The 72,089-nt window shown below is 39.0% G+C and overlaps 2 protein-coding genes across 6 annotated transcripts in view; one reads left to right on the plus strand and one right to left on the minus strand.

The window, feature by feature from the left end:
- Positions 1 to 4,984, plus strand: part of TMEM165 (transmembrane protein 165) — an 11,230-nt gene extending 6,246 nt beyond the window's left edge. Inside the window, exons 5-6 of the mRNA XM_061472836.1 lie at positions 2,189 to 2,294; positions 4,065 to 4,984. Coding sequence (XP_061328820.1) covers positions 2,189 to 2,294; positions 4,065 to 4,141 — 183 coding nt within the window. The 3' untranslated portion in view covers positions 4,142 to 4,984. The remainder of the gene's footprint in view (positions 1 to 2,188; positions 2,295 to 4,064) is intronic.
- Positions 4,985 to 13,021: 8,037 nt separating this feature from the next.
- CLOCK (clock circadian regulator) lies at positions 13,022 to 52,595 on the minus strand. Of its 5 annotated transcripts, none has more exons than XM_061472638.1 (22): positions 52,546 to 52,595; positions 43,224 to 43,334; positions 40,709 to 40,799; positions 40,080 to 40,139; positions 39,519 to 39,667; positions 35,911 to 36,002; positions 34,952 to 35,041; positions 33,897 to 34,017; positions 32,667 to 32,780; positions 30,072 to 30,190; positions 26,324 to 26,406; positions 25,997 to 26,103; positions 25,218 to 25,365; positions 24,921 to 24,996; positions 23,836 to 23,977; positions 23,360 to 23,460; positions 22,395 to 22,484; positions 21,420 to 21,578; positions 19,621 to 19,827; positions 18,274 to 18,482; positions 17,762 to 18,026; positions 13,022 to 15,631 (listed from the first exon to the last, which is right to left on the minus strand). In XM_061472638.1, the coding sequence occupies exons 3-22, from the start codon at positions 40,753 to 40,755 to the stop codon at positions 15,446 to 15,448; spliced, it is 2,565 nt and encodes an 854-aa protein (XP_061328622.1). In that variant the 5' UTR covers positions 40,756 to 40,799; positions 43,224 to 43,334; positions 52,546 to 52,595; the 3' UTR covers positions 13,022 to 15,445. The 5 variants fall into 5 exon arrangements, with proteins under 5 accessions (XP_061328622.1, XP_061328639.1, XP_061328614.1 ...); XM_061472655.1 differs by lacking the exon at positions 52,546 to 52,595 and adding an exon at positions 49,106 to 49,351 and having other exon boundaries at positions 19,621 to 19,779; XM_061472630.1 differs by lacking the exon at positions 52,546 to 52,595 and adding an exon at positions 49,106 to 49,350.
- Between the last annotated feature and the right edge of the window lie 19,494 nt (positions 52,596 to 72,089).

Here is a 72,089-nt window from a genome sequence, read left to right on the forward strand (position 1 = left end):
ATGTGTATTTAAAGGAAAATTAAGGTGTATAGGCAACCTTTTAATAAACATGATTAGCTTACCTATGCTCTTTCATGCAGTGAGATAATTTGCATGTCTGCCCTAGGACTCACACTTCTTTCAGTGTACTTCCAGATCTTCCCTGGGGATAAATCAGGACTGTGTAATGAAGGAGGCTGTAATCTGAAGGAACCTCTTGCCTCTATTGCAGTGTAGGGAAGATGTTCAGTGCTAACAAGGCAGGGAACAGCAGGATAAGAGGGTAATCTCATTGTTCAGTCAGTTACGTGCCATCTTGGAAAATGAGGAATTGTTATTGCCTCTGGCCAGATTTTATATACTGCTTAAGCCCATCTTTCCACAGGTGGTGCTTAACTTCTGGTTTGCATTTTTTGGGTGTTCCATTATGGAGCATCCATCAGACTCTGGTCTTCTTTGTGAAGTGTCAAACATTGCAACTAAAATTGCAAGGGATGTTGTGCCTTTAGCATGTGAAGTGTTTGTGTAAGTGCTATAAAAACAAATACTACAAAAAATGGCTTGAAGATATATCTTGATCTTGGCTTTCAAAATCAGTGAATGGTTATAGTCCAGATATTTTTCCATTTTATCTGTGGGACTGTTTTATATTACCTTGTTTCATAATATATTCAGCTAAATCCTTATATGAGTACTTCACAGACACATAGCAGGAGCATTACAGAAATGCTTATGAGGAAAGAAATTATATTTGAGCAGTGTGGTAAGTCAGCTGTGACCATATATTCCTCAGAGAAAAGAAAAAACCCCAAACCTCTGTGACTGCTCATGGAGTAGTGTCTCTGTCCTGTCACAACAAACAAAATGTAGCTCCTTTTGAGAAAAAAAGGGTGATAATTTGGTTGTTTCAGTACATATACCAGTGGAATGAGTTAAGTCTGTCTTCATGAATCAAGTCCTGATGGCAGTCCTGAAGAACTTGATTTTATACCTTACTAGTTTACTGTGTATAAGACTTGTTCTTTTGTTTAAGGAAGTAGAAAAGGAAACTCAGTAGTGTCCTACTAGACTGGCTTTGCTTCAGCTGCTGGATCTGATCACACTTATGGAGATTATGCCAAGGGAAACCATCATAGCTTGCTACCTATCAGGGCATATGGGATATGGGGTGAGATCCACCCTCAGCTGACGGGGCTGTACAGTTAGCTGAAAAGGAAGGGGGTGTGGGGGGGTGTGTGTTAGGAAATGGGGATTTCCAGAAATTTTGGGCCCTAATCCTAGGGGCAGGTGTGTTGTGCCTTCCAACCTGTCTGTTAGAAATTTCATGCATTCCTCATGTGATGGCAGCAGCTCTTTTTTTTTCCTTTTGGAGCTAAAGGTCTCGCTAATAAATGTACAGGGGACCCAACGGTACTTTCTTTCATTCATCTTTGTATAGCAGAAAGTCATGCTTCTATCTTGCTTTTGCTGTCAGTTATTAAAAGACTCTTCTCTGTGTCTAAGGCTGAGGTCCTCTCCTTTATGAGGCGTTCAATATGTATGTGTAATTTGTAAGTGGATCTGAGAAAACTCTACACGTAGTAGAGTTCTTCGTGTAGCTGCTTGCTGTGCAGTGATATGAAAGCTGTTGTTGACAGTAAATTTGAAAACAGTTTATTACCCTCTGTACTTACATTCTTTCCTGCTTCCCTCTCTGGATGAGTGGGACAGGGGGCCAGAGAATAGAACACAAGCTTCTGAAGCTGGACATGGGACTTGGAATGTTTTAGCTGCTGAAAGCTTGAAAGCTTTCATTTACAGCTTACGGATTTATTTTCCTTTATAGTGAGGTTGGTGTTCTTCCAGCTGATGCATGTTTGTGTTTCTGAACAGCTGCCACCTTCCCTCCAGAGGTTGCGTAATTGTTTCAGTACAGCAGAGTGATTTCTGGATCTGTATTTAACAACTTGAAGATGCTTTTTGGTTGAAACATGCCATATGCTCCTGTACTAGTCAGGTTTAGGTTTAAGTCTGTCTCACTAGCAGGTGTACACTGTTACTGGCCTTTGAGGCAGCAATGGATAGCAGAGCAAACACCAGGGAGTCAGTCCTGCATACTTGACATTGTGCAACCAGGGAACCCAGATGTTGCTCCTTCATGTCAGGAGGTTGTCATAGGACTAGAGGGTTTTCAGTTATGCTAATGTTGCCCTCCTGTGTTTTTCCTCAGGACCCCTATGGCGTGGCGGTGGGAGGCACAGTGGGGCATTGCCTATGCACTGGTTTAGCAGTTATTGGAGGGAGAATGATAGCGCAAAAAATATCGGTTAGGACTGGTAAGTGAAAGCTCACTCCTGTCAGAGCAGTGCATTAATGTTGGTTATGTCTGTGGTGTGAATGACTGTAAGTGCTTGGGAGCAGTGTTTCTCAAACCTTTTGGAAAACCCCAAAACTTATTTTTTTCGGAGCCTGTGTATTCCATCCTGCCTCCCTGTGCCCTTCCCCGTAGTGAGCTCCCCTTGCTGGGCGTGCCCAGCACTGTCCCCAAGGCTTCTATCCCTCCTGCCAGCTAGCGGCTGAGCCTGCACAGGGTGGGTGCATCTAAGGGGTCCAGCATTAATTGAGCATAACAGTTCACTGACTCTGATTTAGGTATTGTAGCTCCAGGTTTAAAGATGGGCGCCAGTGAAGCACGTTTTGCTTCACTATTACCTGGCTTGCAGGAGACCAGAGGAAGGAAATACAGTATTTTGGATAGTTGGTATTTATTGTTCAACAGTGAAATTGTTACAATTGAGTGCAGACCTTCAGGTGAGCAAGACAACTGCATAGTCACAAGTTATGCCAGCTATATAAAAAGCTTTAAAATCTACTCTGTGTGGCACAAATATTTGTTGGTTTTTTTTTTTATCATACCTGCTGTCTGTAACAGGAATGACCAGTAAGGTTATATTGGGTGGTTTTCCCTTAGATTAAGTCGCAGTTTGCTTCAGCTATCCATCCTGTCATGTGCTCCCAGGAAGGATTCTATGAAGCTGCTTCTTCCTACAAAGGCTCATTCTGAATATTTGTTCTGCTGTTGCAGAGGTTGTTAAAAGCCAACTTCACCGCAAAAAGTGAAACATGCATCCTGTGGTGTCTGTTTGCCAAGGGTATCCAGTATCTGAAGGGGGCCTATAGGGATGCTGGAGAGGGACTCTTCATTAGAGGCTGTAGTGACAGGACAAGGGGTAACGCATTAAAACTTAAACAGGGGAAGTTCAGGTTGGATATAAGAAGGAAATTCTTTCCTGTTAGAGTGGTGAGGCACTGGAATGGGTTGCCCAGGGAGGTTGTGAATGCTCCATCCCTGGCAGTGTTCAAGACCAGGTTGGACGAGGCCTTGGGTGATATGGTTTAGCGTAAGGTGTCCCTGCCCACGGCAGGGGGGTTGGAACTAGATGATCTTAAGGTCCTTTCCAACCCTAACGATTCTATGATTCTATATTGGTGACAAAATGCAAATCTCACAATGATCTAATATGCTCCTAATAAGCTCAGTGTGGATCTTTGGCCACAGGACTAGCCTTGTTAGGTTAGACAAAGTTGCTGTCTAGCCTATGTTTAGAGAAGAGTAGGAGAACATACACAGTGGGGCTTTTCTGGAATACTGTCCTACCCTCTCTCTCATCGTGGCCATTGCAAACAGTATCTTTTATACTGTCTCTTTCAATATAGTTACCTGAACTGTACAAACCACCCTCATTAGTGTGTTACCCTTACCTGCTGGCTTCCTTCAGCCTGAGAATATTGTATCTTATTTCCCCCCCCATACAGCCAAATATTCAGCAGGACGTGTCAACCTCAATTTTATACTAGCTAAAGTAATAAGAATAAACCAAAGTCTCCTTCCAAAGACCAGAATATATTCTTGTAGATGCGGTTAGACAGTGGGGTGGCATGTGGGCATCCTGACACTGAGCTATAAAGCAATGCCCGTGATTTACAGCATGAATTTTAAACTAAGGTTATTTGGGAATCTGGCATTCAAAATAAATCTGTAATGTGTCATGGAAGATATTTAACTCTCAGTTTCTAATCTCTTTTTGGTTTGCATTTCTTTTCAGTGACAATCATAGGAGGCATTGTCTTCTTAGCATTTGCATTTTCTGCACTATTTATAAGTCCAGACTCTGGTTTTTAAACTTTTTCATCACTGCAGAGGAACGAGGATTGGAAGCACCAAGCAGCGATCCTTGTGCATTTTTGTATATAATGTACAGAATTGTAGCTGAGCAAGCACTGAAGGTGAGACACTGAACTTTTTATAGCAAATGATTCATGGGACTGACTCGTTCATGGACAGCTTCTGCAGAGGAGATCTGATTGTTGTCTGGTTCGTTTATTCTGTGGTGCCTGCTCCCCTGGTGGGATGTGTGTGGTTTTCTTGCTTGCTGGGCCTGGCTCAGCTGAGATCTGAGGATCTACTCTGTGTTGAGGTTTCCTCTGTTGCACCCAGCCACCTTCCCTGTTTCTTCAAGAACTGATTCTTAGGCTTCCCAAAGCAGGCTGTGGCTTGTTCCATGTTGCTTAACAGAAGGCGTTAAGGAGCAAACTGCTGCTGGCTCCCACCTCCAAGGACTCTGTTTCCTGGGTGCACCAAGGCTGGATCATCTAAGCCAGAAGAAACCTGGGAGCAGTTCCGATACCATTGAGTGGCTGAGCCACCAACAGAGCATTTTATAAACCTACTTTAGAGGGAAAACTTCTTAATCAGGGATTTTTATCAGGAAATAGAAGTGTGGTAATTAACAACCTACCATGGTCAATATGCAATCTGTCTGGCGTTAGTATTATTTGACTTTTGTATTTTATTTTGAAATATTAAAGTATATGAAAAGTAATAAAATGGTCCAGCTTAACAATGTTCCATTCCCAGGACTGAACAATAATGGAATTCTTAGGTTTAGATGTGTTCCTGGTTTTCTTTTTAGGAATAGAAATGTAATCTGGAAGAGTATTAATAAAATAGAGTGTCTCTCTTTGAGCTATTTTCAGTATTGTTTTTGGTGGTTCCTGTAATTCCTGCCACAAAGGTTTACCTTCAGGTGAGGAAAGTGCTGTATTTATTTTGGATACCAATAAATGCCACTGTTATAAAGATTTTGAGAATGTTAAGCACTGAAGATGCGTGGGTTGCAGAAACAGACTGAGAGAGCTGAGCTTGTTCAACCTGGAGAAGAGAAGGCTCCAGGGAGACCTTAAAGCTGCTCCCTGTGCCTGAAGGGGGCCTACAGGAAACCTGGAGGGGAGGACAAGGGCATGAAGTGACAGGACAAGGGGGAATGGCTTTAAACTGACAGAGGGGAGATTTAGATTAGATATTGGGAAGAAGTTCTTTACTGTGAGGGTGGTGAGGCACTGGCACAGGTTGCCCAGAGAAAGTGTGGCTGTTGTATCCCTGGCAGCTTTCAAGGCCAGGTTGGATGGGGCTTTGAGCAATCTGGTCTAGTGTGAGGTGTCCCTGCCCATGGTGAGGGTTGGAACTGGGTGAGCTTTAAGGTCCCTTCCAGCCCAAACCCCTCTGTGATTCTATGCTTCCATGCTTTTCTCTGCTTTTCAGTGATGTGGATTCTGAGCTAATGGCCTAAATAACTCCCCAAGGTTCACTCAGCAGCACTCTTGTAAAATAGAAGATATGGTTTCTAACACTATGAATCTGCCTTTCATTGAAGCTGAAGTAATATGGAGCATTACAGATGTGACCTTTGCAGCTCACAAACTGAGCAGTCCCTAATCTGCCAGAAGAACCCCTTAATGCCTCATTTCTCGCACTCTGAAGACTGCAGCAGCGCAACGCCTGTTGTGCACACTGGTACACAAACAGGCTGCGATTTCAGGCTTCAGGTCTGGATGTTCATGTCTTGGCCTGAAGGCAGAGTGCTGCTGTCAGGGCCCATGCTCATTACTGGGTGAGGCACTGCGCTGCTTTGGTGCTGTGGGTTGTGGGGTTGGGTTTTGGGTTTGTGCTTTTTATTGGTGGTTGGATTTCTTTTTCTTTTCTTTCTTCTTTTGAGCCAAGCGTTGTAGCCAGAAACTGTAGCCTCATCTTTCCCACAGCCTGGAAACATACTGGGCATCTGGTATATGTGCTGCTTACAGCTGCTTTGGTAGGAGAACAATCGGGATCAACAGCAAAATGAAGCTATTTGATGTGGTGGCCATAGAGGTGAGTGTGAAGTTGCAGAGCAAATCTCTGTGGCTTCCAAGTTTATATTTTAGTTACATGTGAAGTGCTGCTTTTTACCAGTCATAGGAGTGTATTTGACTGCTCTAGTGCTAGCTGGGCTGGAAGCGCTTAGTCTGAACAGTGGTCTCTTGTGCTTTTTAAAAGCACAAACATCAGCTTATCCTTGGAAATGCATTATAAAACTAGATGCCTCATGAAATCTTAGTGAAAGCTTTGAAAGGTGCTGTAGCAGTTGCTGCTAGTTACAGTGATTTAGTGTTAGCAAGTAGCTGCTGGAATGTTTCACGATGCGAGGAACCTCATTGGGCTGTCACTGGAGCTCGCTGAATGTGACCAAGGACTCCACTGGTATAACTTTAGCAGCCCTGTGTCTGCTGCACTGTCTCCAGCACAATGGGGTCATTCCACACTATGTCAAGGCACTTGCACCCTTGTGTCTGGATTTGAGCAGCTTTCATCATACATTATTCTTGTACTTTCTGTGCCTGGCATCAGGGAGGTGTGTGGCTCTGTTCTGTCTCAGAGTAGCTGGGTACTCGAGATACAGGTAATATCTTCAGGAGTGCCTGTGTACACATACATACATGTGTGTGTGTATGTATATATATATATATAAAAACTCTTACCCTTAAGGCTGAGTTTGCATCAAAACCTTCCAGATTTTTGTTAAAGCCTTTCCTCTGTCCATAGTTTTCTTGAGGTAGCAGGTCTCAGTTGGAGCAGTAGGTTACATGTGCTGCTGGTGAGGTGATATAAGCCTACTTAATAGAGCTGGAAGTCTGGAACACTGTGAGCTGCATCACTGGTCCCTGGGCTGAGGTGTCCTGCACAGAATATGAGCAGCTCTGGCTAACGCTGCAGTGACCTGTGAGGGCTGGCAGCTTGTGTGCTGGCACTTCAGATGCTGATACATGTGAGCAGTAATCTGCTCTCTGCCCTTCCTTTCCCCAAGCTGTGCCCAAAGTGGAAGATGCCAATCTATTAGTAAGAGAAACTGGCTCTCTACTTCTTATATCCAGATGTAAAGTGGGAACCGTGGGGCATGTCTGAGGTAAGCAGTTCAGTGGGCTTGTGTGCTTGCACCTTTATGTCACTTCTTCCTTCAAGATCTCAGTAAGCTGAAATGTGCCTTAACAGCGGAGCTGGGCATATGGGAATGGGTTATTTTGTCTTTCCAGCAGCAGCTGGCTGTAGCACTGACTTCCTCTTTTCCAGGATGCTGTCATTTGCCAACTTGCAGAAGCATTAAGCCAGTGTATTAAAGCACCCAGGCTGAGCGGAACCTGTGTGTGGTCAGACCAGAGGAGGTGGGGTGTGCATAGAGATGTTCCAGGCATGAAGTGTCACCTGGGGGAAGCATTCAGTGCTTCTGGCTGCCTCAGCTTGCTCATGTGGGTGAAACACAGCTGTACCTGTAGCTCAATCTGTGGCAGCAGCATCTGTGTGGCTCTTGAGGGGGCTGGAGGAGCAATGTGCAGGGCTGGGAATTGCCAGGTCTCAAGGTTCCAGCCCACAGAGCAGGCTTGATGCTGTGCTGATGGGGCTTTATAACTGTTTCTGTCACAAGGCACCGCACACAGCCCCTTCCTAGATAGTGGTACCCCTGGGAAAGGCTGAGGCCTGGCTTTTCAGGAAGAAACCATATAAATAAGAGTGCTCTTTCCCTTCTAAACAGAGGCTGTTTTGGGGGTTGCCTTGCATTTTAGAGTATGAAACAAACAAGGTAACCAGATGAAGTTTTAATTGCACAGCCCTGTGCCATTTCTTGTTCCTTTGTAGCTGGAGAATGTGAGATACAGCAAGCCAGTGGTCGGGTGCGGAGGGGAAGGCTCTGCAAACCTTTGCATCTGCAGCATGGGAATCGGGCAGCTGCCCCACCCCCTCCCCAGCTTCCTGTCCATCCGGCTGCTCTCCCTCTGGGGAGGAGATTCAGCTGATTGCAGCTGTGGCCACAGGAGCCTCAAAAGCAGCGTCTAAAGCAGGAATGTGCAGCTCTGACGGCAGCTGCATGCAGCAAGAGCTGAACAGTGCTGCTGCCTGCAACTACTCATTTCCAGGCAACAGAAACAAGATGGAGATGAGTCAGTTCTACTGGGGTGAAAAAACCTCACATCAACCAAGATGTTTAAAATGAGAGAAGCTCGTGCTTTACTTTGGAAGGTGCTTCTATCCAATCCTTAGGTGAAGACTGTCTCGTTGTACTGCATGTGTGCAGGAAGTGAAGACCAAGGCAAACTGCTCATCTCTTGTGCTGCCAGGACAGCTTTTCAGAGGACATGTTAGTGAATGCAAGCACAGGTCCTGCTCTCCCCGGGGCAATGAAACCAGGAATGTGTGCGGGATGGTGCTTGGCCTTGCTCTTTTGAGACACGCTCCTCAGGTACCAAGCCTGGAAACATGGAGGTTCTCTAGGGGCTGTATTCAGCCTGTGCTGTGAGAGGTCCCAACGCACCACAGCTTGTCCATGTGAGTGGTTTTACAACACCCACTTAGAAAGGGGTTGGTGGCTTAGCAGATGCATCTCTGATTTTGAATGAGGCTCAGGCGATTTCGGCCTCATAACCCAAGTCATCCTTAATGTCCAGAGCCACGGAAAGTGTGATGTAACAGCACCTGCGAACTGACGTGGCATTTTTCCATAGATGACCTGTGAGACCCTGCAGTCAGCACCCTCAGCAAGGTACAGCTACGGGCTTTCACTAAGGTAGGTACAGGTTACATTTAAGCTGTAATGTTTTCCACCTCTGTGTGGCTTATATTGTAACTGTGCATTTCTTCTGGATTACTTAATGTACCCCCCCCAAGTGAAAATGCTGTCGCCAGAGTGTCTGACAGTGATGGAGACCATGCTACAAGGAGTGCTAGAACAGTGTGGAAATCTTTGCTGTTACAGGTTACCTTTGAACAGCTGAAATCTTCTGGAATTTATATCACTAATGGCCAACACTCAGAATACAGCTCACTTTTGGATTGCTAATCTTTACAAGTACTTAATCCTTGCACTTTCATATAAGCATGGGTTTTGTTTCGAAGTTTGCATGACAGCAAAATGCCATTGAACAGCATTGGTCCAGGTGTGGCAGCAGTTCCAATTACAGCTCTTCTTGATAACTTTATGGAAAGCTGTAGTGGTGTTTCCAAAGTTCAGTTTCAAGAAAGCTGATAATCTTGCTGGCCACACAGTATCAGCCTTATCGCTGATGGGTGTTGACAGGCTTTAACTACAGCACTGCTGTAGCTCATTGTTTTTTGACTCCAGGGACTCAGGTGGCTTGTACATGTACATTCCTAAAGGCAAAAGATCAGTATCTTCACACAGGCACCCTGTGTGATACCACAGAAAGAACTGCAGACCTTAAAAATGGGTGTTTTTATCATCTCCTCAACGCATTCAGCTTCAGGTACAGGATTTCCCTCCCATCTTTCCTTGAACATTTAATTAATGTCACATTATTAATGTGTACACTTGTATCAGTGCAAAAGGACTGTGGAGACAGGGTTAGCCCACACAGAGAGGTTATACTTTATCAGCCAGCTCTTTCAAGGGAGAACTGATGCTCTGAAATTGTGTTCCCAGCTAAATGTCTCTGCTTCAAGTGGCACAGCTGGTGTTTCAGATCATAGCTACACCTTTAAATTAACTGTTCTTTGATAATTCCCCAACAGAAGAAATGCCCAGGGAGGAAAGCTGAAAGAACAAAAGGAGGATGTTGTGCCCATGCCAGGCAGTGAGGGAAGGGCCATGCTGGATAAAACCCTCATGCACATGCCAAGGCCCTGCAGCGCTCTCCCTCCTTTGGCAAGAATAGGGACCCTACACGTTAAGATACAAAAGCAGTTTGAAGCTGTGCATGTTCACACAAGTGCTGTGTGAGTAAGTTCCAAGGCAGAAATGTAAATACACAAGTCAAAAGGTCTCTGGTGTTTTGAGTGGGGCATCAGTTTATGAAGAGATAAGAGAGAAGAGAGCTAAAAAGAAATACAGTGGGTGTTTTACTGACATCTCACAAGTAGTTGGCCTGGGTAGGGAAGAGATGGTAAAACCCACATCAAGCACCTTCTCACAAGCTGGTTCTGTGGGTGGGGGGAAGAGTGCCTTTGTTACAGTGGAGGAATGTGGATAAAACTGACACGGAAACACCACTTCTGGAACGTCAGAAGGTACAAAAGGCAAGATTTTAAATGAGTTACATTTATTCAGTTAAAAAATTGACAGTTAGTAATGGTCACATGAACACCAGGGAACTGTATCTACATTTCCTGACATCAACTGGGGTGTTTCTGTTTGTTTTCTTTCACGTATACAAATCTAATGCCAGTTAAAAACATACAGAACTGAAACCCAAGCCACTGTGAACTCAACACTGTTCAAAACTCAAAATTCAACCGGATGTACCTGAAAGTAATTTTTACCTTGCTTGCTAAGAAACAACTGACCAACTGCTTTCAAAGCAGTAACAGCTTTAAGACCATTCCCAGAAGTGTTTCATAAATAATCACCCCTTGATTGTCTATTAATGCAGCATCTCTCAGTCTTAGCTGGGGTCTCTATTTAGGCCATACAGTATTTTGTTCAGACACAGTGTTTTGTGTTCCCCCACCCCCCTGGTTTAATTAGGTACAATTCCTTTGAGTTATAGCATATCATGCTGGCAAAACTCATGCAGATGACATAGCATGAAGCAGAGCAGAGCTTAAAATCACCTCTTAAAAAAAAAACCAACCGAAAACAAAACAAGGAATGTAGTGTTAAAAATCATGATAATGAAAAAGCCACTGTCCAGTCTCATGGACGACCAAGACAATTCCAAGTGTTCTCTCACAGTTGTCTCATCTACTATGATTTGTTTAAATCTTTCCTTCATCCATATTCATTTCATTCTCTTCAACTGTTTCCACCAGGGATAAGTAAAAAAATAAAAGGTTAATTATTAAAACTAGTCTCTTTTCCCTTTTAATGAAAATAACCATTTTCCAGCTCCCTGACTGTGCATCTACTTTTAATCATTATTTCAAATAGAGAATCTGACACACTTGACATCTCCCGATGCCATGACATTAAAACCTCGTGACAACACCTGGGTTAAATCTCTGAACACAGAAATGGTTCTTGAATTGACTTCAACATCTTAAAAAGGCCACATCTTTAATCCTTCAGACCATTTCCACACAAATTAGAATCCTAAGGGACACTTACAACTACTGAGCAGGCAAATGAGCCTCCAGATGATTCTCTATCATAGGCTACTGTGCAATTTACAAACCCTCCTCCCAGGGAAGCTGTCACCAGCTATCCCTTCCCCTGGCTGCTGTGTAAAACACAAAGGCAACCGGTTTTAGAAGCCTTTTTAACCTTGCACTTTGAGCCTCAAAGGATCACCGTGTTAAAGAAACATTTTCCAGAAATGCCTCTTTTGACAGTTCTATGCAGGTTATTCTTGGATACCACCCCCCCACTCCCCCCATTTAAACAGTTTCACTGACTAAATAAACTGCTTTCCAATAATCTCTTCAGTAAAGTGCTTGTTATTACTCACAAAAAAAAAAAAAAAAAATCAAAAACAAAGTGCTATTTGAGTCTTAAGATAATTTCTTTTTCTGTGAAAAACTGCCTGATATAGCTTTCTTTTATTCATTTTTACATAAAGCTGAAATGAAACCTATCTATCTCTTGTAAGGATACTGGGTTACTCATTTTGGTGTTTGGCAGTAGGCGAGATGCCCACAGAAGGTGGTGGTGACACACTGGAACTGTAGTGCAGAAGGTAAACAACCTTTTAGATGAAATGGAAGGCATATGGAGAGCTCCTACTAGAATCCTTTCATATTTATATACAAATATAATATATATTAAATATAATATAAAAATAGCTATATTCTTTTTCTCTGAAGTTATCATAGAAGCTTTTCTTCAAATCCTCACCCATTGCAGGCAAACAATGTGTCTCCTAAACTCCATGCAACTATGCTGCCTTTTCACTCCATTACGTTATCACCAGCTCATTTCTTCAGAAATCCAATCCTCTCCTTAACAGACTCCTTCCCTTCTGTCAGAGTCAACCCCTAAAGGTTATGCTCCAGAATCTGCAGCATCACAGCATCCGTTATCATGCTATTTATTAGGATGTTGCAAATAAGTCTATGACAGTGGTAAATGAGTCGGGCAGAAGCAAAAGGCTGATTAAGAAAGAGGTGACAGCCTGGTCCTCTTCCCATTAAAAATCAAGGACAGTTCGGCAATTGATTCAGCAACAGGAGAAGCTGCAGAGCCTTTAGATACACACTTTGTAGTCACTACCTGTGAAACAAAGCATCTGCATACTTGCACAGAATCAGGACCAAGTCCTACATACTCGCTTTTATTAGAAGTTTGCCTGATTTGTGGCATGAACTTTCCAAACGTGTGCTATATTTTTCCAGTTTCTATGAATTTCCCCATCTTCTAAGCCTTTCTGTAGTAGCTGGTAGTTCTGTAACTGAATCACCTCTCTCTGAGGTTACAAAAAGCTTCTTCATCAAAGCGTACATTTCTATAGTTCTCTTTCAGCAGCCATGCTGTCGTCATCATCTAATTCCTCCCTCACCTAGTTTAGCCTTTTTACCAACAGACCTATAGCAGCACACTAGAGTATTTGGGAAGGGGAAAATGGGAAAGGAAAATTTAAATGAAGCTTTATATAAAAAGCTGCACCATTACCCACCTGGCTGGGATTTTCTATTTTCTGTAATTCGCAGTATTAATAGTTTAATAAACCCACTTTACCCCTATTCAATAGTTTAACAGCACTATTAAAGCTCTTCCAGTTTTTTTTTTTAGTGCTATAATTGGTTATGTTTTTATCTAACCTATTTTTCACTAAGCTAAAGTACTGATAGCACAGACCTCTGTAGTCAAAGGCAGCTTCATTCAGAAACAGGTGGAATGGCATAGTAGGGATACAAGAGCCAGGCAGGATTTCTGCACATAGAACTCTACACAAATAGGTTTCTGACAAGTATTCCAACCCAGAGAATGCTAGAAATCCCTTTACAGAAGGGGAGTATTCCTTGCTATGTTTGGTATTGGCATCTGTTCCTTGCTCCAGGTTGCAAGAGGCTTCTTGGAGCAGAAAGCAGTCTGATTCTCTTTGGTACCGTTTCTCTCTCCTTCCTTATTCACTTCCGTGCTTTTTGGTGCCAAATGCTTGCTTTATAACTGGGGAATAAGAAAGATCTAATGATAGGACACATGCAGGGGCAAAGGCTAGCGTCAAAACGCAACCAACATGCTTGGCTAAACTGGTAACACCTTCCTGCGGGTTTGGTTCATCCAGCAATACAATCAAACTGTTTCGTAGTACAAACCAGTCCATCATCGTTTGGTTACATTCATTCAACTCCTCCTCAGTATTCAAGCTTAATCCAGCTTTCCCTCCCTAGTACTAACTTCAACTGCTTTTACTACTTTTAATTATCAGAATCTATCAGCATTTATTCATTTTCCTCTGAAGTTCTGGTTTCCACAAACTAGTGCCATAAAAACCTACTGAACATTTACTTAAAATAGCACATCATATCTGTTGGAACTTTTTATTTTCTTTATCGAGTGAAGTTGCCTTCTGAAGTCTTAGTTCAATGATATCTCTTAAATCAATAGTCTGGTAGTGCTGAATGCAATCACGATCTCCCCTAAAACACTTTAAATGCTATGAAGATGAATAAAAATAGAACACCCCAAAACAACAACAACAACAACAAAATCAGCTTAATATTCCTCCTCCTGCAAAAGGAGTTCTGTACTTTTAGGTCTTTTAATCTTCTAAAGAGTATTACCTTCCAAGTCTGAGATTTGAGAGACTCCTCTGTTCCTGGCTAGTGTTTGAGGGGGAGTACCAGTCCAAAATGATCATGGTCTTAACTCAGACCACTATAAAATCAACACAATTACAGAAATATCTATGAAGTAGATAGACAAGTCTGGTTGACAATGTACTAAGACTTCAAAATTGAAAATGGTTACAGATTCAAGACATTGTAATTCAAGATGTTAAACATTATCACCTGAATTAAAATCAAGGCACTATGGGTTTTGTTGTTGTTGTTAAAATGACCCTGAATCAGTTCTAATTTTTGAAGGAGAATAAAAAGATTCCAACATATTTTAACAAGTTACAATTCTCACCACAGAGAAAGTGGTTAAAAAGTGCCCAAAAGGTTATTAAATGTAAATATATTTTTGTGCAAATTACTCCTATAACTGAAACATTCTTGAAAATTACTGTCATATTTTTTTTTTAAACCTTTTACATAAATATTTCCAACTATGAACTATATCAAAAGATAGCTTTGGGGAATAAAATTCCAAACCACCCACAAGAAAGCAGTGCAAATTCCTATTTGTTTTTCAAATAAAGCAATGAATCAATTATGAAATGATGGATGATATTCATGAATCTGAATGTCCTGAACCCCGATGAATGATCACCAGTTCAAACAGCTTCATCAATAATTTAACCTCGAGAACGACAAACCAACACACTAAACCTCACCGAACAAACCCTGACATCACAGACAAAGCACAAACAAGAGACTTGTGCCCACATTAAGGGTGAAAAATAATGATGCATCATGTTGTAAACAAAAGGGTAGAACAGAGGAAAACATTAGTCTGAGTATGGCGTGAGAATTTAGGGAAACATATTCAAACCTACAAATAACAGATTACATTTTCATGCATCATATAAAATATTTTGCTCTTTCTCCTTTTATGCAGACATATACACAATATTTTACAGCATCTGTACAACAGAGAACTGGATTTCACACAACATTTTCAAAATATTTACTGTCCTATAATCATCTGAAAAAAAATTAGATGGTTTTTGGACTATATTCCTGGCATTTGTGTTTTTTTTTTTCTTCTGCTAATTCAAACAATTGCTCCAAGTCCATTTTAATACTTTAAAAATGTACAGGATTGATAAAAAACCCAATATTTTCAGCATACCTCACATTTCAGTCACATTTTGAGATTTCACCTGGACAAATCAACACATGGCAGCAAATCCTTTAGAACAAGAAACTGGGGCTACTATCAAAGTTGGCCATGTCCCCGTCATCATCTTGTGGCTTTTCTTAACAGATTCCAGAAGTTAGAAGCTGATCCCAACACCGTGGTGTCAGAAAGCCTTTGTACTGCTACCTCTGTAGCCTCAGTGCCACTGCTGGCGGAGCAGCCCCCTCGTGGTAGTTCACTTCGAGAAGTGGCAGAGCCCCGCGCTATTGTGGCTGCACTTTGGAAGGATCAGTCATCTTGTCAGTTCTGTGTCGAGAAAGTGGCTGCTGCTGCTGCTGCTGAGACTGATGCTGCTGGTGGTGGGACTGAGTAAAAGTGCTTTGTTGTAGTGGGAAAGCAGCAGAAAGGATAAGCTGAGCTGACTGATTTCCATGAAGTAACCTGGATGTCTAGAACATGGAAATAGAAGACAATTATTTTTCCTGCTGCACTGAGAAACTGCAGGCCTGGCTGCTTTCTAACTTTTCATAAGGGCTCAATCAAACTAAACTTCTGGGCTGTCTTTTATGCTGAGCAAACAATGCAAAGATTAGTTCATACTAATAAAGTTAACTAGAGCATCTGACCAATTATCAAAGCAGTTGTAACTGGTCTTCGTAATTTCCCATGACAATGGGTAGGAACACATGGCAATTTGTCTCCATTTCAAACCACAAGAGCATAACAGGGCTTAAGGGATTCATTTGAACAAATGCAGGTGGCTGACATTGCAATCACATGAAAAAACAGTGCCTGACTTGGCACAGATCACATTTATTCCCCCGCAGCCAAAATGAACATTCTAAGAATCTGCATCTTTGGAGGAGATTTATTATTACTGGAAATACTACTTAGTTTTAATATTAACCTTCTTAGAACCAACAAAGAAAAGCAACTAAGGACAGGTAAAAATGTACTTAGATATCTCAATCCTGAAACATGTTCTGCAACAGAAATTAAACTACATTAACTGGTGCATCTACACAATCAGACTGTAAGAAGGCCCAGTGAGCAGAGGCAGGAAAAGCGCTTTTCTCCCTTCTTAAAGAGCATTTGCTTCTCTTCAAATTCTAGCACTTCAATATTTTGAATACAAACTAGTAATTTTTGCTTAGAAAGAAATTCTAGAACAGGAACAAACTTTTGGAGATCTTCATCTTCCACAAATCTTCTGTTTCAACAGAATTAGGTCAAAATTGTTCAAAGTTTTAAATTTAGAAACAGAGATACAGACACTACCAACCTGCTAAACAGCACTGGTGTTACAGTATTTATCTGACTTGTCAGAGAACACATTCAAATCTGCACTCTGGTTGGATTCAATTCAAGAATCTCCCACTATGTAAATGACAGCTGAAATTCAAATCAGTAGGGTATCCTTCATCTATACTTTTGAGAGTCAACTTGCAGCTGAAAAGCCTTTGCCTCATGCATGACTGGAACTGGTACATTCCCATGAAAGACTTTTATAACAAGTCAGTGTTTTCTGTCAGTGATACAGTGAAAGAAAATTTTACTCAGCTCTAAACTGAACTGTAAACATTCCTTGTGCATAGAAATGTAGATTAAACCTCCAATTACTTACTGTGTTTGCATATATCTTGCCTATGCACACAATCCCAAATTTAGTGCAAATGGGAGAGCACAGATATTAAGAAGTACTTGCAAAATCAGGATTTTTAATTATGTATGCTCTCAAAAGAACAACAACAAATTAAATTGACATTCCCAGAGTAGTTTAAGAGTGCTAAGAACGTGTGCAAAGTACATTGTGATAGTTAATATGGATTTCATCTTTGGAGAAGGCAACATCAGAGGCCAAATTAAGATCCTTTAACCCACGTCCTCTTGGAGACACTTCCTCTCTGGTTTTCTAGCTACCACTACATCTCCCTCACTAACATCACCTGCTGGGAGATCTGTGTGCCAGCAATTAACTGGAATCAACAAATGGCAGTAGATTTCCCATCAATTCTTTCTGCCTTCTGGTTCTTTCCAAGATTTCCTACCTCTAAACTCCTTGGGTTTTGCCTTCCTTCTCTTTTGATCCAATCTCTTCTTTCTCCACTAAACCAAGGTTCTTCTCCACTCTTTGTTTACTTGCTGCTCAGCCTCCCCTGTTCATGTCTCACAACAGATGTTCATACCTCATGTTATGGGACATGTCTTGCTTTAGGCTGCATGCTGCTTTCCAGATCAACCAATTCTGAGACCATCTCTCATACCTTCTTGCATTAATATGTGAATGCAAAGAACACACAAGCAGTTTTAAAGGGAAACATCTGTTTCTTCATCTCATGCTCAAGCAAGAACAGCAATTCAAAGATATAAGGCAAATAAGTACAACTGCAGGGAAGACTACCTTTCCTGTAAGTAGTAAGATTCTAGAGAATGGCTACCGAGTAAACTTACCTCATGGATCATGCTTGTTCATAGATACTGTTTTAAGCACTCTGCTTTCAGATAAAGCACCCCCAGGATAAACTGGCAATAGTGGAAATGTCAGCACTTGGAAAACTTTACGGAGACTGCTGCATTACCTGTAGGAACTGCTGGGTGTGCTGGGTCAGCTGCGGCTGAGCTGGTTGCTGAACTGTGGTGACCTGCTGCTGATGGTCTTGCTGACTTTGCTGCTGCTGTTGTTGTTGCGTTATTGACAAAGTCTGTGGCTGCTGCTGCTGGGCAGCAAAAGTGGGATAAGCTGTCACCACCTGTCCCATAAACATAGTACTTGGTACCATTACTGCTCCACATGCTACTGGCGCTGTGACAAGTTTTGTTACAAGTTGCTGACCTTGAGAAAATCTGTTAAAAGGAAAAAGGGAGTCCCTTAAGGAAAAAAATCCGTATCAAGCATCACATGCCCTTAAGAAATGCAGTTTTATCAGGTTCATTCTCTGCTCTAACACCATGGGCTTTGGTAAGCCTGCAAACATGCTGTTTTTGGAAAAGCTTAGTTTAACAGTTGTATCCATATACAGGTAATAAGTCACATGATTTTTTTAATGCTTCATTATAGCAAGTCATCTGACTATTGCTCTTGAAGATTTACCTGATTTGTCTATCCTGTGTAAAAGTGGTTACTGCAGCAGCATTCTGGTTGTTGTTCTGTGGTAAGCTAGAAGGAACCTGGACCACATTTCCTGTTGTTGGCTGAGAAATCACCATAGTGTTATACAAAGGTGCCGAGACTGTGTTCTGTGACTGGCTGGCAAGAGAAGACTGCTGATTGTGTCCACTAAGTACATTTTGTTGATTATGCTGAAAAGAAAACATATGACATTGTAATTTGAAAATACCCAGGTATTACAGCTGTCTTCCTCATTGTCATTGCCCATACTTCACAACTGGCCCCCAGACCTCTGAAAATCTCCTAAATTAACTTCTCCATCTGTTCAGGATTTGATATTTTTTCAGCTACTTGCATATTGTTTGTTCAAGATCCTATTTTCCACTCCTTTAGCATCTCTATGCTAGACCAGACTAAAAAGTGCACATCACATCAATCTATTTCTTACTTGGAACTAGCTTACTACTGGGATGGTAACACTGTCCACCACTAGTCTGCCTCTTCACAAATGTTGAAAGAAAGTATGGAATTTGGGTAAAAGTACAGAGGGTGACCACAGAGATGGGAGGTATAAGGAGCCTCCACACACAAATGATCAAGACTATCAGCTTGAAGAAAAGGCTTTCTATGGAGATTGACAGAGGACTTTGACATCATGCATGACTGAGAAGATGAAAAGCGAATTGCTGCTCAGTGTGTTTCTGAGGGCATGAGCTGGGTGGCAAGTCTGAGAAACAAACATAATCACGTATCACAGAAAGCAAAGCTGTAGAACTCACTATGAGGTATTGTGGATTTCAAAAGTTTACATGGAATTGAAAGAAACTGAAAAAACAGAAGAAAAAGCCCATTACATTACAGATGTCACACACCTCCGGCATCTGACTGAAACTGTTCAAGAGTAGAGAAGTAAACTGCAGAAGCATCAGTATATGCTTGTCCTGTTCCTATGCTTTTCTAGTTATTTGCTGTCTGGAGACCACATTTCAAGCACACCTTGTTATCAATGTTATACGTTCTATCAAACAGGAAATCAATAGACATTTAAAATAAGGTAAGCTAAAAGGTTCCCTGATACTGGTCTTTCAAAAAAGCTACTTAAGATTTGTTTATATGCCTAAGTCTTAGATAAAAACAAGATCTGCAATTGCATTATCAAGGACATGAATGCATTTCAACTGAAAACCAGGAATGTGGAACTAATACAACTCAAAGGATATTGTTACAAAAAAAAATTGGGAGGAGAATGTCAGGGAAGCAACTGTTGTGTTTCAGGTGGTTTTTTTTAGCATGTATTCCATCCAACAATATCAAGAATGAAAATTTTACCTGTGTTGCAGGACTCTGCAAAGGCTGTTGCTGTATCATGTGAGAAGTACTTATATGGCCAGTGTTCATCCCACTTTGAGTCTGATTAGTCTGAACAACTTGACCTTGCATGTTTACTGATGCAAGCTGAGGAACATTTGAAGAATTTCCGGAAGCAAGCTGCACAGAACCAAAGTTGAGTCCAGAAGTTGACTGCTGCAAGAACATCTTAAAGAAAAAAAACCACAAGTTAGCTTTTAAACCAAATCTGTTAATTGTTCAAGGTGTTTTAGAGAAACTAAATTTCATTATTTAAAATCACTGTAAGAGAACAGTGATTAATAATTCAGTTTCATCTTTAGTTGGGCTGGACTAGATTCATCTCCAGAGGTCCCATCCAACCCTAATAACTCCATGATTCTGTGATCTCAGTTATTAGAAGTGATGAAACAGCACTGCAATCACCAAGATCAAAAGACCCATCTCCCATACAGGGTCACTATTCAGAGATTCTACTATAACTGGTAAGAATCCAAATCCTGATTTCTAGACCCCTAAACAATAAGGTTTAATATTTATTATTAAAGAAACAACGTTATTTAGACTAAATTGTAATGTAGTCTACAACTGTCTAAAGACAAAATTTGAGACCACGTTTCTCTTTGTAGGACAGAATCTCCATCTGATCTTTCTAGCATTGTTTAATAATCTGAATTCAGCACAAAAACAGTTGAGTCTTTACAAAAAGTTAGGCAAAGACTACAAGAAGACAGGGCAATAAAGTAGCATGAATGTGTAGCGCTTAAGATATTTTTCCTAATTTCTATAGTTCTGAATAAGGTCTCTCCACACTGCATGGGAAGAGGGCTGTGAATCTGTCCTTTTGAGGCATCTATAGGCAGTCTACTACTGGCAGGCTTACATTAGACAAGATAAAACACTGAAAATGGCAGATGCCAGAAACTCCTACTTGTCAACAGAATTTAAGCAACATACTCAACACTTCCAGAAAGTATCTTTTTTTACTTTTCATTCACCATCCATGATGAAAATATTCAGATTATTTCCTTAAGGGGTACTTCAGGTTTTGGGTTTGTTTTTTTTTGTTGGTTGGGATTTTTGGGGTTTTTGTTTGGTTGGTTTTAACTAGAAAAAGCCAGTAGGATCATTCTTTTCTTCCAAAGAGAGCTGCTGAAAGGAGAATGACAAAATTCAAAATTAGAAGAAAAAACATATTGGTAAAAATACAGAAATCAGGCAGTCAGCTGCTAGACTGAGTAATTCATCCTCTACATTCCCTGTCTTTCTGTCTCAGTAACTATGCCAGTATACCATACAAAGTAGAACCACTTCACTAGGAGGGTCTGCAGGAGGACCACAGCCTGACAGCTGGAACAGTTTAAGAAACAAAAAGTATGAATTTGACACTCTCGAGCTAAAAGAGGAAATAAATGCTCATCTTGCACATTTTGGATTAATATTCTAATTGCTGAGAATCTTTGCAAGAAGTAACAATCACTGCATCCTTTTATGTTGAGGTTTAGGCATAAGCTAGGCTTGAGGGTCTCAATACTGAAAAGATACACTGAGGCACTTGCAGATACATTCAGAACCAAAATGTCGGTATCTCACAGTGTCAGTACCTGAACCAAAATGTTAGTACCCCAGGAAACAGTATCTTAGATGCTATGGATTTTAGGGACATTGGGTCCAGATGGCAGCTGATGGGGATAGGGAGGATCAGTTTGTGGAATTAAGTGCCCAAGTTTAGATATCTAAATTCTCTACAGATGAAACCTGTAAGAGTTACACTAACTCACCTGGAGTCCTTGACCATGGACAATTTGAAGCTGCTCTTGGATCTTGCGCAACTCTTCTTGCTGTCGATGAATATTTGCTTCTATCATGCGTGTTCTTTGCTCTAGCTGGTCCTTTAGATGTTGCATAGCTCCTAACTGAGCTGAAAACTGAAACACAGGCTGTAGTGAAACGAATAAATGAAAAGCTGAGCAAAAATAATTACATTTACAAGCAGTAAATACACTCCTCCACAGCAGCAAAGAAACGAAGCACTGCTTTTTAAACTGCTAGTACCATAATCTGATGACAAATTCATTAGCATGAAAATGTCACAGACCTCATATTTAATTTATTGTTCATATTTAGTTAATCATCAGAATTGGTGAACTAAAAAGTATAAATACATAGCAGAAGAAGTTAACTGGTATCCAAATCATCAAGACTACAAGAAGCCTCAGTAATTTACACAGTACTGCAGATGTTAAAGCTCTCTCAGGTTAAAAATTAGAATTGTATCAGTTTACCAAAAAAATACACCCAGAGCTAAAACATGCAAATAACTATTGAAGGCTGAACACACAGGGAAGCTATGTTTGCCACTTCTATTTTTCCCTAGATATCCACTATGGGCCACAAGTCAGTGTAACCTTCTTGATATTATATCTTCTGTAGTGCCTTCCTTCCCTCTAGCAGATCAGCTGTCCTGTACAGCTTGGTGTTGTCTGCAAACTTACTGAGGGTGCATGTGATCCCCTCATACAGATCACTGATAATGGTTTTAAACAGAGCTGGCCCCATTACTGAGCTCTGGGCAGTGCCACTTGTGATGAGCTGCCAAATGGATTTAACTTCATTCACCACAACTCTTTGGGTCCAGCCATCCAGCCAGTTTTTTACCCAGTGAAGAGTACCCATCCAAACCATGAACAGTGGGTTTCTGCAGGAGAATAAGACTGTTTGAAAAATAATAAACAATAAACCAACTTCATACATACCTGGGACATGCCAGACTGGAGCTGTACAGTTGCAGGCTGAGATACTGTTGGCTGTGCTACTGGTTGTCCAAGAGACTGGGAGCTTAAAGACTAGGATTGAAAAAATGGTTCCATAACTGGAATGAACTTCCTACTTGACATGAAGTATTTCTTTACATAAAGTGTCAATTCCAAAATAACATCATGTGAACATATGAAAAAAACAAGTAAATGTTTCCTGAAAGATCTAACCTTAAATCTTACAGAACAACAGACATGAAAGCAATTGATTATATATATATAGGTATACAATTTTTTCACTGCTAAAAATATATAGAAGCAGCAGGTATAAACCGTGAAACACAGAAACTGCAACTACAACTGTTTTAAAAGTCTTTGTACCAAGGGAAAACTTTTTCAGGAAGTTTGGAAGTTGACAGCTTTGATTTATTCTTAAAATAATGTTTTTAAAAAATATATATTTTCATACCCATTCTATTTTTGAAACGAATGTATTAGTTTAGGTGCAACGTAAGTACCAAATGAATGAAGTATGACATTTTCCCATGTTACCAAGATTTCAGAAACTATATGAAAGTATTCACTAATATTTTTAAAGTCATGAATTCATATAGCAACGAGCACAGCATTACATTGGCACTTACATACATAATTGCTTATATACATATGTATATTAAAAATGCAGAATTATAGAAAGAAGTTATGTGCAAGTGAAAGCAGAGATTCATACACAATCTCACAAACACTAATGCCAGAAATACTTATATGCTTATTGTATTCCCTTAGAATGTAGTATACCAAAGATGCGTATTGATACAATTCTGATACTCATGTATTCCACGTGACACTGTTACAGTTTAAATTATGTGTTTTCAGAAGAAACAAAGTTAAGGTTATTTAATAGTACCTTTTAAATAACATCAAATTCCATTGATTAAGTATAAAATTTTTCTCTGAAGAGTTACCTGGCTACTCAGAGATGATCTTCTTTGCGCAGTCTTTTCATGACCAGATAAGTTTTGCCTTGGAGGAGTGCTAGTATCCACTGTCATTTTAGTTGGTGTTGCTGACAATGTTCAGAGTTACAACAGAAAGAGACATGTTAATAGTAATCTCAATTCTGCAATGCAATAATCAAATCACAGCATGTTTTTCATTAATAGAAAGAAAATTAAGGCCTGGACTCTATTTTTACCCTGGCTATGCAACAATAACACAATCTGATGGACTGAAATAGGGTGCTCTAAAGTCTGCTATTCCAGAAGCAGAAGTCACTACATTACCTCTGAAAATCAGAGTTGTCAGCAGATTTCTGAACGTTTTCATCTGCACACTTTTCATAAAGTGATACTAACTGCTAGTTATGCATTTAATTAAAGTAAGTAAAGTAGAGAAAACCTTCACTAGGATGGCAATTATACTTTCAACAGTTGGTGCTTACATGAATGATCTGATACTGCAGTGTGCGAAGATTTTCTTGAACTCCTGGAGGAAGCAGAAGGTGTGGGGCTGGTATCAAACCTTTCCAGAGCTTCTTTGAGACTCACTGTGTTTATGTGATTGTCAGATCCAGAGTCCTGGCTCTGAAAAGACATACATAAACAACAATTATTTTATATGATTCAGCACACAGTGTCCATTTCTGTTAGCAAATATCTAGAACTATGCTGTGCCTAATATCAGCCCTCTTACACAGGTGACTGTGCTGAAGCAGTGGCCTGCTTGGTACCTCAGTTTCTCAGCTCAGTTTCCATTTGTAGCTTTTATCCTTGGAAAAGAATCCATATACTCCACATAAGCCTAGAAACCAAAATGCATGCAGACATAGGCCACAGACTGACTGCTGAGCTGACCTCCTTCTCTAGCAACTCAATTCACTTTGAACACTGGTGTAATGAGTGAGCTGCTTATTCTTTGAAGAAAGGATGAGTTAATTCCACTAGAAGGAGCTCTGTCAGATGAAACTTGCTGAACTGCCAAGGGGAAACATTTCTGAACTGCCAGGGGAAAACACAACAGAGCATCTGTACAAGCTGGCTTATCTAAGGCTCACTGAGCTTCCAAGGACATTAATTCAAAATGAATTTCATATACTCCTAAGAAGTGGGACAGAGTCACAAAACAGAACAGCTCCAGCTTTCCTCCTGTGAATTCTTTTACGCCACCATTCTGCATTGACCTTGGGTTTTCAGATTATGGGTGCTTCCAGTAAGGAGAAACATTTACTTATGAATCCATCTCTGCAGGAATCGGATCTTAACAAGGACTTAGGGGTGTTGCCATGTTGCAACTACATGCACTTAAACTCCTGAAAAGAGGAGGGTAAGGGTTCAGGGCAGAACACCATTAACCAAACACTCTTCCTAGGCTACATAGTCAAATTAGTTAGAAATCCAAATAATTACTTTATCTGTAACAGGACAGATAAAGTCCTCTTGCTGCTGTTGTATTTCTGTGTATTTGCTTACATATTACTTTAAGTAGGAAAGAAAGAAGAGGTAAAATAAAATTACATAAGACACTCACTTTATCTGCTGTTATCTCTGGAAGAGACTCCTCAATACCAAGTTCTCGTCGTCTTTCTGCTCTAACTTCTGCGTAACTAGAAGAACAAACCAAAATATGACTACTGTATTACTGGATGCTTTAAAAACACGTACTTCAAAAACCAAAGCCTTCAGAGCTACTTTGCTCATAAAATATCTCAGGAAGTTTTCCAGCGATTCTCTAAACTGCTAGGATTTCTCTACCTCCCAAAGACCAGCAATACAGCTCTCATGCCATTACAATTTCTCTAATACAGATTTATAAACAATAACTCACCTTACAACAGTGTGCGTACAGACAATAAACTCTGGCCTGGAATTCCACTGGTGATACGTGATATAGTAATGTGTTTGCAGCCAAATCCACTGTTGTCCCTTTGTAAGGAATCTGTAGTAACATGACTTCCCTTTCCCATATTGCATTACTATAAAAGTGAGGAATAAAGTTTACTGTTTTCCAGGCTGTAAATATTGCACTTACATAATAACCATTATTTCCCAGCTTCATATGGCCCCAAACCATGTCTAAATCCAGTATTATGACAATGACTAAGAACAGATTTAAAACCACGGCTTTCTACAAAAAAAAAAAAAATAAATAAATAAATCTACATTGCATTTTTTCAGAGATCTGCAGAATACAAACTTGCATTTTTGTGGGTTTTCTACATATTGTGAAAAATGTACAGCTTTAGAAAGAAAACCACAGCTAAACAGAAAGCTCATTTTATTACATGTTTAAACAATTATTACATTTAATACATATCACGGAGCCTTTTAAATGCTATTAGAAGAACTGGAGAAGTAATATAGTGCTGTGCACTCCAATTTACCACAATGAAAACTCTAAGATAAACTTATATCTGTTTTGTAGGTCTGTATCAAAAGAAAAAAGACAAAGATCGGCAGTGCAATAATGTCAAATGAATGGGAGTAAAGACATGTCACTCAAATGTATTACAGAGTTTCACTGCAATAGTTGCACAACTCAACAATCTTTAAACCAAACATTTACAAAGCAAACTTTCTCATTTTAGCAACTTAAGTTGTACTCACAATGCTCGTGACATTTTGCCAGATTATCTAGATCATCCACATGGTAATAATCATATCCTGATGTTCCCAAAACTTCAAACGGAAGATAACCTATTATTGGAGGTGCCCTAATTAATAGAAAAATTAATGTAATTTCATTTTCACACAAAAACCCCAAACAAAATTATTTCATTATATAAGTTTTCTTGTTTATAGTATATGCTCTGAAAAAGATTAAAAATTAAACCCAACACGAGTTATGAGTAGTTAATACTGATTAGTGAACTCTAAACATTACAGCCACCGTGATTCAGCTACTGTTGCTGCTATACATAGAAGGAATTGCACCTGTGATCCAAGAATAGGAACTTCCATTCTAAGCTATGTCTAGATGTGAACTCTTCATTGGGTTCTTCAACGGTGCACATTTCCTAAAAAGTAGAAAAATAAAAATCTCTCTCAAAACTGCTCTAGTCTAATTCATCAGTTCTTTTGAAATTCAGACTTAACCTAAAGTTAGTAGATAATTCCACAGTATTTGTTATTTTTAGACAGCTTCATTGTTTTTACTTGTTTAGATACATAGTACTGAGGTAGAATCTAATCTCAGCTGTGCCAGGCTGACACTCAGTTGACTTAAATGGAACAACCCCGGTGTGAGATTAAACTCAAGCTCAGTATCTACAAACACAATAGTACAAGCAGAAATCAACAGTTCCTGCAATTATGCTTTTAAATTGTGACAAAAAAAGAGATGAGACACTCTCAAAAGACACTCTGATTACACTATATGCTTACAATGGGTAAAAAAACAACATTAGCAAAAGGTCAAGTTATTTTGAGTTTAGGAATAAGATTCTTCCTTTTAGCGAATACAATGTACTCTAAATCACTTCGGCTTGAGAGGGCAGACACCTACTACAAAAAACACACTACTCAAGTTTTGAACTCATGAAAAATAAGAGAGTGATCGTATTTCCACTATTACAGCAAATCCTCAAGGTATTCTGTACACCATTTAAAATGTATTCCACTTGGACATACGCACAATCAGTGCATTTCTGGCAATTTCCACTGTCCCCTTCCAGAGAGGTGAAGATGCTCCACCAGTTACTGTGCCTCATGCTGAGAGAGTAACAGAACTAAGTACCCCAGGCCAGTCTGTTCTTTTATGAATGCCTCTAGTACTGCCTTAACAAGAAGATGATGGAATACATGCACATATATAAATACTCAGAGAATTAGACATCATTTCAATTTTCAGACACCTGCACATATCTGTCACACTTGTAGGAGCTTGCAATAGTATTCCAATTGCCAGAAACAGTGCAGCATCTACTGATGATCAGATATCACAAGTTTCCCTAAGACTACAGCATGGAAGCCGCTGCTGCACTGACATGATACTCACAACAGATGTGGACAGACAAGCACACTGCTGCTCTGCAAACATCTACTACTAAAACAGTCCTGTGCAGAAATACAGTAACTAACTTGTTCTTAAAAAGGGACCACCTTCCTTTTCATTCTTTCAGGTTGTGGACATTTTAAAGGTCTCTATATAGGTATTTCTAAGGGTTTTTTTTCTATGAAAGAAAAAAGTGGACATATGTAGGTAATGTTTTCTCCTCACCTTTGCTGGTGTAAAATCTAAAGACAGTGACTAGAAAGTGAGTAATATGGTAGCAATAATTAAAAAAAAAAATCACTCTGGGCACAAATTTATGACTCTTAGTGTGCGGCTTCCAGTTAGCAAGACTTAACCTTCAAAATTGAAACTACCTCTAAAACCTGAAGCTCATCTGCTTTTTTAAGATCATAGCACTTAATAAAGCATCACTCATAGCAAAGCAAAAGAAATGACAGAGCAAGCATGTATCCTTGAGATATACCTTTGGTTTGTGCCCAAATAACTAGATTAAAAGAAACAACAAGTCAGAAGTAAAAATAACTTCAATGCAGGAACTAAAAACACAGTAAAAACATCTCTGTTAAAGAGGATCTGGCAGCAGGTTAATGTCCAGTTACTCAATGCACTTATGTTAATGATTTGCAGATACTCCACTATAAAATACACCTGATAGAAGCTATCTTGTCCAACAAAGCATCTTGTTGAAGTTGTCAACAAGGCATCTAGAAAAGAAAGGCCTTTCATTTGTAACAAAAAGTATTCTGATAAAATCCTTTTGACTGGATTAATCCTTCCTTCTTGACTGGATTCTATCATTTACCAGCCAAAATTCAAGTCATGCTTTAAAGAATGTGTAGAGACAAATCCCTTCACTGGGGAGCAAAATTTGTGGCATATTTTGTTACAAAAGTGATGGTGTCATATGCAGAAAATAAAAATGTGAACTTTCAGAAATCATTCTCATGAATACTGTGGCTTTCTGCAAAAGTGCTGTATTGCCCTGAGAAATGACATTCAAGGGAAAAAAATTGCAGAACCATATACCATTAAATAAGTGGCAGATGAGCAGCATCTTCTACCTCAAAGCAGTCCAGTACTAATATACACATCTAATTACTGGCGGTAAAGTTATTGTGATGGTAAAGTTCCTGACGTAACGCTTACTTGCTAGTCAATGCTAGCCTCAATAATAACAGAAAGTATCAGAATATAAACAAGTATTGCCAGATTGAAAGTCTTCACTCTAATGTTAGTCTTCTTCACAAGGTTTCCCAGATGAGCAGCACTAGTGAAAACCCTTAAGAGGATCTTAAAATCTCCATAATGTGAAAGCTTCCCAGAAGTTCAGGCAGAGGAATGAAACTCTGGCCAGAATATAACCTGTGAGATTTTCACCCTGAGGAGACCTAGACCTGAAAGATCACAAACAGATCTCAACTTTCAAATAGTTCCTCAACTTCCAAATACCCTGCTCCACAAGTAAGAGACACAGAAGTTTAATTATAATACATTCTAAACTGCCAGACTTCAAAAGACAAAAGTATTTGCAAATATTTCTGTGTTGGTCTTTCCTCCCCTTCCCCAAGTACTTCATAAAGCAAAAAATCACACATTTAACGTCTCTACAGACTGTAAGCATAACAGGAAGAACATTATTTAGACACACATGGGAAGGTAAGTGTCAAATGAAAGATTGCCATAGCTTCAGGAAAAATAAACAACATGCTTTCTGTCATGCAGTCTGGAAAGATCCAGTCCCTACTAAGCCTGATGGTAATTAAGAAGTTTATATGATTTCTCCACAGGCTCCCTGCTATGTTTTCAAAGTGCAATATAGACTATGTCTTCAAAGGCTGCCACCATCAGTCTTCAGCCTAAAACACCAGTGCATTCAACTTACAGGCAGAATATTTAAATGTTCAGCATGACAGACAACAGCTTAACCATGTGCCATATAAATTTCATGTCATTTCTTTACAACTGAATTGCAAGAACAGATGTTAGATAGTAGACTATCCTTATATATGTACCTTAACATGTCTGTATAAAACATGTAATTTAGATCAGAATCATAGACTCCTGTACTGTATCCTAAGTACTTATTTTGACTGATTTTGGTAAGGAACAGGATTATCCTTCGTAAACTACAAATTTCATACACATCCAATTCTAAACCTTGAAAGATCACTTCATTATACATTAGCAGGTAAGCAACATGTTCTCTTTAAACACCACGTTACTGAATAACACTACTGAAACAAAAGAGTTTTATTAACTCAAACCCAGCTCTTGGTTACTGGCGAATAATGTAAGCTTTCATTAAGCCCTACCAGATTTGCTGTGTCAAACTACAACAAGACCAGTGAAAGTGGCATCTCGATGTTATGTTTCATTTTAAGTTCCTAAGTTATATTTCTACACATTCCCAAATTTATTTCTTAGATACTACTATTTTATATGACTATTTAGAAATGGCATTCAGCATAACAACTTCATTTGATGATTTGCGTAACATTTAACCTATATGTATGTTAAATAAAAAACACAGGCACTTTCAGTTTCATATAATAAAATTCTTTACAGTTTTGATTAATAATATTTGAAACGTTGCGTGCATTCTTTCTCAAGTTTTCTCGTTCAGAGTCCATCTGAAGTTGATACAAAAGTGATTCCAATTGTACATACCTTGATAAATTGAGGTGTAGCTAATCTAACAGTGGCTACAAAGCAAACTTTGTCTTCATATGAAGGCCGGTGTGATCGCTGAATAGTTCCTTCAAAACCATTTTGCGCTGAGTTGGGAACTGAGGAAAGACAGAGAAGTAGTCAACACAAATTACAGCGTAAGCAGAGAGGAAAACAGCAGTAATATGACAAGACAAATGGCCCAATGTTTGTCTAATGTGGTTTGCTTATAACTTAACGTGCATTAAGAAAATGCTACATATAATCCATACACATATATGCACAGGAATAGTAGTTACACAGCAGTAATGGGAAAACAACCAACAACTAACTTTCTCGAACTAAAATTACAGTTAACATGATATTATCAGACAAAGCAGTTTTAAGAAACTAATAACAATTCTCATCCTTCTTGGTAACCACTGAAAATTACTGAAGTACACCTTCTTCAAAAGTATCTTTACAATTTCGCTTTTGTATCAGGTTTTGCTAAGTTTTTCTTTTGAACCTAAGTTTTTCTTTTGAACCTAAGTTTTTCTTTTGAACCTGACATAAGTTTTTCTTTCTGGACTTCCATCGCATTCAAATGTCACAAACTGAAGACATACTGAGTAACAGAACAAAGCACTATAATGATGTACGTGACAGAATCAGGACACTGAGCTGACAACAAACAAATTCCACTTACTGAATCAGAGAGATGGATGGAATCATAAGCGGGGCAAAAGATGGACTAGACCTCAAAAGAGAGTAACCTTACTTTTCATTTCCAGCAGGTATCAATTTAGTTTACCAGGCTCTAATGCTGGTGGCTCCAAAATGCATCAGGCTCTTCCAAGCCTAACTGGTTTTAGTTCAGCTCTAGATTAGAACTTCTACTTAAGTTTCTTCACCAAATTTAAGCTTTCAGCTACTTGCTCTTTCTGTCTTGCTCTTTTCTGAAGGAAACAGGTAATTTCCTTCCTCTAACTTATTCCTTCTTGGTTTTTCTTCAAAGTTTATCTTGCCTTGTAAGCTAGATTTTTAAATTTCTGATTGCTTTCATTGCTCTCCTCTAGAGTCTCTCCAACTCCTTTACTTACTCCTGACAAACAGTCATCAAAAACAACATGAGGACAAACAGGTTCCAAGAAGAGCAGTGAGACTATTTTATGTGGTTTACACATTGCCTATGGTGATTTGGTCATGTTCAGTTTACATTCCACAATAACACATTTTTCTAAATGACTGCTATCTAGCTGACTGTAACCTTTTCCCCTGTTTATATAGTTTGCTACTCCTAAATACAGCAACTTGCATTTGTTCTTACTCAATTTGTCTCTTGCTGTTTGGGTATTTTTTCCCCAAAAATAACACATTTTCTAAGTTTGGGGCTGAAATCTTATCTTGTTTTTAGTGTTCGTCTATCATTTCAAGACTGCAAACAATGTACCATTATTCATAACATTAATACTGATCAAATCCAGAAGTAGTCCATTAGAACTCCATTTTGACAGTGAACATTTGTAACCTTTCCCACCAGTTTCTGCACCTGCTCTCCAGCAATTTCAATTAACATGTGCTTCTCTGACATGTTTGTGAGAACAGAATATGTTAACTGTCTAAAGCATATTAAAGAAGTCCATCATTTATTTACCCTTTGTCCTCTTACCCACACAGTGTCCTAGGGGAAAATGAATCGATTTGAAGCTATTTCTACCTGGAAAATCCACAATGGTTGCTATTTAATTCTTTGCTAGTTTCATGAAGCACACATATAATTATTTGTTCTGGGGTATTTCCCCAATATTTCCTATAATATTATATACCTGCATTTGGCAGTAAGACTTAACCTCTCACAATTCTGTGAGAAAATATTGGTATTATATTAAAAAAGCCCCACAAATGTTAATTTATAAGATACTGTTTGATAACATTCTGGGAAGTGATCTTTGTATCTTCATGAAGATCTACTACTGACTACACTGCACAACCCATTTGTCTAGATGACCAAATAAACTTGCCTTTTGAGTAAACAGTCAGCACAGGCTGGTCAAAAAGGTTAGAGATATAGTACAGAAGAATACTATTAGTACATAAGTAATACAAAGAACTTCAATGGAAGGGAAAAGAACTCAGTGCAGAAAACTGTATTGGCCCATCCACATCTGAGTGGTAACTTCTCTCAGTGAAAAGCACAGAATTTAAATGGGGGTGAACTTCCCAGCTCACTGCATAATGAGAACTGCAGGTACTCAGTAGCACTGACCTTCAAGTTAGCCAGGCACCTGCTCAAGTATGGATTATGATTTTAAAGCACTGCTTAAATGTCTCTTACATTACAAAAAAAAAAAAAGTTTTACGAGATTTTAGTTTTCTTTAACCAAAAGCATCAAGCATAATTACCTGCGTTTTGCATTCAAATGCACAGACCTGCAATACCCAATGGGCAGTTTTAATTTTTTCAAGGCAATACAGAAGTGATATAACTCTGCTTCAAGTCTGTATTTTGAAAGACTGATTTTAGCTCATCATTAAGTTTTGCACAATAGTCTCAAGCCTCATTAGCTGTGAAGCTCCTAAGAATCTCACTCTGACATTGCTGAGATTACTTACCATTATTCAAACACTTGAAATTTCCTATGAATTTTACATATTCATATGTAGGTTGCTCTTTTGGATCTATTGTTCCTCGCAGCATATGGCAACAAAATTCTAGTTGATATTTTGCTGAGAAAGGAATAAACAAATTAATAAGCTACATGCTTGATGAAGCGCGCAGACAACATAAAACGGGAAGCAGCATAAGCTGCATACTTATTGAGAGACTGTAAGTCTTGTGATTTCAAATGGCTACAGCTCCTGCTTTTAACCAGTATGATGTTACCTAACCTAAAGGAAAACTCCTTTAGAATGTGTGAATGAAGGGCATGAATGCTAATGACACAGAGATTACCCTGAAAACCAGAGCTATTTTAAAGAAGCAACTGCCCTACACTGAAGTTTACTAAAGCATGCATTTCCAAAACCCATTAAACTGTCATGTTTTTATTCTCACCAACTGCTGCAACTCTCCAAATAGAAGCTATATAAACAAGATGACCATTTGTAATACACAAGAAAGTCAGAGTGAAATGCACTAAAAACACTGAAAATTCTACTCTTCAGGGGTAAGGGGGACAAAAAAGTGCTTCTGTTTTTCAGGGCTCACCCATGTTTCTGCTTAAATAACACTGGAAGAACTGATCACATGGCATACAAAGCAGATTATTTTTAGCACAACTACCATACTGGTTTTGTCTAGGATAGAGTTAATTTTCTTCTTAGCAGCTCACACAGTGCTGTTTTCAATTTGTGACTAAAACAGCACTGATAACACGGACATGTTTAGTTATTGTTGAGCAGTGCTTACACAGACTTAAGGCTTTTTCTGCTCTTCACCCCACCGGTGAGTAGGCTGGGGGTGCACAAGAAGATGGGAGGAGACATAGCTGGGACAGCTGACCTCAAGGGATATCCCATCCCATACAACATTGTGCTCAACAATAAAAACTGGGGAAAGGAGGAGGAAGGGGAAGTATTTGTTCTTATGGAATTTGTCTTCCCAAGTAATCATTACACATGATGAGGCCCTGCTTTCCTAGAAATGGCTGAACACCTGCCTGTGATGGGAAGTAGCAAATTAATTCCTTGTTTTGCTTTGCTTGTGCACATGGCTTTTGCTTCCCTATTGAACCGTCTTTATATCCACCCACAACGTTTCTCATTTCCACCCTTCTTATTCTCATCCCATCAGCTGTGTGGGGCTGACATGCCTACAAGGGTTAACCCACAATAACTACTTACATTTTAAGTATTCTGGTGTCAATGAATCTCCTTCCAGCAGATGAGAAGACAATATTTTATAAATTTCTGAATGTTCCCCCTCTGGGATAAAATTAAATACACTCTGATCCACAAGATCAGACTGAAAGAAAAACATTTAATAAGCATTAAACTAATGCAAAGCAATGTCACAAAACCGACTACGTTAGTGCAAAACAGTTCCACAGTTCAGAAGAACATTAGTGACTCAACAAAGCCACCTGCTGGAATACATAAGAATATTTTGCAAGGAAAAAAAAATCACTTTGATCTGTCTTTATTTTGACACTGAAAACCATTTAATGAAAAACACTGTGAATACTACAGATACACATACATGTCAAAGTGTTGATTAACCTTGTATTAACCTCTCTGGGATGCAACAATTCCAAGTAAAGGAGTGTTTTAATTAGAAATTATAGGATGTTGCTCTAGAGCACTGTAGTCTGTTGGCAGCATTGAAACTGTATCTTTTAACAAAAGACAGCATCTCACTACATCATATAAGTTTTTATGTTGCCAATAATTGTAGCCAACTGCAATTGATTTTATGGAGACAATTGTGCTGGTTTTGGTTGGAGAAGAGTTCGTTTTCATCATGGTAGCTGGTATGGGGCTATGTTTCCAATCTATGTTGGAAACTAGTGTTGGTAACACAGGGATGTTTTTGTTACTGCTGAGCAGTGCTTATACAGAGTCAAGGCCTCTCCTTTAGCAATACTGTGCCTGACTCATATAGAGGCTGTGAGAGGCGTGAACACTACAGGGTCTCCTGCAGTTCACTGTGTTGCTCAGCTACGTTGAAGGGAAACTTCCTAAACCCGCCCAATAGAGTATCAACTGCATTCTGTATTTCCAAAGGAAATGTTTAATATAGGTGACAGACCAGTAGGAAGGAGTTGTGCTGAAGAAAAAGCAGACACATCAGAACAAAGCATACATCTGTTCTATAATGCCTATAATACCAAAAAGCCTACTGATTAATTAATAGCATCCATAGACAAATTGATATGTTACCGAAAATGATTTGTACTTACTGGCAAATGTTCAAGTAAGGGAGTTATACTTTCAGACACATATATTATATTTCCATCTGTCATAATTGCTAAAAAAAAACCATCAAGAGCCTGAAATTAAACATAATGGGTAGTTAAATAAAAAGAAACAGAGCATATTAAAAATGTTCAGCTATATTCAACATGGAAAAGAGTTTAAACACATTTTAAATTTTAAAAAATTAAATTTTAATTTAAAATTTAAAATTGAAGATGACTCTCAACACTAAAACTTCTTAGTCTTGCTTTTACACTACAAGCATTACAATTCCCATACTGTTCTGTTCTTAAATAATCCGTGGTTTTGGAAGTAAGTCCATATACAGCTAGCCACTGTTTCCCCCATCTCCCACTCTGCCTGCCTGTTATTTTTAATTCAATCATCATTTAAAACACCAGAGAAGTCAGAAAAAATGAGCTAGAGACAAAGGCAAGAAAAGATGGAAAAGCTAAGAGAAAACCAAGTAAAAGAGGTGGTGAAATCAACATTCCCAATCTCAAAATAAATTTGTAGCAAGATTTTATTGAGACTTGAAAACTGCGAGATACAGTTCACACTGCATTATCTTCTACTTAACTCAAGCTTACTTCCACTGAACATAACACAAGCATCTTTTAGCTGAACACTACCAAACATAAAAGCATGACAGAACTGTAATTCTAAATAGGAAATTTTAAAGCTCACATCCTTAAAAATAATTCTTATATTGTTCTGTTTATTTGTGGACTTGCTCTGTTATCATGTTTTCTGTAATTGAAAATGCAGTTAGAAGAGAAACTGTTTTGCATTACGTTGCATACATAGGATTTTTAACTGCTCATCTTCATGAGAACTTACAGTTACAACTAAAAAAAGTTATATCATCAAACTGAAAAATTTCATCATGGAATGACTCTCCATGAGGAAATGTTCTACTCCCAGAAAACTAGAAATAACATACCTCTAACATTAACTGTGTGAACTCTTCATTACTAAGGAATGTCGGTTTCCAGTCCTGTCGAATCTCACTGGCATCTGACTGAGCAGTAATTTCTACAATCAAACGTATATACAGTATGAGGATTCATGCTTTCAAAAGCCATTATTTTCCCACTGAGCAGCATACACACAACAGGAAATAGCAGAAGGTTCTCCGTTCTCATCTGTTTTTCATTCATTACATATAGATGGTGGTCCCTAAAAAGGAAATCAAAGTCTTCTCCCCCATGTCATAATTAAATTTGTCTTCTCTTTCCTTCTACCAGTTTGTGCTACAGTCCTGCCAGACTTCAAGGTAATGCTGAAGTTAATACCAATAAGTAATGGATTTTGACAATGGAAAAATACTCTTTCCTCTGAGACTATAATAAAATACTTTATTGAGAGTGTTGTTTTCAAAGACTGAGAAAGCCAAAATTCCTGATCAGTTTAAGTCATTAAAACGCCTAATCCTCAAGTATCCTGGCCAATCCTGGTCAGTCTAAAGTTTGCACTAAAAATGGTCACTGTCCTTTTTATTCTTTCCACTCTTTTGTGTAAAGAAATAACATTAAAAAAAGAGTAGGTTTTTAACAAAGACTGTTATGAGCTGTATGACAAGACTTCACTGCAGAATTACTGTCTGATTCATACACAGAGATGAATTTTGAAGAGAGATTCCTGTAGGACTTGAGAAACACATATATTAACTTCCCATACATAGGTGAGAGAAACGATAGTTGCTAAGGAAAACCAGGCCCCACGTTCTGAAAGCTGATGCTTCCTCTGAACATAGTACTTCAGTTTTGAACAACAGCACTACAGAAGAGGTACAGGCTGTTAAGAACAACCTTGAACAAGAAGTCATGAATCAAGTATTTAGAAAATTGAAGGAACCAAACTATGCCTGTAGTGCAGACTCAAATAGCACAGAAAACATCAAATTGAGTTAAATATGCAAGGGGCTGGAAGAGTAGAATTTCAGTTCCCAGACTGAAGGAGAAAAACTTAATGGAAGAGCTTTAGACTAAACTAAAAGATCTGTAAACAACAGGAATGTCATGCAAGAAACTGGCAAGAAGTGCAGAGCTACAAGGAGGGAGGAAAAACCATCAACAAAGAAGATGCACCAGAATTTCCAATGATCAGATCTCAAAGAAAACATAAATTGATCAGGCTTTTGCTAGCTGTTTTGAAATGTTATCACAAAGCAGGAAGAGCGGGCTGGAGAAGGATAACCTAAGTAGAACCCAAAATATACATTTTCAGTCAGAACAAATACATTGAACACTGAGGGGCAAGTCAAATGACACAGAAATGACAATGAAGTAGAGGCAAAATTCAAGGAATTTAATGCATTCAGTCCACAGGACAGAGATAATCTTCACTTCAGAACTGGAAAAGCGATTCACTGGCTCATTCTGGTCCATGTAAGTTCATCTGACTTCCATGGTAGAAAGGTTTTACACTAAATAGAAGCTGAAATTCATACACCTTTACTAAATCATTTTGACTTCTCATATTGGAAGTACAGGTGTTGTTTTGTATTTCCTGTAATTAGAACAAGTATGATACTGAAAAAACAGAGCCCAAGTAACATGGAAATAACTTGTTGCATTTGGTAACTTCAGAAAAATGCCTCAAGATTCTGGCAGAAGGTTTCATTCAAAGATAAATGGCACTGAGGTCACGTTCCTAAGCTAGCTACCAGACAGACGAGCATAACCAAACTTGCACAGTAAACACTAGTCTTCAAATCTTGGACCTGAAGCCACTTTGCATCAGCTTTGAGCATCCTCAAATGAAATTGCCAAGATCTGTAGCATTCATCTGTATGAATATCAGTCTACTAGCACTAATTATAAGCAGCTAAGTTTTTCAGTATTTAATAATTTTCATAAATGCCTTGTTTATGAATTCAAAGGAAGAGGATAGGCAGTATTAGCCAAGGAGAAGCTCTCAGTAATATAAATTTCAGTGTGCTTAGCCTGCTGTTTTCTCCCAAGGAGAAACAGAATCCACACTGGCCAATAACCTGCTCAGATGGTTCATCTGGAGCTATCGCCAGACTACCAAGTCTGGCCAATGTGGAAATGGTCCAGAAAGAAGCAGAAGCAATGCAGTTAATCAAAACCTGATGGCTGAACACAATAGGATTTTCAACAAAAATAGCTAATCAGTGTTGAACAATTAATTTATTACTAGGGTCACTCTGCTTTACTGCAACAGATTCAAGCACCTCAGAAAGCAAAATATTCTTGTGACCTTGCCAATATTCTGTCCAATACATTTTAATGTAAACCAGTGCAGAGCAATGCTAGTAAGCACCTGCAGCCAGAGCTTTAGAGACATTAATATAATATGGGGAGTCACACAAAGCTGCACTCTGTCCCACCACGTGAAGAACAAAAGTGCCATGCCCTAAAAGGCATCCATCTCCAGAGGTGTTTTGTACCCCTTTATCCTAAAAAAAATTAAAATAATAATTTAAAAAATTATATTAGAAAGCACTTTGAATAAAAAAATATGACGGGTGCTGGCTGACACGTGTTCATTCTACACTCTATATTTTATGACAGGAATCATCAATATAAGAAAAAGTGATTTTGAAACAGAACCGATTTTCACAAAGGCCCTTTGAACCTACAGAACTTTCACAGAAAAGGAGCCTTCACACTGCATTTATTTTTGTTATGAGACAAACATGCCTTAGAACATTAAAATAGCATTATAAATCTTTAAGTGGCAAAAAAATCCTAAACCTTTCAAATCTCAAACAAATTATTCTTCCCTCTCTATTTTAATTGTTATGTTTACCCTTTTAGTGGCACTACTCAGGACACGTTTTATGCTACTTGAACCATAACACTAATGGAAGACATATATTAAGGAATGAAAAAATATTTATTGCATCTTAATTGACATGCATACTGTCGATAAATACATACCTATTCATCCACTTAATAGCTTTACTTCCTTTATTTATAACCTTATAGCTGCTTCCTTTGTCTCTACTGCTTTCTAGAGAGTATGCATGCTCAGAAATTACTCAGGCAAATGGGTAAAGTTCATTTGCTTGAATTTCTGATGCCGTTTATGGCACCACAAGATGTCATATAAAGAACAAGTGTAGGAGCAGGAACAGGGATTTTTTTAATACACATAAATATCAAACCAATCCTATCTAAATATCAAAACAAGTACTTCCAGCAAGTACTTCCACTGAAACGGATCAGCAGTATTCCTGTGAAGAAAAACTTATTTGCGCCTTACAAAGCAATTATATTCTAAAGGGCTCCATCTGTCCAGAACAAAAACCTTCAAAGTTATTTCAAAAAAATAAATGCTTCTATTTATGAAACATACTTCTTTGACAACCATGAGACAAGAAAAAATAAAATTAGCCAAAACGTTATTTTTATCTCTGCTACCTAGATTATGAGCTTAAGAATATCACTCTTGAGAAGCTCTTTACTTTTTTTTTTTCCTGACGATTTCCTTAAAGGAACTGCAAAATTGTGAATGTTTTATGCACTGAGTATTAAAAAGATAAAAATTTACAAATATTTCATTATTATTACAAATAATTACCTTTGTGCTTCCGTAAAAAGTCAATGCTCTTCTGCAGTACAGTGGATTTATCCATCTTCCGAGCATTACCTGGAAGCATGGAACCCAGCTCTTTGATAAGTACATTAAACTGATCTCGACGTTTCTTTTCAGACTTGTTCCTAGACACTCTGAAAAACAAAACATAAAATGTTTTATAACAACTATGAAACTTTCTTATAATAAGCTCCATATTACTGCCAGGTTCTTGATGCAAACAGCCCTTTAAAAATTTCTGCTATGAGAACTGTCACAAAAACACCTACTCTGTATCTCAGGCACCATTTCTGAAGAGTGGCGTCCTCCTTCTCATAGAGGTTTGCAGCTAAGCCTTTGGATTAAAGCACCCTATTCCAAAAATACAAATCACTGAACCACAGATACGACACACAGCGCATCTGAATAATGACAGTTAAAGAAATGCTGTTGAATAACATGGTTACTTATAAAAGAATCACATTTTTACTGTTTAGAAATCACCCCGGTAAGTTCAAGTGTAAAAGTATATGACATTTCTTAGCTTTAAATAACTTTAAAACTTACCTTTTTGCTTTATCTTTGTCATCTTCTTCCACCAGCCCATCAAAAATGCTTCCATCATTTCTGAAAGAAACAAAAGGAAATAAATGCTTTTATTGTTATTTATTTCAACTGGGTTTAAGTTTCTGTAAATTTGATGCAAGTTTAATTTCCTGAAGTCTCAAAAATGGAATTACACAGAATACTAAGGACAGATGCTCACCTAAACTGCTAAGAAAGTCCAGCTCAAGGAATCCAGTAGAAAACTTCCCAACTATTACTTTTCCCTTGATATAGGTGAGTGAGTCACCTTACTATCATCTGCAGCATCACTAATTGTTTAAATGTATTTATTATCCTTAATCAAATATTTAATTACTAAAAAAAAAACAAGTAAACATTAATAATCAGCTCAATTTGTTCCATGACTGAAAACAAGTAATACATTAAGATCCATCTCAAACAATAACAATCACTATTTCCAATGACTACAAACCAACAAGTCTAACAACTATCAAAATAGCCTTGTCAAAAACACCTACTCTATCTTTTGCATAAATTAATATTCTTTATATATTAAGTGTAATAAAAAGGTTATCAAAGAAAGCATTAAAGAATAATTTCCCCAAAACTCTCAGTATTTATTAACATACCTGTCTGCAATGGAGCTCATTTTATGGGTGCTTATGGTAAAAAACATAACATAGCACACTTTAGTCTTGTGGTAGACATTTGTACGTTTGCCTATAAGAGAAAAAAAAAAAAATATCAAGATGTGACTCTGGAGGAACAACCATGTTCATTAGAGCATACTGACGTTTTCATTTGCCTTATAAGCTGCTCTTACCCTCTCTTCCAACCTTCTGCTCTGCCCTCCTACCTTCTCTAAAGCAGTCTCCGTTACCATCATAACCTGGACTTTGATATCTTGTTTTACATGAAAGGGAGTCCAAGAGAACATTGTTTTATTAAATACCACAATAAATAAGTCTGGACTAAACCAATACAAACCTTTTTCTGGCTCTGAAATCAGATACAACTTTTCATTTTAACTTTTACCTAAAAGAATGTCATAATGTTGAACATTGAACAGATGTAAAATACAAACCTCAGTAGTAATACATTTTATTTAGACACTGTGCAAACAGAAAGCATCTGGGATACAGTATTTTACAGCTATAATTTATTACTTTTTTTTTTCTTGAGCACACTGCTATAATAGACATTTGAAATCAACACTAGATTGAGATTTCCATACTGTGAGAGAGTTAGGTAGCCTGGCCCTTTCTTAGAGAAGTTACTTATTCATTACGAAGTTTCAGCAGGAAGTTTTTGGTTTTCCAGCTGTACATATGATTTTGAATCAAGAACGTGAATGAACTTTTCATAGTGAAAAGAGGAATATAAAATTAAAAGAAGTATTTAATTCAACAAGTACCTACTTTTAGGTACCCCAAAATTACAAAGGTTACAGAAAGGCTGGAAGTCAAACATAAACCAACACAATTAAACCCTTTTCTTTGGTATAGAAAAGTCAGCTGTCAGAGGCTGCTCAAATGGAGCAGCAAGATCATTGTCAGTGATTAAAGAACAACTGCACACAGCAAGCTTTATACCAGCTGAACATGCAGATCTTTGGAAATTTTTACTATGCTATAAACCTAATAGTAAAAAGGCATTGCACTTATTTCAAAGGAGGTGGTTTTAGTCACTTCAGTGACTCATAGTTTCTGAGAAGGAAAGATCTGTTTGTATCTGAGAGTCCCAGATCCAGTGGAGCTTGCAGTGTTAACACAAGGAATGTGGCAGCAACTCCATGATCCAGATAGTCTGCAAAATGTTCCAGGAAAATCTTACCCCGTTTTTTTTTAATATATGGGGAAACTGAGGACAAAAGCTTATGTTTCAACCAAACTGTCTCAGTCTACAACAGTCACACACTATGCAGGTTTGCGTCACAAGACTGGTATTTTTCCCCACAAAGTTTCATAATTTGAGTGCAGCAGGAAATTAAATGGAAGAGCTGGACTGCAGCATAATCTCTCTGCAAGGTACATTACAAGGTGTGCACGAGGTTTTGCCCAAATGCTCCATAAGACATCTTACCCATTTTAATTAATACAACCCAACTTTGTCTTGCCTTTTTTCTTCAAAACCTAGTGCTCTGAAGAAACACTGGAAGCAATCGATTCTTTCATTCCAGTTCTTCAAATTAACAATTGCACTGGCCATACTGACAAATTAAATCCCCCAAATTAGCTGGCAAAGTTTTATGAAGTAGTGGAGTTGCACTATTTAAAAATCAGCCAGAAGGCACAAGGAAAGTAAATTATGAAGTGTTTGTTTGAATTTTTGTCAAAAGCACACAACAACAGAGAGGTTGAACACCAGTAAAAGCAAACTAACATCACTGGCATGGAGCTAAGTTTAAAATCAAGGGAACAAACAGAAACCTGTTTTCATGTAGCTTATATAGTATGCACTAATACAGGTATGCACTAATTACACTTTTAAACCTGTGTTAATTTTTAAACAAATTGGGTACCTAACATTATAGGGATCAAGAGTAATATGAAATTTATAAGCAAATGATATATTGTTCCCTTAATAAGCAAAAGACATGTACAGCTATATACAGAAAACTTTCACCTGTGACATAACCAACATCTTCATTATGCAGAATCAGAATCTAAAAGTCAGTATTTTTACTCTAATAAAGCACTCAAGTTTCTAGAATTCAACAAAATGATTCACTTGTTACAGCACACATACACATACAAAATATATATTCTATGTCAGAACTGGCAACTTTGATTTGGTATCCAAGACAAGTAGTTACTAGAACTTAAACGACTAGAGGAAATGTAGTGCATTTGTTTCTCAGTTTGCAAGGTCTGAGATCCTTCTGCCTTTGCATCCAAATTTGCAAGGTGCTGAACATTCTTAGCTCTTATACATGCCAATGGATATGACTACAGAAATAATTCCAATGAAACCAGTGACATTTAAAGCAAACACTACAGAAATCAAGGACTATGTCCATTTCTAAGATCTAATTCAATCATGTTCTAGAGAACAAAAGACATTACTTAACACTGCTACTCAGCCCTTTAGTGTTGATAGCTGAAACCCATAGGAACCTTATTAATTATAAGAATACAATTTTACCTTTTACACTTCAGAAGTTGTTAAAGTGTGAGGTTTAGGGGTGAAACCTGGTTCCTTTGAAGCACAATGTGGAGTTAGCTGCTCTCCTCTTCTGCAGAAAAGCATTAAATTCTGAACAGTAAAATAAAAACAAAACAACAAAAAAGGAGAGTTTTAAAAATCAGCAAGTTCTTACACAGAAGCAATCATTCCAACAAGAGTAATTTATAAACTGAGTATTTTGCTTATCAAAAATATCCCAAACATTTCACTATCCAAATTCAGCTTGCTCTAAAGCTCTTCTCCTGACACAATTTCACCTCTGCTTTAAGCTACTGCTTTATGCCTATCTTCATTATTATCTTTTGAAATTACACACCATCTGCACTTGCTACCTTCGAAGTATATCTTCACACCATTATTAAACACTTTTTCTGCTGAAACTCTTACTTCAGCCTCTCCTGGCTTTCTCACTTACATCTTCTCTCTTTAAGACTCCAGAATTGCCACTCTCAGGACTCCAGAATGTATAGAATGCTGCTGCTGGCAACTATAGCAAAGTTGCCCAGCTGCATTATTGCTACTCCCTCAGACACAGCCATTAACCCTTTCTTTCAAAACCCACTTCAAAAACACTTTCAAGAATGTCTTCCAAACGTGCTTCACAAATGCAGTTCTTCCATTAAAATCTCAGCATAAGTGATCACCAGCTTTCATTATATCATCAGATTTCATTTATAGTTTCTTCCCTTGAACCATGTTTCTTTTAACATTTTTAAGTTTCATGAAATTATTTTTTTCTCTCATTTTTATCCCGTATCTATTTGCCTTGCTTACTGTTCTTAAAATCAAATATATTCACTACAAAATGTACCTGTACCCCTTCTGAAAAAAATATTTTCAAGCATATTAAACTTTAAAAGTGAAGCTGGGATCTAAAATATTACGCCTATGCTACTCTTAAATTCATTAATGGATTGTATAGAAAACACCAGAATTAGAAACTGATTAGAAAAGTTAATTTTCTCCTCTCCCTGCACCTAACAGAGGCTCTTAAGTGGTTAAAACAGAGACGCGAATATTAACAAAAAAAGTTAAAGCACAGCAGAACAATCTGCCAACAGGAGAAAAACAATTACAGCATGATTCAATGAAGCCACTCGTTCTTGTCTGGCCAAATAACCTCCTGGCCCATTGACCTACTTTTTTAGGTGCTTACAGCCTCCTCTCCTATTCTGTTTTGTTCCGTTTGACAAGTGCAAACATTACTAGCGACAAAGAGTCCCATGGAAGACTAGGTTACAGAGACTGCAACATGAAACCTGTGTTTTTAAAGCCCTTGCAGTCGAACAACTCTGCCAGCTCTCACCCAGCTCCTAACAGACTTCTACTGAGGAAAATTTAAGACCTCATCTTTGCAGTATGTAGAGGAGTATTTTTTAAAAAGAACACAAACACTTAAGACAAGCAACACAGGACTTAAGTACAGATTTGCACTTAAGTACATATTTTATAATGTCTAAAACAGAATAAAAAATTCCCAGAGGGTTTTAATGATAATTTCAAAAGGAATTTTCAGATGGAGAAAAGGAATATGTTTGGGTCATAAATGAACACAAGCAAGCTTAAACCAGACCCAAAGGAAAGCTATCACAGTGGAAAAGCTTTTGTAACCAAAACCACACAGATCTCTAACTCAGTAGAAATGGCATGCATGTGAAAGCCAGCAGAAAGGTTAAGACGCCTGCAAGCCAGTATTGTCAGCCACAAGTGCTCAAAGGTCATGGGTCTGCCTCCACAATCCATGAGGTTTACTTAAATACAAAGAATTGTGTGTATTTCTCTCTAAATACTCTATATTTTGTACATATTCTGTGCATGTTTTGAAACTTCTCTGCAGCTAAGGTGGCTAGAAACTTACTATCTTTAAGCAATTTGAGGTTCTCAATAAAACAGCTGCTGCCATGGATATACAAACTCCTAACACATAACATTGCTCAATCTGCACCAAAATCACAAAAACTAGTAACACTGAAACTTCTGCACTATGCTGACTTTTCACTCATGGAGAGGCAGGAAGTTACTGGGTGCCAAGCTATTGCCTGGCCAAAGACACAAGGCTGTGAATAAGTCACAGGGTAAAAAGCCACAATCCAACCTGAGGTAATAGTGAAAAGTTCACAGTCTGGTAAAACATTCTGTTTTAGACTGAAAGAATTTAGTAACTTCTGTTTAATGTTATCGTCAGTGCTGGCATGCATGTTGGCCACATTACTTCTTAGAAACAAATTCAAAGACTGAACAGTGGAATTCCACTACAGTCTTGCTCATGACAGATGTTCTGTCAAGAAAGGGCTAAAAAATGGATGGACAATAGTCACTGAGTTGCCTGTACTTAATTTTGTATACAGTCAGTGATTGAAACCCTTATGCTTCCAGCACTTCACCTTAATGTGAACATTGCTAAATACTTTTGAGGAAGAATCAATATTGCCCTTATATTGTAAAAAAAAATAAATATTTTTATATAAATATCTTGATTTTCTAAGTAATATTTTCATTATTTTACAGATTACACCCCTCATACAGAATTAGTGTGAGGTGACATGTATTAGCAAGACAAAAAATGTCACCCAGGAAAGATCACAGGAAAAAAAAATACAAAACAGTACAGTTTTCCAGCACTACAGTTTCTTCATACAGAAACAGATTAACTTCTTTAATACAACCTGATCTCTGTGCCATAATCCTATTTTGCCAAGGGAGCAAACTAGTTATTATAATCACTGAGGATTAGCTTTAGAGAAGATCTTGTTTAAAGAATCAAAATCAGAGCACACCCATCTGCCCTTCCACAGCACCTGATGCCCCAGCAGAGCTCAGGCGCTAGTTGCATACCACAATAAGCAAGCCAAGGAGCCAAAAAATCACACTGTGTGCAAACAGCTGAGCCAGAACCTGATTCCCAACAGAAGCACAACACCAAAAGCTCTATTTATACAGATTCTGAGGATAATTATAAACCTTCTTGATACTCCTTTCTAGGTATAAAGAAACATTTGCTTCTGATAATGTGGATTATGAACTTCTGGGGTTTTACTCTACTAGGACATTACACCATAATGGACAGGCAGAGGTCCATCCACTACCTTATGCCCAGAACAGTGCATCACTATCACTCATACATTCCATTTTGCTCTTTGCTTCAGAGGTTTTACCTCCAGCCCAACCATTTTTAAGTTTTTCTTCTTTGGAGGTGGGGTAAAAGGGGAAGAATTTGCTTTGGTTTAGTTCCACTTTAGCAACCATAAACTTCTGTAGAAAGCAAGAGATCTTTAGACAATTGAGCCATAACCTGCTCTCTAATCAGACACAGATTGGCTTAATGTAACAAGTTAACATGTTTCAACATCCTTGCTCCTTTGATTGCAATGGTATACACATCAATGGAAAGCAAATTAGGGTAACGACTAATTGATCAAAGGCTAAAGTTAAAATACTATGTTTTTAAAAGTGACATATGTCTCTTTCATTTTCTACATCAGAATCAAAACCAAAAAACAAAGCGTAACAAACAAAAATACCTGAAAACTGGGCTGAAAAGAATTTCAAGAAATGCTATCCAAACTCTGCAGCTGAAAAGGTTTTTCTGGAAGTAGTCATATTATTACCACCTTTTCCCTACCATGTCAACAAATTAACTGTAATTTCGGTTTGTGCTCATGCGGAAAAGCTGACACATCCCAGAAATGTCTTTTTTTTTTTGCAGATAAACATGCTATAACAGCAGGCGTACATCTTCACCTGCTTCACAGAAGAGAGCAGGAGAGGGCTGCTTCTAGCACAGGCATGCACTTCATCCCAGATGGCTTTTCATCACGAAAATTTGTGAGTGGACAGAATAGCTTACTCTGGCACAGCAGCTGGCACAGGTCCATTACTTTTGCAGTGAGTAGATAAGGACAGTGTGCAATGTGAAGAAGAAAGGGCAGCAGGACAGGTAAATGATGTGGGTTGCCATTATCAGAGTAACTCATCCAGTCTTAAGTCTGTTCCTGAGTGACTTTTGGGGACGAGGGTAAGTCCAAGCAGTCTATAGGAGAGATGAACTGCCTGTCAGGAGGCCTGTTGTGGTAGTGGTCAGAGATATCACAGATTTAGTGAAGTTATAAGGCACAAGAAGTGCATACTATTTTCTCACAGATCTACTTTTACATAGTTGAAACAAACAGCAGCAGTTGGAACAGCCTACAGATAGATAACTGAGTGGGAGACAAGGTAGCAACCACAGAGGTAAAAAGAGGTTAAGTTCTTAGAACTCGTTTGTCACACAGATATGTGCTTGTCTACTCCCTGCAAAGGTAATGGACCTCTGCAAGATGCTCTGACAAATCTGGGTAAGTCAATGTAAATAATACCTCCACAGAAATATGGATAATGAGGATTAGAGGAAAATGCAATTCTCTCCTGCATTCTTCATGCATTAGACTCTCCAGCCATCATGAGGTAACTTTGCTCTGTAACTTGGGACTGAAGGCAGCTTGTAATTTCCATCTCTATCTCATGGCTAAACACCGCTGCCCACCACTCCTCTGTTCCCGATCATTTGGGCTGATTTCTGCTTGCCCAGCTGTTCTGCTGCCACCTTTCCACTTTTCTCTGGAGTCTGCAGCTCTTCCCCCCCCAGAGATGAGCGCACAGCTCTCTCCCCAATACAGTGCAGCTCTCTAATCAACAGCAATGAAGATATGTGCACGAAAGCTGTAAGAAGACTGAGATTCTTTGCCTAGGCTATACTGGAGACTGGCCCATATACCCCACTGATGTGGCCTTTGACTTGCTGATTTGACTTCTTAGCTTGTCCTCAGAGTTGACTGCTCACCAGGAACTTGCTGGCAATCTGGGCTCTTGTCTGAGCCTGGCTTTTAATAACTGGCCCTTGGCTGTGGGGTGCTGAGGCACCTACCAGGCTTTTTTTCCCTCCATCCCTTTCTGGGCTGCCTGTGTTATTTTTGCCTTCTAGGATCGAAATTAATTACATCTGGAGACAGCTGACATGTTGTTTACGTGTCTCCTTCAAATAATTAACAAAAATCAAAACTAAGTGATTATAATACTGATATTCATAGTTCATCAGTAAACACATTCCCTGACTCAGAAAATCATAAAGGATAATAAAAAAATAGTACAAACCTAACTAAGTTTGTAAGATGTATTTGAAAGACAGCATTTAATATCCTGACCATAAGAAACAATTGCTATTCTTCTGTGTATTCTCACTTCAAGTATTTTCTCTCTCCTTTGTATTCAGTTCCTTACTGGAGATCCCCTTCCTTTAAGAACAAAGCCGTAAATGTGGCAGAAATAATGCTTGTAAATCCTGCGCAACTAGCCTGTACAAGAGAAAGACTGTGGCTACATGTTACAGTTCCACTTGTGCCCATTTTTATAAGGCTCCACCCTGCTTCTTGCCACTCTTCCTTGGCTCTCACTGGAGGTGGCACTCCTTCAGCTCCGGCCACACACAAACAGATTCATGAAATGATGTGTCTAAAAGAACCCACACATCACATGCTTTTAAGAACAATCTTTATTGTCTTGCTTCTATTAGAAAGTGTGGCTTCGTGTACCTTTGAAAATTGGCACAGCTGAAGAACAGCACCCCTCTAACAAAAAAGAGCAGGAATCTCTTAACTACATCTGCCACTGCTGGATCTGTACCAGGGAACCATGGGTTAGATGTAAGAGTATGCATCGTATGTGCACATTTAAAATACAATTCAGCTCACAGTCAAGCCTGGTTGAAAAACACACCTACTGCCTCCTTAAAATGTGCTTAACAAAAACACCCCAAAACCAACTCCAGTATTTCACATCATGGGTTTTAATCAAAAGCAGCTAACCTGTTAATGTTACAATTCAAAACTGAAAATCTTCACACCTCCATAAATTTCTGCTTCCTTTAATGGAATCCTGGACAGAACCAACATGCAGGCAGCCAGCTCAAGAACAGATCCTAAATTAACGCTCACAGTGCTGCAGAAAAAGGGGTACAGATGATGTAAAATCTGGAGAGCCTGCGATTCTCTCCCGCAGGAGGCATCTAAACTTGGTATATTTTACAACAAACAAAAAATCCCCGCTTCCTTCTTTCAGGTTCTTAAAAGGATATGAGAAGGTAGGCAATTTACAGAGGTTTATGAGTCCAAAAGGGGAAAAAATACCAAACAGGCATGCTCAAAAAGCTGAATATTACTGATAATCCCAGAAAATTATCTGCTGCATACATACAGCTTTCTACAGAACCAAATTACCAGACAAAAACCAACCAACTCTTGACGATTTCTCAGTATTAACTGAAATATAAGAAAAAAACTTCAAAATAGGGTACCAAGATATCTATCCTGGAGGTAACACCACTTTGAAATGTGTCCATCTAATTGTCATCCAATTAACATTGTGCATATTTATAAAACAGAATATTAACAATGTTAAATGCTTTCTATCAGATAGCTTAAACAATTTGTCAAAAATGGTGTGTCACATTTTCCTCAGAGCATAAACAACACCAAGAATCCTCTTAAATCTCACCAGAGAGGAAAATTTTACTGAACATTTTATTCCTACACTGAAAAATATACATAGGAAAATTCACCAAGAAACGAGACAGATCAAAGAATTAAACATTGCTCCCCCACCCCCCCCCAAGAAGAGGGAAGAATGTCTAGATACAGAAAGTACACTAATTCTTGAAAAATGTCCTGGAGAAAATTAATTATCAAATTAAACAGACATAATTATTACACATCCAAAACAAGATAACAACAAGTAAATTTTTCTTCCACTCTATACAAAATTTCTGCTTGGTGCTGATACAAACTCATGTTTAAATTTAGAAAATGAGGCTTTACATTTATTATTACTGCAACAACACTCAGCTATCCACTACAATTAATCTTGCAGAAAACATGAACCTACATGTTAGGTGAACCCCTTAAGTGCCAGGCTTCTAGAATGCAAATGTATCTTGCGAGTTGGGGAAGGTAACCAAAGAGCAGTTTTTGAAACTCACACAAATTAGTCTTTCCAAAATTCTATCCTAGGCCAGAAAAATTTACCCAGTGAAGATTTATTAACTTTTATATCCAAATGAACACTTTGTACATAAAGAGTACTAACTAATCTGAAAAAACATTCAGTCAAAATTTCTTGCTCTGATCTCACTATTGCCTTCTAAAATCTTCAGAAATACAAGAAGTCAACAGATGGCCAAGAGGGTCTATAAGAAGTTAAATTATGCAAGTTATTTCTGCACCAAATGCCTTTTCAGTCTATTTAGGAGAATTTTTAAGGATACAGCTATAAGTCTTTAATCAATTTTGTTTCCTTTATGTCACCTTACTTTCTAAGGGACACCCAACTATTTCATGTAAGCAACTTATTCCTTTAAGACAGCATTAGCTAGCACCTCCAGAAACATCTTACTGCTTCTCAGTTATGCATGCATTAAAAAGGCGTGGAGGGGGCAGAGAAAGCAGCAGGACATGACAGACAACTCAGTGAAATGAACTCAAGGGGGGGGTTGTTTGTTTGTTTTCAGTTTGTCTGGTTTTTGTTGGCCATTTTGTTTTGGTTTCTAACAGGAGACAGACTTACTCCTAACTCTTGGACAGGATATTCACCTAGAATGTGGGAGAAACAGACTAAGTACGTCCTCTGACTCAGTCTGCAGATGAAGAATTACCACGTAAGAGAGCAACGCCAATATATACATAGACCATGCAGGTAACTAGGTGGCTACAGATACTAGGCATTTCACACCCTGTTATTTATATTTGCAAACACTTTCACCAAACTCCTTAGCCAAGGCAAAAGTTTTCATAACGTTAGCCTTTGACCTACCATTTCCACAACCGTAAATTCCCTCTTTTCTGCTAGCATTAGTATGTGTGACCACACACTCAACACAGCCTAAAACTGGTCCAGCCTAAAACTAACTGAAATACTGTTTCATTCAGCTAAATCAACTACATTTGTTTCACCATATGGCTGCTCAAAAGCTGTGTTGGCACAGGGGAAGGGGAAGCAGTGAATCACCAGGTTAGACATCTTTTGGCAACAGTGCCATTTCATGCTGACCTACACTATGTGTTAAATTACAACCAGAGAACAAAATGAGGAAAAACAAGATTCACATTTGTGCTCAAAGAAACAAGCACCATAGGTACTACTTGAGAAGTCTGCTTCATATTTAAATGAAACATCTGTACTCTCTCCCATGCACTGCTGCAAATGAAATTTCTGGACAGAATGAGCTTTGTTTATATACACCGATTCAGATTTATGGATCAGCTTCTGGATATGAAAGCAAAACCAGAATTCAGCCTTAAAGCCAATGGGAAATACAAGCAAAATATAAAGCACAGGAGTATAAATACCTGACAATGTGGCTAAGTAGTTATCAACCTATCTATCAAATAAGATGTTAATGAGCATGAACTGCAACTGTTTTAAGATGATTCTCAGCACAGATACTTATACAAGGGTATTCACCTAAATAAATAATATGTAACTAAGACAATTGAATGAAAGAATGATTTATACCCACAGCAGCTATTTATAACTCTTAGAATTGCACAAGTGTACTAAATGGACATAGATAAAAAAAATTAGTACAGTTGCTAACAGCAACGCCCAAGAACAAGTGACAGGTGTTTCAGAAAGCAAGTATTTAATCTGAAACTCAATTACCCATCTCATGCAGAAATGCAAACATGTAAATAAAACACTTTACAAATATTTAGTGATGGGCTTTTTATTTTTTTCAAGTATACTGCACAATCCTTGATTGTGCAGCTGTGGAAGTGCTTCTGATGCTCACATTTGTCAGTGCGGGTGACTCATGCACAGCTAGATTATTCTGTAAAGCTTTTGTGAAGAGTGGACTGTTTGACTGCCTGAAGAATGGAGTAGGCACTGCACTTCACTGGAAAGTGTCTTCAAAAAGAAAGAAGTAAGACTTCACACTCACATTTCCCTGAGATTAGACAGTAGGAACATTTTAAGCTCCAACAGTGAAACACAGTACAAGCCAAAAATTACAGAACAAGCAGCTCCTCCTCCCTGCCTCCCCCATCCTGCACATCATCCTGGAGACCAGAAAGTGGTAACAAAAGAAAAAAGAATGCAGCAATAGAAAAACAGAACAAAACGGAATAAGGAAATGCTAGGGGATACTAACTTCAGTGTATTCTAAAAAGATGCAGCAAAACACACTTCTGTATGAGCATGCTTATTGTTACGTTCATAAGATTAGCAAGATTTAACAGAAGACAAGACTTACTTTTAAAAATTCTAGTGTCTGACAGTGGATCTTTCAGGCTTTCCTCCAGTTCCTACCTGTTACAGAAACAGCAAGCGTACACACTAAATCTCAGTACTGCAGTTACAGAATTCCAAACCCCTGCATTGCAATACTCCTCAATTTCAGTTAAAAACAAACAAACAAACACTGGAGTTACTCTTTTAACTTTCAATATAACAATCCAGACTCAACTGGGATTACAGTGATGGCAAAACCAAGACACAGGACACATCCTTCATACTACACAGGCAAGAAGTGCCTTAACAGGAGAGGGGAATCAAAAAAAAAACCAAAACAAATTGAAGTTCTGCAATTGGTACAGAGAGGAAATGTCTTTACGATTGTCTTGGCTAAAGAATGGACAAAAACAAGGCAGAAAAAGTTCACTTTTCTTGTCCCAGGAAACTCTTTGCAAAATACTTCGTAACCACTTTCGGGATAGATGTTAGGTATCCTTTCACCACCCTACTATAAGCAAGAATCAAAAGGAAATGGAACATCAGCCAACATTTAGTCAATAAATGGACTTGCTCAGACAGGAAGGATGGTGCATTATTTCAAAGAGGATAGTACTACTTGAACCAAACAAAAATATCAATGCAGAAAAAAAAAGCATATAAAGTCAACTCTAAAGTACTTTTACTGTAATCAGTCTGCATATATATCCTTATTTATATAGAAATAAAAAAGGAAAAACATCTTTACTTAAGTATGCAAGTACTAGATTACTTAACACAGAACACTGAATTTCTGACTGTTCAGTAAACATTGTTCAAAGGAAAATTGTAGTTTGAAGCAGTACTGTACATTTAAGCAACTGGTTTTTAGCATTCCGTTTCTAAAACATTATCAATTTACACAGATACCAAACTTGTTCAAATACTTTTCTCATTCACCTGAGCAGCAGCAGCATGCACTCCTCCTTTGTGGCTTGCTACTGACACAAGCAGAAAGTTCTCCCGCTTGTGCTGACTTAAGCCAGTCCAAGAAACCCACTGAATTCACCTTCTGAGGGTGACCAAAAAGCAGCAAAAGACCAACAAATTCCTTGTCCCCACAGATCAGTGTGCTCTTCAAAATGTTGGGCCCAGTCAATTTGACTGTAAATTCAGTTGTTTATTTATGACGACAATACTACTTTTCAAGCATTTGGAATATTTACATGAAGGTTTCTATGACCCTGCAGACTAATTCAACACTCACAGCAAAAATTCCATCATTTACTACTCCCCCAGCTCCTTCAAAAATCTTTTATGATCACGATATTGAGTGAAAGACATAAAACACAACTGAGAAATCTCAAAGCAAAGTTTCCTTAAGTTTTGTTGCTACCATGTGTGAGACAAGAATTTTCAAGATTAGGTTATGTAGGAGAAAAAAGTCACAAATTCAGCTTCTTTTTGTACTTTGGGGAATTCAGATTCTGTCCTGACACTTCCATATGAACTTTAAAATTTTCAAAGGAATCCTCTAAGTTATGTGAGAACTCTTAGTCCTTTTTACCATATAAAATACCAAAAAATTGTATCAAGTACTACTCACTATATCTGCATGACTTTAAACTCTTTCTCTCAGCTTTTTTCTTTTTCACCACTTTCCTAGCTTTTCTTTCACAGAATGATCAGACTGCACTATTTCTATCTACCATAACACATGTATTGGTATGCTTACTTCTTGCCCGTCAAAGCCTTCTCTGCACTCTCAAGTTCTCATCATCTCCCAGATTAGTACCACCATATTTCATCTGCAAACATTTAGACCCTTCTCTTCCAGGTCAATCCTGAAGATGCTAAAATTAGTACTGGTTAGGACTGCCACCAAAATTAGCAAGTAGGATCTAGTAAAAAATCAAGTTGCACTAGATGTATTTTACAGTTAATATCTTAAAGCAAATAAACACCCCTTATCAGCTCTTTTCCCACTTTATTAATGGAACCTGACTTAATCATCTAGCACTTAAGTCCTGAAAAGTAACATTAAAGAAGTATTTATAAAAGCATTACAGCTTTTTCAAGTAATATATCAGTTATCAAAAAATAAAGCTATAATCAGGTTTTATTTTCAATGGCAATTCTATTCTGCTCAGAATACTGTGAACATAGTTTCAATAACCTAGGATCTTGCTAGTAGCCTATTTAACACTGGTATAGAGGAATGGGATTTCAAAAGTTATCAATATTTACAGGAAATCCTGGAACTAATATGAATTATATGTTGAGGCCAAAGGCTAACAGGCTGTTGAAAAAAACTGTATTCTATTTAAGCATACATTAAGGTTTGAAGCAGTTTAGTTATGCCTAACACACTAAAAAATATACAGATAGAGTGAGAATGAAATACTTCAAGTAAACAGTGAAATATAAGACAAGGTTACCTAAAATAATGAGGACTCTTCATACCTTGGTGGCTTTTGACTCCCAACAAACTTCCTCTTAAGTTGCTGTATGAAGCCGCAAGGTACTAAATTCTGACCTTTGATTAATGCAATAGGTTTTTAGAACAGCATACAATTATTTAGGTTGGAAAAGATCAAGTCCAACCATTAATTCAGCACTGCCAAGTCCCCCACTAAACCATGTCCCTGAGTGCCACATCTACACATTTCTTAAATACCTCCAGGGATGGTACTCCACCACTTCCCTGGCCTACAGCTGCTCTTTAAAAAAGGATGATACAAATTGAATGGAGAGATGCTTAAGGCTAGGAGAATAAAATATGCTTTTAAAATATGTTTATGCTAGTTACAAAAGAGGGAATAGACTGAATAAAATCAATTTAAATAACACCACAAATAACCTGGTTTGAAAAAAAAAAACAAAACTGGCTTCCATAAACTAAAAGAGTTCTCCAAAACGCTGCTGACACTTGTGCCGCTACAACCTTAGATATGTTTTTTAATTATTATATTAAAAGGCTGTTGGTTTAAAAGTCCCTATTAATATAAATCTTGCTTGAATATTAAAAATTTTCTGGAAAAAATGCTGAAAGCTAAGGCCTGGATTCTGCAAAGATCTCACAAACAAGACAAGCTTAGCTCTGGCCATTGGCTTAGACATGCAGGATATGACACTAGCAGTAAGTGTGCAAAATTCCTGGGAATCTCTGAACTTAAAATTACAGGGGGTAGATGGGGAGAACTCTTACAACTTTTCCTTCAAGATAAAATGGTTTAACACTGGCAAATAAACATTACTTTAATTTTCAAAACCTTAGCAACTCCAATCTGCAACTTTAAATTGAGGAATTCATTCCGGGGGTGGGGGAAAATAAATCAGTCTTGGTTCATGACAGCTCAATGTACAGAAAAATGGTAACAGCTGCAAACATCTGTGAAGACTCTGCCATTTTTCATCTTGTTCCTACTTAATGACTGCAATAAAACACTGGACTTGGCAATTTTTTCAGCGCAGATGAGGAGCTCAAGCAAAACACTTGGAGTGGGAAGTGTAAAAAATTTAGAATTACGTATAAAAATCATGAAATTCAGAAAATCAGAAAACTATTTTAATGATTTAAGAATATACACAGGGAAGAATAACAGATTAAATAAAAATTTCAAAAGGCAGTTACAATTTAGTCATTTGATTCACTGTCACTTGTAGTATTTGTTTGTTTCCTTGACAGCTTGTATTAACAAAAGTTGCACAGAAGGCCTGTGGCACTTTGAAAGTTGTAAATATTAGCACTGAAACTTGTAACTGGATTTGTAGGATAGATACCTATCACAGATGTTCATCACCCTGGTATACTGACCTATAACCAGAGCGAGCAACTTTGGCTGGGTTTCCATTAGCAAGTAATCTGTAACAGTAGAAATGGATCAGTAGATCAAAGCAGCTGGTGCTGACACTCCATTGCTAGCTGTTCAAGAGGGTTTATTTTGGATTTGATTTCATCTGGTCTCCAGAAGCAAACATCAACATCACAAAGGCCATTCAAAATTTTCCAGGTATTTAATAATTGATCTAGACCTGTATGTTACCCAGTAGAGGCAAAAGATAACTTTGCACCTGGAGCAGAACTTACAAACTACTTTTCTGGGAAAGGAATGAAGCTCGAGCACCTTTCCAAACCAGACTACGCGAAGCAGGAGTCATCTTACAAAACAGAATACTTTGGCTTCAATTCTTTCTTTCTTCACTCCATTTTTTATGTCATTTTTTCTCCCCTTTAAATATTTTACTTCTTTTTTCCCCTTATTTCTTTCAGATTTTTCTCTCCTTTATTTCTTTATTTATTTCCTCCTGTTATCTGTGCTATTAAATACAGCAAGAGAAAACCAAAGATTCTGGCATCTCTGAACTTTCAAAACAGAGCTGTCAGGCCTTTTTTTCTGATTTGGAAATTGAGATGGTGTAGACTGAGACAGGCATGCAAGCACTATCACTGTGATTTAACTTGTGCTAACTCAAACAGAATTTTAAAGGGCTGAAGATGAACATGTGTTTGCTTCAATCATTCAAACTGATTTCCAAATCCAGTGCTAAGCAACTACGTGAACTGAGAAAAAAAAAAATCAGACTGATGACACAGGATTATTACCCTACTGTAAAACTGAAATTAGCCTGGTTCTGAACAGCATCTCCAAGAATACAACAACACAGAAACATTAAAGGAACCTAATCAGCAACTTATACTTGCAAAAACTTCATTACAAAAACACTAGATAAAAATATACCGGGCATATCCACAGCTTTTTACCTTAGGAGTAAAGCCAGGAATATATTGCTTAATCTTTGCCTTTTTTTTCTTTTCTCTCCTTTCTGAACAAGGTATTTGTTTATGTAATAATTTTAGGTTAAACACCAGTTTCATTTAGCATTGTAAGTTATAAACAGGATTTTGTCACACACAATAAACTTATTAGTTGCTCAGAATAACAGAAATATTCAGAGACTCACCTAGTTTCACTGACATTCAATATAAAACATCCAAGCAATTTTCCAGAAGATTTTTGCAAATGAAAGAATGGGCTTCACTCTGCATTTGCTAAAAATTAGATAATAAGAAAAGCAGATCTTTTAAAAGGAATTACTAAAGAAAAACTGTCTTTTAAGACAAACAAAAAACAAATCACAAAACAACACTAAAAAAAGCCAACTTTCACATGTACATATATTGAAAATTTTAAGTATAAAGACAATCCTTTTCATTTCAGAAGCTTCCTTCTGTACGGACCTGGACTTGAAAGCAAATCCCAATTTGTAAGCAATTCTGATTTTAATAATAAAAAAATCAGCAGCAATTTTCATCAACATTAAATACAGCTTATCCCACTGATTTTTTTTAAACAATTACATAATTTTAATATGAATTAAATATTACATTTTCAATCAATAAAGATCTAATAACCAACAGATCATTCCATTTACTCCTGCACTGAACACAGATTTCATCTTCTTGTAACTCATGAACGCCAGACACTCCTGGATCACTTCAACACAAAAATCCCAAAAATACTTGCAAAGTTCACTGCAGTCCTGTAATAAGCCAAAGGGAGGGATGGAAACGTAAAGATCATCCTCCACATTATAAATTCTAGTTTCAGCAAAATAAAGTAGAATTAGAAGTCTCCAACCTGTCTTGTAAGTCTGTCTTTACCTGTCTCATAGTTTGAATCTGTAGACAAATAGAGTGATGATTTCTCTCACTCCCTCCTCCTCTCTACCTGGCCCAGGGAATTCCTTTGCTTCAGTCAGCAACTCCACTATGGTATTCCATTAATTTAAGTGAACTGCTCTGAGCCATATGTAAAACCTAGGATAATCTCATAGCTTGCTCAGAAACAATCTCTTCCCATTTCTCACAGCAGAGCTAGAACATGCTCAGTAGCTCTGTCTAGGTACAATTAAAAAGATTTGGAATATATCTACCTCATCTGATTTGGACAGATGAAATAGATTTAGACAAATCACTGAACTGCTGCCAATCATATTTTCAGAAATCTGTCAAGCCAGCTAATATAAGAGTTCAGGATGGCACACACAAAAAACCCCAAAAACAAAAAACAAAACCGCCCCCCCAAAAACCTCAAACAAAAAAAAAACCCAGCATAACTGTTTAAGTTTTCTCCTAAAACCTTGAGTGCTTGGTCTAACATTTACAGGTGCTTTATGTTTCCAGTGGTAGGATTTTCATCACCTTTTGAATCAAGAAAACAGTACGCTATTCCCCCTCATCTCATTCTCAGACATACAGGCTGACTTTTGGTAAAGTTTTAGCTGAAGCAGATATATAAAGCAAAGAATTGTTGCTCAGTGATTTAAGTCTTGCTAAATTATAAGTAACTAAAGCCAGGGTCTTAGAATATAAAATGTCAAGCATTGTTAACTACAAGCACTGCTACCTGTAACTCCATTCACAACCAAACTTCATGCACGACCAAGCATCCTTCCAGTATCTGAAGGGGGCTTATAGGGATGCTGGGGAGGGACTCTTCATTAGGGACTGTAGTGATAGGACAAGGGGTAACGGGTTAAAACTTAAACAGGGGAAGTTTAGATTGGATATAAGGAGGAAATTCTTTCCTGTTAGGGTGGTGAGGCACTGCAATGGGTTGCCCAGGGAGGTTGTGAATGCTCCATCCTTGGCAGTGTTCAAGGTGAGGTTGGACGAAGCCTTGGGTGAGATGGCTTAGTGTGAGGCGACCCTGCCCATGGCAGGGGGGTTGGAACTAGATGATCTTAAGGTCCTTTCCAACCCTAACTGTTCTATGATTCTATCTCCAATGCATGACAAGCCATTGGGAACATAAGAAGGCCTCCTGCAAGCAAGAAAAAATAATCCAGCAAGACTGGCACAATGTCTGATCTACCTAAACAGATGATGTTCCAGGGTTTTCTGACCCAGTGAATAAAACGGAACATCTGAAAAAGTTTAACAATAATACCTACTTATAAAAAACATGTAAACATATACATGAAGGCTACAGAGGGCTATGGCCATGATCCTCATAATACAACAAATCAAAACCCCTTTGTCACTCATAAAACGAACCTTAAACAAACTACGCTGTCTGTTCTGTGCTTCTCTTTCTGTGACCACAGATGTACAAAGCAATGAGTAACCTTACTGCAAGATAAGACATGAACAAATCTTGCAAACATGAACATCTGCACCTCCTCATCCATCTTCAGCTGAATAACGCAGAGTGACCGATCAAGGAAGCAGGGAAACACAAACTTTTCACAAATAAGATGGCATGTGAACAGAGATACTGATACTTGGACCTATTAATACACATTCTTTTGCTTTCTATATATATATATTCTTACATTAACTTTTATCAAGCCCACCTTCCACTTTAACAAGAGCATCTGCTAAAAAAACAAACAAATAATCCACCCAAAAAAGCTGTAAGCACTGCAGTACACATGCTCATTCACTGCAATGAATCCCTGGAAGAGACACTAATTCAGTCTCCAGAAACCACAGAGCCACATTAGCAAACTTCACTGCTGGGGACAGTGCCACCACAGGATGGGTTGGGTTGGGGTTTTTTTCAACTTCTATTTTTCAAGGCAGCTCAGGTACAGTTAGTTCAATTGTTTCATTCCATGCTCCAGTGTACAGATTGAAAGCTTATTAAAAGCTTATTTGAAGTTTATTCTTGCCCCCACACATTAATTTCAATCTCAAATTGAAGTGGAATGTCTACCTTGCCTGAGGTCGAAAAAGAGATGCTTCTGTTTAAAGCATCACTGTTCTAGTAGCAATAAAATCTACATACTTACTTTAATTACCTAGAAATGCATTGCGCCTTGCAGAGTGGGTGGCTAGCATTAGTAGTCCAAATGTGATGTCATCTGAGCAAGTCTTCTTTGGCACAGTCTTCTGAAAAACAACAACAAAACCCTACAGTTCTATAAAGATAAATCCATTCAGAACAACTTCCCTTACCTAACAAAAAACTCATTTCAGTAAGCAAAAACTAGCTATACATTAGGGACTTCCATACACAAACACTCTATTTCACAAGGAAATGGCTCCATCTACTACCCATCACAAATTCTGTATTCCTACATACAGTGCTCTGTTTTAAATAGACATGCGCCAATTTCATAATGTAATCTCACTGCTGACAATACTGCTGGGTTAACTTCTACTTATCATTACTGATACTTTCTATTTAACACTCCCACGTGGCCAAGCATATTAAAAAAATTAAAAGAACTTCAAAATCCCTGTTCTTTGACTCCTTGTCCCCTAGTAGATACAATATATATAGAAGAAGCTGTCAAGCTGAGAAAGAAGAATGCCAACGTATGAAGAAGGTCTACTGGACAAGACTAATGAGTTAAGAATGGGAGACTTATCATCTACTTATCTGTCCAGTAAAATGAAATATTCTAATGTCAGAAATCAATGTTTTTAATCAAATACTAGCGTATACAGAAGAAATGACAAACTATATGGGACAGGAAAAGTGCCTAAGTGCCATTTTAAAAATCAATAGATGCAAGTTTATGCGAGATTACTTTTCATTTTTATGCCAGCAATACAAAGATTAATCTAACTCAATATAAATCATCCATAAATTTAAAGGTAGTATAAAGGTAGTACCAGTTTAATGAAAATTTTGAAAAGCAGTTTCACTTGTTTTAATGAAAAAAGTTTGTGATCCTTTTGACTTAGATAAAGTGATAATGCTTGTCCTGGGTTTAGCAGTAGCAGTCATTTTTTCTCCTTCTTAGTAGCTGGTGCAGTGCTGTGTTTTTGACTTTCAGCCTGGGAACGGTGCTGACAGCACCAATGTTTTTAGTTACTGCTCAAATGTTTGGTCTGGCCAAGGACTTTCTGAGCCTCATGCTCTGCCAGGGAGGAGGGGAAGCCGGGAGGAAGCAGAGACAGGACACCTGACCCAAACTAGCCAAAGAGGTATTCCATATCACAGCACGTCATGCCCAGGATGTACCAGAGAGTTACCCAGAAGGGGTAGGACTGTGGGGTTGGGCTAGGTATGAGTCGGCGCTTGGTTGGACTGGGGGGGGCGAGTTATTGGTCGGCAGGTGGTGAGGTGTTTGTTGTATTCTCTTCCCTTGTTATTTCCCTTATCATTATTATTATTGGTGGTAGCAGTAGTGATTTTGTGCTACATCTTAGTTACTGGACTTTTCTTATCTCAACCCAGGGGAGTTGCATTCTTTTGATTCTCCTCCCCATCCCTCCAAGAGCGGGGGGGGGGGGGGGAGTGAATGAGCTGCGTGGCTGGGTTTAAACCACAACAATGCTTCAATTACCTTTGATGTTAGAGGTTTCTATGGCACCACCTCAATTGCACTGGAACTCATAAAAAGTCTTCCAGCTTAAACAAAACCTGGGTGTAATAGCAGGCAGCAACAAAGCTATGTGAAGGCCTGAGACTGAATCTTAAGACACAACTGCCTGTTGTTTAAAAGCAAGTTAAATTGACAGCTAAATTTCTTAAGGGGTTAAAAAAATTCTCAGTACTAGAATGTATGTCCTGATTTTTCTGCCAAGCCGATCAAACCAGCACATTCTCAAATTCTTTCCCTGTCTCATAAGGCTTTTTCCTCATAAAAGCCAAATCCATCAACATAATTTATAAGTTTCTAAGTATCTTCTTCCTGTCTCATTTTCCAGCACCTTCCAGTTACTCTTCACCTTGACGCAGACTACTTTCTTGATTTTATTATTCTTTCCAGATCTTGCAAAATAAAACATTTTCCCTCTTCTCCTTCAAATCTCTATACTATTTGGCCATGCTTTATGCTGTCTTTTGCTTCTATAGTCTTATCTTCCTCCTTGCTGATCTACCTTATTCTGTTCTTAGAAACAACTACTGGTTTAATTCACTCACTACGACTCACTTCTTCATTTGAAACCTTGTCCCCCTTTCCGAGGTCATCCTCCTCATTTTCTACATCAGCGAAATTCAGATCACAAGCTCTTCAAGGCTGAAACTGTATCTTATTATCTATGAAACATCATGCAAAGCCTTAGCGAGCACAGCATGTTCAACTAATGCTTCTGAGCTGGGGAAAAAAAAAAAAAGACCAATTTGAAGAAAAATGAAATACAGTATTTTAACAATAAACAAACATTTTTGGAAAACATATTTTAAGCAAAATTGCTGAGATGCTAGAGCTATCATGGAACTATAATAGTTGTTCCAAACTCCAGTTTCATCCTCAACCACCCAACTGCTGGTAGTAGCTTGATTACATATAATGAATATTGCTGTTGTGGATGGCAAGAAAAATTTTATTAAACCATTTTACTACATGAAAATTGTCAGTGAGGAAAGTAAGTATATGTGTGAGACTCTGCATTCCTATTCTGACAGTCCTTAGAAACTGCTATTCATGCTGCTACTTGCTTTTCTACTCACAGTCAGAGGAAAATCCTGTTTCCTTCAGAATATTTGTTGTTACTATGAAAACTACGTTTAAATAAACACAAATCAAGGCCACCCTAGCTATTTTGCAGTCCGTTATATTTTAAAGCAGAACTATTTTAATACTTGAAATTAATTAAAATTTGTGACTACCATAAAATTTGTGAAGATTATATATTGGTTACTGAAGGTCAAAAAAGCATAATTTGCATTATTGAGCTGGGAATTCTCAAGAAACAAAAGCAGCAAGATAACAAAGTTTTCTTCACTCTCACCATTCCCAAGTCTATGAGAAGTTTCTCTAAACCCATCAGGAGGACACACTAAAATTCTCCACTGAGACTTGATAAAATCCTGCAAGTTGAACATAATGAGGTAAACTTCAGTCCACTGTTTAGCATAATTAATCAGTAATGCAAATACATGCAAGACAGGAAAGAACCAGAGAAATGTCTTTTTGACAGAAATCTAGCCCCTTCTGCTTTTCAACTATTAACTCCATGTTATAGGACAGCAGAGTGGGCTTACAGAAATTCCCATTTAGGAGGTACTAGCTTTTGTTCTTATACTGAGGAAAAAAAAAAAAAAATCTTACTCTTTGGCTATTAATGGATGTATGTTGTACAGTATCTGTCCAGTATAAACAGAAATCTTCAGATGGCACCCTTTCAGTTTCATCTCTCCCTTAGTAAAAGCACCTATTCACTACGGTCTTTAAAGGGAAAAGTCCTATTTCTTAAGCTCAAGTTACACTTTCTTTTCCTTTTTAGTACTGAAAGCGAGGTCTAAGTTACAGTCTTTTAAAAGAAATACATCAAAACCATTTTTCCCCTAATACAACGGGAAGATAAGAATTTAACCACAGCTTAAAGCTATTCTTTTAATTTCAGAAGGATTTATTTTACATACCAAACCAAACCGAGTCAGGCAACCCTGCAGTCAGTGAAACACAGTATCACATAATTCTGTTCAGAACAGTGATTCCCTGGTTAACAGTCACAATATCTTTCACCAAAGTATCATTAAGTGAGTTCTTCAGGGGCAGCACAGCACAGTTCTGACAGCTCTGCTCTCTTCTTCCCCACCACAAGAAGGCGCCTTCCCCTCCCATCACCCCTCTGACACACCACAATATTCTCAGTCCCCATCCGCTTCCAAAACAACCCAATGTTATGCCTGTCTTCTCAAGACCCATTGGCTTGTGTTCTCCCACCCAGCACAGACCCATCTTGTGTTCTTCTACCCAGCACAGACCCAGCCATGCTGAAAAAAAAAAAAAAAAAGCCAGTGCCAATTGTATTGCACTCTCTTAAAAGAGAGTGACACCTTTCTCTCTACCCAGTTTGCCATTTTTCCCCAAACTGTAGGAAAACTACAAGCAGAGATTTCTCTCTCTCCTACAAACATGGTTGTAACTGGTCAATGATTTTAAAAGCTGTTGGTGAACATGTGAGGAAGGAATGAGAGAAAACAAGGGAAAAAAGCATAAATCACGTTTTCTTTGGAAATCAGGCTTAAAAAAAGGCAACACCCTACAGCTTTTAAAGGAGAAAAATTTTACTTGTTTACTGAGCCAAGGGAAATAAGCAAACTTCGGCAAAACATTTTCACATTTCCCTTGACCTTTACACTTATGTTTCAAATACAGCATTAGGGGCCTAAGGACTGGGGAAGTTACTCCATTTAACAAGACAGGTTTCCCCGAACATACCTTGAAGTTTTTGGATGACTGATGAACACCTAAAACTGTCACACATTCATCTGAAAAATTACGAACCTTTTACCTTACGACACCACACACTCTCTGAATTCATAACCACCTCCTCGCCAGCACCCACCAAACTGGTGCAATATTATCCTGTCAGGGCACATGTCAGTAAAAAGGCAAAAGCCAGACTTTGACATGACATTAAGCACTCACTGAAACAGCCAAACACATCAAATTATCTCAAATGCCAGAAACTAATATGTATGTCATTAACAACTTTAACCAAATGTAGAAATGGTGAGTTATGTCTTATTTACAACAGCAGCAGCATTCTCAGAATTGGAAATATGAAATTAGCTATTAACACTATTTACTTTAAAGTATACTTTTCTAATCAGATCCTAGTATCTCATACTCTCATTCTCCAAGATCGTGATTTTATATTTAGAAATGTAGATTACCTCAAGACTTTTAATGTACACATTGGAAAAGTCATACATTAACTTCCCTTCCTCCTACAAGAACCACTTGTTACAAGATGGGCCACCTCCTCTATGTTCACAAATACTTGCCCCAGTATTATTTAGAAGCAAGTACTGGAACTATCTGGATATCTACTAGTTCAGCAGATAGAGATGTTTATGGTATCCGAGATCATCCTTCCGCCAGTATTGAGATATACAAACTTCTGGAGCTGCGAGCTGAAAACTTGCAGATGATGTAACAATACCATACCTTTCTTATAAAGCACTTAAAATTGAGACATCATGCTGGATGATTAGCCCATTCCCAGGTTGTCCTTCTCTTCTGTGTGTCCCACAGCAACACCACTAACACATAGTTAGTTACTAATTAAATTCTGCTCTGGCTGTAATAAGCAATGCTACCCTAAGGTATACTCTTCACTGAGAAATTATCAGTGTGGCACAAGAAGGGATTTCATACAACAATTCTAAAGAACCAAAGCCAGCAAGAATCACATCACTCATCAAGACTTGAAAAAGTTAGTAGAGATGCAAACCTGTTTCTGAAGGCCCAGGACACAGGTAAGTTTAGTCCTTGTCCTTGACATATATAACTAAGCTTTTCCCACCAAGTAGTAATTACTGAGGAGTAATATACTATTTAACATGCCAGGAGGAAAAAGATGTGCTCTCATTTTGTCCAGTACACAGAGTTACAGTACAGTAATTTGGCACAGAGAAATCTGAAAGCCACTCTCTACTCTGCCAGAAGGGGTTCAAACCATAATCTCTAAGCAGGCTCCACATTTCGCTGGGAAGATGCATCAACTCAGAACTTCTCATTTCAGTGGCACTCTTCAGAACATGGAAGAAAAATTAAAAAGTAAAGTTTTGCTGGACAGAGCAGAACCAGCAATGTGCATGCCCCTCTAGGGAGAAGGGCACCCGAATGACAGAGACAAGTCCTGATTTCCAGTTTCTAATGGCATTTAAAGTTTTAAATGGAAGAAAATACAAAATAGTTTCTGGAACACAGGCACTCACCTTTTTCTCCAAGAAAATAACTGGCCTAGTATCTCTCTTTGGCCCAATTAGACCTTAATCATCTTATACACAAGGAAAAGTGGATTTTTAGGGTTTGGGGTTTTGTTGGTTTGTTGTTCAGGTTTTTTAAGGCGACATCAACAAAACCTCTTCCTCCTCACCCCTTTGTTTTTTTCTGAACAAAAGGGAGAGTCACCACAGGGGTTTGGTCTGAGTCCAATCCCATAGGTGTGCCTGAGGTGTGGTTTGAACATGCCTTTGGACAAGTGAATGCCTAATTTACAGATTGCCTAATTTAAGAATAGTAAACAGATTTAGATGCCAAGATGCTCAGCTGTGACAAGATTATGGAAGACCTGAATGAGAACAAAACTTCAAAGTGTTTGAAAAACTTTAGTAGTGAAAACATAGAGACCTGTAAAATTTAGCCTACACATGGTTAAAATTTTATTTGGGGCTAGACACCCACAGTCCATCTAAACCACAGTTTTGACTTCTCTGTATTATTTTATGGATCTGGCCATATAGCAAAATAACATACATAAAAAAAAACCTTCTCAGAGAAACCTGCAAATAACCTTTTAATGGAACTCTAAATGGACCTCTATAGAAGAGCAAAGCCACGTATATTTTTAAAATCCACTTTAAATGTACCTGACTTACTCCAAGAACTGTTTTCTTCTGGCTTATATGAGCATAATAAACTAGCACCACTTATCTGGTGGTACCAGGCTGCCATTGTGGGTAAATGATGATAGCTTCAAAACTGAATCTTTCTTATATTCTCTGAGATTATTAAACACATAGTTTTAAGGACTAAACATTCAAGTAGAAGCGTTTATGCCGAATTTGGCTACATTTTTATCATGAAGATGAGGAATGTCCATAGTATCTACTAAGCTTCATAAGCTCCATTCGCGAAATACAAGCCTTTATCAGTCTTGAATCTCATGGGTATACCTAATTTTTAAGGAACTATATGTAATAAAGTATTAATGCTACTAATGATGATTTTATAATATACTCAGCAATACTCCTCAGAACAGCAGTACAGAATTAGAAAACTAATTCAGTGATTTTAATGACAAAATGTAACAGCTGGAAAGCATCCAAAGTGTGCAACATGAAAGTGCTGAAAGAATGAGAAGCCTTGTTGCTTCCACATAATACTAAATATATGACAACCGCAGAGTACCAAAACTTTTTACATATATGATTATATATTCTGAAAGCGGCTATAATTAAGAATTTATATTATACACAAAAAGTATGGTAAGGGAATATTAAGACTATAAAATTAAATACTCAGGCATGAGGTATGTAAAAATTAAAGTGGCTTTTGCATTACAAAGGAATTTTGTGGCAGCAGTAAGGGTTGAGAATGTAATCCTTCAGGGCAACACACAACTCCATTAACTATGAGTCTCTTTCCTTTTCTGTGATTTTGTATTTCACATCTTTAACTCTTGCAGCAAATTAAGAGTCGAATCTCTGACAGTTTCAAATTACTACAGACACCCCCAATAACTGAGTTAACAAAACAGCCAAATGCAATACTAAGCTATTTTCCCCAGGGGAACCACCCACAATAGTGAATGAGATACCTTCCAATGGATATAGCCGAATTTGCTTATGCCACAGATACATTGAGACATCAGAATCTCATTTTAGACTCTGCTACATAACTGAAGCTGTACTTCCTATACCTATTATTATCCTGAAAGACCACTAAATTCAAAATTATAATACTAATACCACTAATAACCAAGACTACTAACAACAATTCAGTATTAGTAGAAGATGAGAGACTCAGTTGAATGGTTTGGTGACTGTCCATAGTTTCACAGGTGCTTTTACCTCCTCCAGAGAGAAAGCTGCCTTAAACCAGTTACTGCTCCCCCAGCAGCAAAGTGACTCTCTCCTGTTCTTGTGCCACCCCTTCAGTGGCACCAATACAGCTTCTTACAGAGCAAAACAGCTCAATTAACATAGAAAAGTTAAAAATACTTATGAAATAAATAAATAGAAGAATGTCAGGAACAACTATTACTGTCTTTGCTATGCAGCTATCAGTCATTACCATAATACAATTTGAATATCTACCAAAGTCTTTTCCTTAAGAAAGCCCAACTCATTGCAGTGCGATGAAAAGGAAGGCACCCTAGCTGTAATTCCACCTCTTCCTAATTATGCTGTGTGCTTTGTATTGAAAACTGTATTAAAGTACATATTTCCTGTTCTAAAAGAAGACCTGTCCATACTCTTCAATGTATGAAATTAGGCTGAAGCGGTGAGGCTTTAGACAGCAAGTTATACATAGCTCCTGAAGAGGTGCCAATAGCTAAAATAGCAACTTTTTTTCAAATGATATTACCTAGTGAAAAAACCTGCATTTTTGATTCATAACTATAATCAACACAATGCTATTATTTTCAGGGGAAAAAAAAAATCATACTATTCAAGTTAATAACATTTCATATGAAGCACATGTGAGGAGGGTGGGGGTCAACATCTCTACTAATGATTTTTATCTTCAATTTTGCACAAATTTAGAAAAAAAAGAAGAAAATACAGCAAAAATAGACAAAAATAGCAAAAGCTCAAAGCTCTTGAAAGCGGCTATTTCCTTGGCAACACCAATCCATCCATCAAGATACACGACTTGGGTGACATCCTGTGCTAACAAGGTAATTATCCAACACTACAAATTAAATTTAAAGTAATTACTGCTCATTTTTAATATTGTTAAGTACAGAAAGAGTAAAATTACCTACAACACAGAGTTTATGGAACCCTTAGAGATTAATAAAGAAAATACTCTGCTTTCCTCACACATCTTTATTTTACCTGTGTGTGTTAAACTTTTCTGCGTAAGAACATGAAGTGGAAGAAACAGAAAATAAGACATGGCTGAATGGCACCTTGAACTATTACATATCAACCTGTGAGTTATTTCATTTCCTCTTTAGACTGTTTGTTAAAAAGAGGTAACTCTTGCCTTATCAACAAAATTCTCGCATCTTAAAAATATCGGCAACCACATTTGACCAAACCCCTCCTAACCCAATGTAATGTAAGGTAATGTTTGGTAATCCAAAACCAGTGCCTGCAATGTGTCTGAAAAAGTATGTGAAAAGGATATACAGGAAAATCAAGTTTATTTTGAAAAAATGAATGCACGTACTTGTCCTGTCAAGTAGAATTCCTCTACTCTAACAACCAAATGCTGTCAAACTTCAGATAACAGCCCCCAAGCCCATAGATATTCATAGACAAATGGATTTTATTCCTGTAAGATTGAACAGTGTGAAACAACCACAACTGGTCAGCCTGAACTCTGCCAGGACTACCACAACTGAGGTGGATTCAAGTGCTTCTTTCACTAGAGTATTTGCTTAAACAATCTTCCTTCCTTCTGGCACACCTGTCACCCGGAGAAATGATCCAGGTTAAATATAACCACATTCAAAAAAAAAAGGGTAGTTAATTTTAACCTGGATCATTTCGGGCGAGTTCAGTGACAGGACACGGTTCCACGAACCGCTGTGCTGGTACAGCTGAGGGAGGCAGCAAAGAGGTGAGAGCTAGGATCAAGGACGACAGGCCTGTTTTAGTCAACACTGCCACCAACAGCAACACTTATCAAACTGTGTCACAGGAAAAATAATACTTAAGGATTTGGAGGATCAGGACCTCCGATCAGCCAATCCACCTTTACATGCAACTTCATATCACACCTAGAACTATATCTGATTTCCCCTGTGCCTCTCAGTACGTCAATTTTCAACATGTACATGAAAACAACGGCCTTACAAAATTGTCACTACAAACGATTGATTTGTTTACTTCTCCTTATGAAAAAAACGATCTAAATTTATATCCAGGCCAAAAGTACCAGGAATTTGGAAGTGAAGACAACAAAAAATCTGAAACTGTCTTAACAGAAACACTAAAATGAAGTGCCACGAATTCCAGCCCCTCGCTGGTCATATTTCACATACGCACAGAGCATTTGACACACTCATTTTAAGAATGCACGTAAGTCGAGACAGGACTGGGGGCTACTGAGCAGTCCTCACCTTTAACAACGCACTGAGGGCACCGCAATAAAGTTATCAGAGAAAAAAACAAAACCAAAACAACCTCATCAAGTGCATGCTCAACCCTGCACCCCGCAGCCCAGGCCACCTGCAGCAGGGACACGCCGCGCCTCGAGGGCCGGGAAAGCTGTCCCGCCGCAGGGAGTGCCCGGGGCCCGCCACGGCTCAGCCGCCGGGCCAGCACCTACCACTGTGCCTGTGGTAAAGCCGCCCGCCAGGCGCGCAAACGCTTCCCGATCACGACGCCGCACGGAGCCGCCGCAGAATCCCCTCAACCCCCTAAAGCGTGGGGGTCCCTGCAGCACCAGCGGGACGAGCCGCTAAACGGAGGGGAGCGGCGGTGTGGAGGCAGCGCTCGCGGTTCTGCCCGCCCCACTGCCGAGGGGCCGGCGGCGGCTCGACACGGCACAGCGCGGACAAGGCGACGGGGCATGCCGGGGAGTCCCAGGGCTACCCTGCCTGCGCGCAGCCCGGGCGGCGGGGCCGGGAGGGGCCCGGACGGGCGTTGGGCCAGGCGGGCAGAGCTCCAAACGTGCCCGGGAGTTGTGACAGGAGCAAAGTGGGTCACCGGGCCTAGCGGGTGCCCCGCGAGCGTCCCCGGCCCCCGGCGGCGGCCGCCCCCGCCGCGCCCTGCCCAAGGGCAGCCGCTACCCTCCCCGCACGCCGCCACCGGGGCAGCGGCAGCGGGGGACCCGCCGGCGCTGTCAAACTTTACCGGCCCTGCTCCGTGGCGCACCCCGCCATCCCTCCCACAGCAGCCAGGTCCGGCGGAGCCGCCCTCCCCGCCCCACCCCGCAGCGCTCTCCTCACCCTGCCCCGCGCGGCCGTTGCCCGCCCGACCTCTCCCGGCGCCCGCCGTCCCGTGCGCGCAGCCCCGAGCCCGCCGCCGGCACAGAGCCTCCTCCAGCGGCAGCGCCAGCAGCCGGGGCCGGGAGTCCCCTCGCGCACCGCGCCTGCGCCGCCCGAGCCCACCGCCGAGCTACCGCGGCGCCTCGCGCCACCGCGCGTGCGCCGGGGCGCACTGCACCCCGCGGCACTCCGGCCCCGCGCGCACGGGGAAGCGCCGCGCACGCGCAGGGAGGCGGGAGGTGATCCCCCGCTGCGCGCGCGTCTCCGCGCGTGCGCGCCCACCGCCCGCCAGGCAGCGAGGGGTGCGCAGGCGCACTACGTGCCGCGCCAGCCTGACCTCGCCTCACCTTACCTCACCCCCGCTCCGTGAGGGGAGGAAATAAATGGCCGCCATCGGACATCGCTGCGGGCGGTGGTATAACCGCGGGGTCGTGTCCTGGCGCGCCGGTGCCGGGGAAGCCCGGCTCGGAGATACCCGGCAGTACCACGTCTCTGGCTCGGAGCATCGGGGTTTGCCCAGCCGGCGGTAGCCGGGCTGCGAGTGGGAAGCCGGGGAGTGAAGATGGCCCGGCCGCCCTCCGCCTCCAGATATTGGCGCCGCGGAAGGCTGCCAGCGATGTCGCAGCGGCTGCTGTCGCTGCCAGACGGGATGCTCCAGGGCTGGTTTTGCAGGCGGGCGCGCAGCCCGGAGTCGAGCCCTCGGCAAGGGATGTTCTGAACGGAGGCGCTTGCCTACTGAAATAGTACACCTGGCGCAAGCCGCCGATCCGGCAGTGCCCGAGCGTGTGACACGGTGCCCGGCCATATGGTGATTCCCAGGGGGAAATCCGGATGATCTCTGGGAACAGACGTGCCAGCGCAGGTTCTTTAGGGGTCGCGCACCCCATGGTGGCGGTGGTCGGCGGTCTCTTTGATCGCTAAAACGCAAGGGAGTGGCAGAGAGCAGACTTGACAGTCTCCGTCCTTTTGCTTGTGTGCAATGCTTTTAGTACCAGTTTATG

The sequence above is a fragment of the Pezoporus flaviventris genome, unplaced genomic scaffold (assembly GCF_033815535.1).
Source record: "Pezoporus flaviventris isolate CSIRO_AGI_PZ_B2104156 unplaced genomic scaffold, CSIRO_AGI_Pfla_v1 ptg000002l, whole genome shotgun sequence".
Classification (NCBI taxonomy): domain Eukaryota; kingdom Metazoa; phylum Chordata; class Aves; order Psittaciformes; family Psittacidae; genus Pezoporus; species Pezoporus flaviventris.

Coding starts and splice junctions, on each gene's coding strand:
- CLOCK (XM_061472638.1), bottom strand. CDS start 40,755: ATGTTTTTTACCATAAGCACCCATAAAATGAGCTCCATTGCAGACAG. Junction 23,978..24,920: donor CAGAGATAACAGCAGATAAA/GTGAGTGTCTTA, acceptor ATGTCTTTTCAG/AGCCAGGACTCTGGATCTGA. Junction 22,485..23,359: donor GATCATCTCTGAGTAGCCAG/GTAACTCTTCAG, acceptor TTTCAATCCTAG/TCTTTAAGCTCCCAGTCTCT.